Source organism: Coptis chinensis, chromosome 6, assembly GCF_015680905.1.
Source record: "Coptis chinensis isolate HL-2020 chromosome 6, ASM1568090v1, whole genome shotgun sequence".
Classification (NCBI taxonomy): domain Eukaryota; kingdom Viridiplantae; phylum Streptophyta; class Magnoliopsida; order Ranunculales; family Ranunculaceae; genus Coptis; species Coptis chinensis.
In genome coordinates, this window is record NC_141461.1 from 35,427,998 (window position 1) to 35,500,086 (window position 72,089).

At 36.4% G+C, this 72,089-nt stretch overlaps 5 protein-coding genes and 1 long non-coding RNA gene across 7 annotated transcripts; 2 read left to right on the top strand and 4 right to left on the bottom strand.

Moving 5' to 3' along the window:
- Positions 1-3,039: 3,039 nt before the first annotated feature.
- Positions 3,040-7,529, top strand: LOC147492735 (Ribosomal protein L9/RNase H1). Its single transcript, XM_086566141.1, has 5 exons — positions 3,040-3,327; positions 3,430-3,564; positions 3,657-3,764; positions 6,263-6,343; positions 7,242-7,529. The coding sequence occupies exons 1-5, from the start codon at positions 3,172-3,174 to the stop codon at positions 7,404-7,406; spliced, it is 645 nt and encodes a 214-aa protein (XP_086422267.1). The 5' UTR covers positions 3,040-3,171; the 3' UTR covers positions 7,407-7,529.
- A 1,082-nt stretch (positions 7,530-8,611) lies between these two features.
- LOC147492736 (early nodulin-like protein 13) lies at positions 8,612-9,581 on the bottom strand. The gene is made up of 2 exons (XM_086566143.1): positions 9,297-9,581; positions 8,612-9,184 (listed from the first exon to the last, which is right to left on the bottom strand). Exons 1-2 carry the CDS (start codon positions 9,481-9,483, stop codon positions 8,733-8,735), a joined length of 639 nt encoding a protein of 212 aa, XP_086422269.1. The 5' UTR covers positions 9,484-9,581; the 3' UTR covers positions 8,612-8,732.
- A 1,661-nt stretch (positions 9,582-11,242) lies between these two features.
- Positions 11,243-27,370, bottom strand: LOC147492737 (phox domain-containing protein). 2 transcript variants are annotated; one of them, XM_086564402.1, is made up of 15 exons: positions 27,179-27,370; positions 26,696-27,086; positions 26,438-26,615; positions 26,204-26,343; positions 23,340-24,222; positions 23,004-23,104; positions 21,887-22,031; positions 21,742-21,810; positions 21,559-21,604; positions 19,297-19,772; positions 17,661-17,740; positions 15,148-15,283; positions 12,601-12,793; positions 11,933-12,015; positions 11,243-11,837 (listed from the first exon to the last, which is right to left on the bottom strand). In XM_086564402.1, the coding sequence occupies exons 1-15, from the start codon at positions 27,279-27,281 to the stop codon at positions 11,730-11,732; spliced, it is 3,132 nt and encodes a 1,043-aa protein (XP_086420528.1). In that variant the 5' UTR covers positions 27,282-27,370; the 3' UTR covers positions 11,243-11,729. The 2 variants fall into 2 exon arrangements, with proteins under 2 accessions (XP_086420528.1, XP_086420529.1); XM_086564403.1 differs by having other exon boundaries at positions 26,449-26,615; positions 27,179-27,363.
- An 862-nt stretch (positions 27,371-28,232) lies between these two features.
- LOC147492738 (Leucine-rich repeat (LRR) family protein) lies at positions 28,233-30,738 on the top strand. The gene has a single exon (XM_086568680.1). It carries the CDS (start codon positions 28,372-28,374, stop codon positions 30,598-30,600), a length of 2,229 nt encoding a protein of 742 aa, XP_086424806.1. The 5' UTR covers positions 28,233-28,371; the 3' UTR covers positions 30,601-30,738.
- A 355-nt stretch (positions 30,739-31,093) lies between these two features.
- On the bottom strand, positions 31,094-32,637 carry LOC147492739 (putative inactive receptor kinase RLK902). Its single transcript, XM_086568681.1, has 2 exons — positions 32,068-32,637; positions 31,094-31,809 (listed from the first exon to the last, which is right to left on the bottom strand). The coding sequence occupies exons 1-2, from the start codon at positions 32,570-32,572 to the stop codon at positions 31,241-31,243; spliced, it is 1,074 nt and encodes a 357-aa protein (XP_086424807.1). The 5' UTR covers positions 32,573-32,637; the 3' UTR covers positions 31,094-31,240.
- A 13,526-nt stretch (positions 32,638-46,163) lies between these two features.
- On the bottom strand, positions 46,164-48,070 carry LOC147492740 (uncharacterized). Its single transcript, XR_015199748.1, has 3 exons — positions 47,851-48,070; positions 47,629-47,750; positions 46,164-46,189 (listed from the first exon to the last, which is right to left on the bottom strand). It is a non-coding gene; the product is annotated as an uncharacterized LOC147492740 (long non-coding RNA).
- Between the last annotated feature and the right edge of the window lie 24,019 nt (positions 48,071-72,089).

Consider the following 72,089-nt stretch of genomic DNA (forward strand, 5'->3'; position numbering starts at 1 on the left):
CGACATAGTTTCTGCCGTCTGTTGGTTATTATTGTACAGACGGCAGAAACTATGCTGTCTGTCTCCCATTTTAATTAAATGGATGGACGACAGACATTGTGCCGTCCGTACCTTCCAGACACTCAACACGATTTAGACTTAGCCAAATTCAACCAATTTTTTACTCACATGCATTTACTTGTCATCAACTCCTCAACCATCAACTCTTCAACCACAAACCTCATTTCTTGTGTCAACTTTATAGACCACAAATTTCTCAACTTTGCCTTCACTCACACTTTTTGCATTACTATTCTCAATTTTACAACATTTCTTCTCACATTCATTCTCAACTTTGCAACTTTTCTTCTCACATTCAAAATGACTTCTTCTTCTCGCTATATTGAATCAAGCTCTTCATCTGAAGATGAGAACATGATGAATGACGATGAGAACATGTTCGCACCTATTTTCTCATTGTTGCAAGATATGCACGAAGCTACTCGTGATCATCGAGGCTCGGTCCCCGGTAGAAAGTCCATTTATCGTGATCGAATCGACGCTCACAACAAGATTATGAGGGATTATTTCGTGTAATACCCGAAGTATCCCCTTGATATCTTCTGTAGGAGGTTTAGGATGCACGCCATCTCTTCCTACGAATCTTGAAAGCCGTCTCCGACCATGACAAGTACTTCACATACAAGGTTGATGTCATTGGAAAGCCATGTTTGACGGGTATGCAAAAGGTGGTTGCTTGCATATGGTTGTGGTGCGGATGCGTGAGATGAATACGTTCAAATCACAAAGAGCACCTTTTTCGAAAGCTTGAGGCATTTTTGTGATGCCATGTTGGCGGTCTTCGAGAAAGAATATTTGAAGGCTCCAAACGAAGAAGACATTCAACGTCTACTTGCACAAGGTAAAAATCGTGGCTTCCTGGGTATGCTTGGAAGTTTGGATTGTATGCATTGGCAATGAGAAATGTGTACTACGGCATGACAAGGTACACAAGTAGGACATAAGAAAAAACCTGCAATAATTTTGGAAGCCGTTGCAGATCAAGACTTGTGGATTTGGCATACTTTTTTTGGAATGGCAGGTTCAAACAACGACGTCAACGTGATTTAACGTTCTCACCTCTTTGATAATCTTATGCGTGGTGATGCTCCTCGTTGTAATTACACCGTGAATGGTCGCCAATACAAAATAGGTTACTATCTAGTCGATGGGATTTATCCTAAATGGACTACACTTGTACAAACAATCCTTCACCCAACAACTCAAATAGAGGGATTTTTTGCTAAGATGCAAGAAGCGTGTCGCAAAGATGTGGAGCGTACATTTGGTGTCTTACAAGCTAGATAGGGAATAATCAAGAGGCCGGTGCGAATGTGGAGTAGGGATGACATTAATTGGATAATGAAGACGTATATAATTTTACATAATATGATTATTGAGGATGAACGAGAGATTGATATCGAAGATTGGCAAATTGACATGAATTGGGAGCCACCAGTTGCATTGCATGTTGTCGGGAATCGAAATGAGGAAATTGCAAGAAGACTCAACACACTTCGTCACATTCAAAGTAGAGAAACTAATGTTCAACTAAAAGTTGACCTCATCAATCACCCTTGGCAATTTCATGCAGATTAAGGAATGTAGTATGAGTATTTCTATATTTGTAGTTTAAGTATTATCTATGTTTGACTTTATGTTGTTTCAAGACAATTCAAATTAAAATTGAAATTATAATATTGGAAATGAACTAACAACAACAATGGAAATGAAATAACTAAAACAACATTGAAATTAATCTAAGTAGTAGAAACACCACCCCCACTAGAAGCACCACCACCACTAGAAGCACCACATGGAGTCCCAAACATTCCACTCTCTTTCTTTTGGCGAATTATCTCCATTTTCATCGTCTTGAAGTATTTGGCAATTTCCTGATCAAGAGTAGAAGTATCTTGTGCTAATATTTTGTTGTATTCTTTCCACTTCTTGAGCTCCATCATCTTCACCCTATCGGCGGCGGCATTCGTTATTTGTGCCAAATACTTCTCCATCATCTTGTAATTCTCTCATCCTTTCTTCATCCTTTCTTTCTCACCCTTTGTTCCCGGTGGTCGTTTTTTCTTGGTTCCACTTCCACTTCCACCTCCACCTCCACTTCCATCCCCAACTTGTGTAGGAAATGGATCAATTGGAACGCCACCAAGAGTTGTCGACGGCGTTGTGGGTGTTAAAGGCACAACTTTGTCATTTACATCAAGAATGACGTTGGTTCGTCTCCTCGATGTAATTGTGGACCGGCTCTCCAATTCTTCATTCCATTTTGGGTTATCGTTGAGGAGGGCCCAACAATGCTCAAATTGAAAGTGTGTGTTATGAGCCAACATATATGTTGTTTTTGTCTCGGCTAACCGATTTTGGATCGTTGTGCCCCTTCTTGCGGTCCTCTCTGAAGAGGAGATAATTCCCGCCCACCGGTTGCAAGCTTTTTGGATGTGTCCAAATCGAGTGGACACCGAATCCTTGCTTCTCTTGTTGTTTTCACCAACTCTCTTTCGAAATTTCTCTAATATTCTCTCCGAATAGTGTGTGACTCATTGCCCTGCATTAACAAATAGATCTTCATTAACATATATCCACGCTTTGCAAAAAGCCTCGTCTTCTTGAATTGAAAAATTGGCAGACCTTGTAGATTTTTTCCCTTTTGATGTGGTTGCATGTTCATTTGGATCCATTGTTGTATTTGGAGTAGTGATTGTTGTAGTTGGAGTAGATAGAAATTGTATGAGAATTGGGAGCAAATGGTGAGAGAGTTGTGTGAAGTAGTTGCTATAAATTTGTAATTTCAGAAAAAAACTAGCCGTTTCTAGCCGTTGGGATGTCTGGACTAGACAGACGGCATAGTTTATGCCGTCCGTGGCAATTTAACGTACAGACGGCAGCCGTCCGTATCCCGAATTTAACAACTCCTAAAATTCCCATTGGACTTGCCCTCACATGACGAATATAGCTAAGCTAGTAGCTGATCTTTTCAATGGCCTGGACTTGAATAAGCCCAACATATTGGGCTCTAGCAAGGCCTATTTTGTACACCCAGACCCGACCCAAAAGCCCAACTTCATTTCATCTTCCTCAAAACCCTCTAAACCAGCTCTCTCAAACCCCAAAAAAATGGCCAACCTCAAAACTGGTACTCGAAATGTACTCCGCCAACTCATCAAAACACATAACAACATCCAAACCCAAGATTCCATCACACACCCATTTTATAATCTTGGTCAAGGACTTAGATATAAGCACAAAAAGTTAGAAGTCATTCTTACAACGGTACTGACTTTTTGTTTTTTTTTTCTCATTTTTGTTGTTGTTGTTGTTGTAATTAAAATGTTTAATATTATTATTTTATCTGTGTTGGGCAAAATTTATTAGAGTATAGATAAGCTGGGTAAAGCTGGAGAGACAGTGAAGGTGGCACCTGGATATTTTCGTAATTATTTGATGCCTAATATATTAGCTGTTCCTAATATTGCAAAGTATGACTTCATCATGAGAGAACAACGCAAGGTACATTGTAGTATACTTGTTTTGTTTCTGTTTATTAGTTTTGGTTTGATAGTTGATTTTTATGTGATGTGATATTTTGTTTTACTGGCCAGCTTTACCAACGCGAGGAAGTGGAGGTGGTAAAAGAAGTTCCACAGGCTAAGCAAGATACGATTAAAGAATTTGAACAAGCAGCGAATCGCCTTGAGAAGGCTAACTTGGTGGGTAGTTTGTCATGTTATTTGCCTAGGTTTTTGCACTGTTATACTTCTAAATGCACAAGTTACACTTCTCACTGTATATAATTGGTGCGTTGTTCAATTATTTTAGTGTAACTCTGTTGTCTAACCTTAATAATTATAAGGGGCAAACGGAACTTATGAATGCTGGGAAGTACTTGAGGTTTCTTAGAGTCCTCAATGGGATCGTGTAGAATGTAACACTTAGAAGGGGACTCAATGATTGGGAAGTGGAGCGATTTGGGACTTTCATACAGTACATCTATCAAGTGGGGAGTTAGATTTGGGGAGGTGGATGTTAGAAAGTTGATTTGGGATGCAAAGGATGAGTTCACTGTGAAATCCTTCTACTTGGTCTTAGCTAAGGAACTCTTCTTGTCGAATCTTGGGGATATGGAGTAAATTGTAAACTTTCCTCATAGAAAGATATGGGAATCTCTATCCCAATTCAAGTAATTTTCTTTTTTTGGCTTGCTTAATTGGGAATGATAAAAATGATTAATAATCTTAACCAAAGGGGTATGGATCTACAAAACCTTTGCCAACTTGGTAAATGCGTCGAGGAAAGCATTGATCTCCTCCTTGGGAAATGTCCAACCGATGTTTGGAACCAATTCTTTTTCTCTTTCAATAGACCTTCGGATCCGCCTTTAAACGTTACTCTTATATGGACTTTATGGAAGGAAAGAAACTTGATGATCTTCGAGGACAAGGGGAAGGACCTTCAAAAGATAGTGGAAGAGGTTAAAGAAGTGTTGTTTGAGTGGGCTAGTGCGTGTCCAACAGAGTGAGGTTTTATGGGTATGATCTAGTAGCTTCTTGCTACCTAAGGTCATTCTATGTAAATTTGCAACATGTACTTTGTTTCAAAGTTGAATGTATGGAATTGAATTGGACCGATTGGAAAACGGAAGTACTTGAGGTTTCTAGTAAGTTGATGATGTAGTATACGCTACTGGTTAATAATATTTTTCATCGGTCCTCGTTCTAACATGTGTCAATGCCTTTAGGGAATTAGGGGTGCTCCAGTTTATGCTAGTTTATTATCTCGCTTAGGGAATCCGGTGACTTGGTGATATAAGTGGCGCATATCTTTTATCAGTCAAACAGTCGACAAAACTGTAACATACTTGCAATGCTATTAACATTGCTCGAGCCAATCCATATTCCATTGAACACACAAGTACACTACTCAAGGCTGATTATTATTTGCCTTCGACTGTTGACTACTTGACTCTTATCTGTGTGTGCCCTTTTCTAGTTTTAAAACATTCGTTTTGCTTATAAAAAATATGTTGACGATGGCTCTGGATCTCTTAATGCATCATTGGAAGGTACTACAGATTTTGTCAAAATGCATGGTCTTGTTGCTAAATTGAGATTTGACCAGAATATAGTTAGTTGTGTCTGGAGGCAGGGGCCTAATATCTTGAAACAGCGACACAGTGGGGCCCACAGTTTAAACTTTTCGACATTTCCCAACATTGCTTTTAGTATAGGGTGTTTCTTTCAAGATGGATCAACATCAAGCGAATACCCTTAGCATGTGAGCCTTCTACTTTCACACACAATCCATCAGCATCCTCAAGTTGCTGCTTCAAAACGGATAGGCGCGAGCTACTTAGCGCGGTTCTAGTCAAAAGATAGGAGACCACCCGTCTTCTAGGATCCCCTCTCTTGGCCGTGCATTGGAGTTGTCTGTCTGATATAGTGATATGTCTGGGCAAACATGTAGGTGTCAGATAAGCGCCAGTGGTACTTTAGAATGGGAACAGTAGAGAGTAATAGGAAAAATGCAAATAATAGATTTTCCCTAGCAATTAGTCAATTCCTGGAAGTGTTTTTTATATGTATCTGAGGTAAGACTTTCCGCCTTTTAGGAATTATTTGTGATGCATGTGCTAGGTCTCCTGTCTGCACCCGTAATGAGATCACTCTATCACCTTAACCAATTTTTTTTTTCTTCTTATGGCGTTGCCAGATTGTCTGAGAGTGAGAGTGAAATCCCTACCCCATTCTCTTGTAGGGGCAGGCTGATTGTGATTGGACATGGAGCTATAAGAAAAGAAATGCTTAGTTTGCTTTGTTTATCCATGTAGCAATCCTAAAGACATATGTATGGGCCTATCCTTTTGGTTTACATTGTTTCCTCCACTGAATTGAACTGTTAATCTGCTATGTTAAAGGTATAGTTTGAAAGCTTTTGTTTCTTTAATGTTTTCTTTCAGTCCAGAGGTATTTAAAATATTCTGGGCCTTTTCAGATGATTTGGGGTAATTTGTAGAACTTTGAGTTTAGGAATGCAACTAGTTTCGAAAAATATAAACAACTGAGTCATTTTACATTTATGTAACTCGTTTGTCAAATTATCATTAATTTACAATAATGCATGTTACACTAAATCCTTGTACATTACTAGTGTAACAATCACTTATCTGTTTTTAGCTCAAATAAATTGATCAGCGTCAAATTTCTTCTAGGTACTTAGGAGGATGGTGAAGTCAAGTTCAGATCTTAATGAGCTGCGTTCACCCGTTACCAAAGAAGAGCTTGTGGCTGAGGTTTGTTGCTCGGCCTTTATATACTCGATTACATGAGCAGATGTACCTGTTACATTTTTTGCATTTTAAATAAAGCAACAATCTGTTGATTCTGGTAGTGGTTAGGAAACATTGTAGACGATGATGATTGAGCTCTGGTGTATTTTTAGAACTTTGATTGGTAGATCTGGTGGGGTTGCCTCAACTCATCACCCCCCGCAACAACAACAGAAAAAAAAAATTAGAATACATAATAATAAAAAGACCAAACATTTGAAATAAAGGACAAAAAACTCTAATCTAGAAAATGTGGATCGCATTTTCCATATACTAGTTTGGTAAAAGGTTGATGAAAGGACGTTGGTTTATCTCTCTTCTGTTGTTAGTATGAGAACGACAAACTGAAGACCAGATGGCAGAATGCACTGCAACAACTTAACCATGTGGTTATCACTTCCACATGAAGGGAAAAGTTTACTTCTCCACAGATGGCCTAGCAATTCCTGGTGTAACACTAGGGCGAGTATCTAGACGTTTGTAAGCAGGCCACCCCATGCAGTGTATCTTAGGTTCTTAGCCTCTTAGCCAAAGCTTATATAAGCTAGCCATTTACAGATTTGCCTGCTTTCTTTTTCTTTGTACTTAGTTTTGCCTTTTATAAATTGATGACATTGCTTTATTTCAAGTGATGTTACTTGCTAGTATGAGAATGACAAGTGATTTTTGCATGCAGTCAGGATAAATTGTGCAAATACTTCACTAGGCTATTTGTTTACAAGGAATTTGAATATTGATTTCCACTCACAGGAACTTATCAAATTTAAATGCAATTGACTGCAATTTTTTTCTAAAACCAATTGTGCCAATTTCCCCGTAATAGATAACGATGTTACGATATTAAATGCTATATATTTTTCAGGTGTCAAGACAGCTTTGTGTTAACATCGGACCAGAAAACCTGCATTTACCATCTTCAATATCATCCTTCGGACAATATGATATACAACTACTTTTTCCAAAGGCAATCCGCCTGCCAGAGGGCAAAGTGAAATGGACTCTCAATGTTAAGATCCGCAGGAAATAAACAGAGGCAGTAGTCTATAAGGGATCTGGTTTGGAGCGTGTTGACAATTAATCTTTTGGGGAGGTCAATGTATAAGAAAAAGGCAAGGAGTTTACATAAATATATGCTTGTGTTTTTTAACAATTTTCGATTTCCATTCGATTCATCTCATCTTGATTTTATCATGTTAGTCATCATAACCTCATTAACGACTTCTTGGGTTGACACTTGAGTGACTTGAATTTTATCTACCTCTTGATTTTGTTGTGTCCCTTATAAGGTGCTATTACGGTAAAAGGTAAAAGAATGAGTTTGGCCCTAATTGCTAATATTCAGAAAATAACCGTGTTGCTTGGAAGGAGCAGAACTTCCCCTGCTAAGATGTCTGTAGAAACATGGTTCCATGAAACCTATCAGGCCCAGCATCTTCACTCCAAATAGTTTTTATGCAGTTATCTGATGATCATATTTGATGTCTGCATGACTGAGTTGGTACCTTGGGTAGTGAGCTTGTTGAGATAACAATTTCATTAGTCTCAATGTGCGGGCTAGCCTGAGTAGCCGACAACGTTGCCCATGGAAAAGATATCATGGCCTTTCAACAGTTCTGCCATGCTGTCAGTGGACAGGCAAATATATTATGAGTTCCACCATCTATGTCAGTACTGAGGTGTATACGTTCATGGAAAAGCAAAGTTAAGTTCCGACGGATGAGTAATTGTGACTAAAAAACTTCCCAAATGGATTCTTATTGTAGCTTGACTTGCCAGGTCTGTACTGAGTTCCATAAGATCTCTCTTTCAGGCTAAGCATGCAAAAATCAAACCAATTAAACTTGAAGTAGGAAAATTTATACCTATAGCAGTTGGCATGTATCTGTATCAATTCTAAATTATGAGCTACAGGTTTCAAAGCTTGGGAAGTGAAGGTTTGAAAACTTTGGGACGATAGTATTCTAGTTGTTGGTATTCAGGCCCCGGATCTATTGACTGAGAAATTAGAAACACCAAGTTGCGGCAACCTCTCATAGCTGAGAAATTATGGATGTAGAACTAGACTGCTAACATTTTCGCTAAATGTTCTTGAGAATTAAAACTCGTCTTTACAATCCTTTCAGTAACATCATACTTTTGTAACCAAATACAGGATCACATCTAACTTGAGGATACTTGAAAACATACATTTAAATGTACGTTAAGTCAGAAAATAAAGTGTAGACTGTAGAGTGAACAATACATAAAAAATGTAATTCATCTAGTTGTAAATTACAACTCAACTAATATTAGTAAAAAAAAACTAAACAATGAATTAATGAAATTATACTCCCCCAGTCCCCCCTCCCCCTCACTAGAAAACCATTTCCAACAACAAACTTCCAAACGCCAAAAACAGAGGACCATTAAAGACACTGCTTCTTAAACCACTAACAGCACCAGTGCGAGCAACAGCTGGGGCAACATGAAATACAACAGGAGAAGGAGAAACAGCTGGACCATCTCCAAATACAACAGGAGATGGAGCAATAGCTGGACCGCCTCTAGATACAACAGGAGAAGGAGCAACAGCTGGAGAACTCCCCTTGTAGGTGTGAATATCTGACAATACAACGACAGTCATTTTCTGTCCTTGCTGACAGTGTCCCTTTGCTCCACTAATGAAATAGAATGGTCCTGATCTCAACAACACGATCATAACTGTCTCATTCCTATAAACAACAATGGGGTTTGATGTATTACAAGTAACATAGTCTGTTTTGTTTACTTGCAACACTGAATCCTTCTTTGGGTCAAACTGCATAACTATACAAGAAAGAAACAAAAGAAAACAAGAGTGTTAATGAAAGAGAGCAAGAATAGTAAAATACCATTTTGTATATATGCTTAAAAAAAGAAGATTAGAATTGATTATTACCTAGTGTATCTTCAATATTAAAGCGACACTTTTCTGCCCATTTGTTTAGAGTTTGAGATTGAGAAGATGGTATCTTCCATGAATCAGTTTTGCCACCTACCAATATTTCATTAGCTTCTGAAAAGCTGAAGAAGATGATGATGAACAAGAGCATGACAGAAGAAAGAAGAGAACATGAAGAAGCCATAAGAGAAAGCAAAGTTGATAGCAGAGAGATGTTAAGAGTAATGAGGGAAGGTTGGGAAGATGAAGAGAGTGAATGTACCTCTACAATTGTGTTAATTCTTATAGTGGATTAGCAAGAAACTAGCCGTTGGCAACATTGCATAGTTTAAGAACAGGAGCTTATTATATTGAACGTTTCGGTTACTGTTTTGGACTTTGGCGCACTTCCAAATCCAGCGAACGTTTTTTTAAGAGTTTAAGAGCAATAATGAGCTTATCGTATTCAACGTTTCATAGGTAGGTGAGCTAAACTTATTGGAACTCGGAACATATCCGACAAAATGGAATTTTTATTAAATATGAGTTTGTGTAGTGCTACACTGCTGCTTTCCTAAGCTCATGTTTTCCAAGTGAGTAATCCCCTCAGCGGGAAATTACATAAATAAAAAATATATTTGTTGGGTGAATCGGCCATCATGGTATTGTAGCAACAACTGGAATTATTTTAAACACAAATTCGTCCCACTTTTAAGACGTTTTAACTCTTAAAAAAAAAAAAAAAAAACCAACAACAACATATCATGCATAATCACCGCTGCCCAAGTTCAAGAAAAACGTTGTGCAGTGCATAGTACAAAATATCAGGATATCGGTATTTATCGATATTCAATTTCTGGATATGTATCATGGATATATCCTCTTTGGAGATATTTGACATTGTTTCACATGCAAATATCGTGGATATATCCAAAATATCGATAAATATCGTAGATATTGTAGATATTTCTTGATATATCATGATACATTATTTATATTTATTTGAAATATAATGGTAAATATTAAATAAAATTGTTATATATATAAAATATCACCAAATATCTCAAAATATCACAAAATATCTCCAAATATTACAAATATTACAAATATTATCGAAATATCACTGATATTTACAGTCGTATATATCTCTAAACATATCGTGATATTTATATATTTTTTTCTGAAATATAGATAGATATTCCCAAATATTACGATATATCGGGATATTTTGTACTATGGTACAGTGTACTTAATAGCAAAATCAATAAGAAGTGTTTGTGCAGTGCAGTTAATCAGTTAATGCAATAAATCCATTAACTGTTTGTGGACCCGTTAGCTCAACTGCTCAAGGATTTTCGCGCTGGAGGTTGCAGATTCGGGAAGGTCGAGTTGTGTTATTATTTGCGCTACGAGGTTGGCGAATTCAGTTGAGATGCTTGGGCCCTCTAATATTTTTGGAATGCAATAAAGCCACTACAATCACTCTTGGTCTCCAATGCTTTGATCCATCTTCTAAACCCAAGAAATTTGCATCACAATTGGAAGTTGATCTAAAGGGAGTAGATCATATACCCCATTCCTTGAGATAGAATATTGATGGAAGCAATATGAATGAGCTATATGCAGACGAACTTCAATACCTGATCACCAGATTCCTTTATCGAAGAGAGGTTAAAAATGTTTGTTTGGGAGGAATATTGGCACATCAAATTTCATCGTTGAAAATGATCCTAATCAACTGCCCATCTGAACTTTAGGTTCACGAAGTACAACCCTTTGAAAAGCATCATTAACTTAGATAGAAGGGCTGTCAGCCTGAAAATCTCTCTTCAGAATAAAAACATCATTCGTGAGCCAATCCCTTTCATATTTGCCTATAGAATATGCATAGAGATTGAATTAACATAATCTTGTGTAGTGCACGCAATCCTGGAACTTTCCAGTTACATTCTTCCAGTACTTCGTTTTGATTGAAAAACCGTATTCCATTTATAGGTTCGAACAAACAACATACAACTCACTAAATGTAACTGATTTACAATGACAACTTAATCAGTATGTGTAAAATTCCAAATAATACAAAATCGCTAGTATAACCAAAAGAGGTCTTTTTTCTGTCAACCTCATTGGCGAAAGACTCCATATTAACAAATCTGTACAGTTGAGGGGAAAACATAGATACAAAGCTCCCCCTATACTACCGCCCTGGAACAAAAAGATAACCACAAAAGAAAACAGAAAAGGGATATACTGATATAGAATCAACCAGATCTGTGCAACGAGCAGTATTAAGCTCCTATCCACTGAATGAATGAATACTATCGAAAGCCATTGCAACTTGCAAGCAACAGCAGACCTTTAAGTGAGTCCTCTAATCACCAAAAATTTGAAGAGGAGAAAGGATATCATCCAAGCAAATTTACATAGGAAACGATCCTCCATCCCCTAAATTCAAACTTTATCATGTACATCTAGAACAAGATCTCGCAGCTCAGGGAAGACTGATACGAGTAACAGTTCCAACAATCCGTATGAAAGTTGCTTCACACATATATTAGACTGCACATCATCGCAAACCAAATAATGGTACGTGAGAACGATAGGATTACGTACAACAAAGATGCATAACTAATGAGAAGGTATGGTAGGATTACCTGAAGGAAGTAATAGACATCTCTTGCACAACGCTTGTACTGTTTATTCCCAATCAAACTGACCAACGTGGTTGGAGCTCCATCTGGATAAAAAAGACAATCTTGGGACATGAGAGAGAGAGATGTAATTAAAAAAAAACTTTAGTACTAGGTACTATGGTGAAAGCCACATTCGCCTATCAAGGCATTGGACACCATTGGTTATGTGTCACCCGCCATGATATACAAAAATGTAATACAACTTTGTTGTTTGATTTGTGCACCTCGATGCACAACCAACATTTAACGTCTGGCATCCTCCTAGATAGGAGAAGGTGGCTGTCATCTAGCATTTTTCATTAGTATTTACATTGTTGGGAACGCAGCAATAACTTCATTTATGAGTTGGAAAGAATCAAATCTCTTTCAAAGGGTAAAGAAAACAATTAGGAGTAGCCAATTTCTTCTGTTTGAGAAACCTTTCTTCAGCCATGGCCCTTGCTCAGCCCAAATTGAAGAGTAACACTGTTAGCATTTTAATGTTCTATAGAACACACAAATGCTCTCAACGTGGTCAACGTTTCAGTTTATCCGTCTATAGGGAGGAATAAATTTATATTGAGCATCCCTTACAAAAGTCATACAGATCATATGAAAGTCTACGAAGGGATGGGAAACATATTTCTCACCTAGAATCATTTTCTTGACATTGCTCGCTCTACGAACTGCTTCAAGTTCTAGCTCAAACGATCCTGGTTTGGAGACCTGATTGCCTGGTAAACTGTCCACGTATTTCAATGTGCTGTGGTCGAATTGTTTTTCCCCCATTTTCTTTTGACTAATCTCCAATTTCAGAAAGAACGTCCCATTAGGCCACAAAACCTGACAGAAAGACAAAAACGCAGTTTAGCACAAGGGAACATTCATTCCCATCTTTGCTCCATGTGGCCATTAACTAAATTATGCTATGGTTAACAAGTTGCAGGGTTCCAGCCTCCAGAAGGCTTTGTGCATAACCATTGCACATGGTGTTAACATTCAGTAAGTAAGAGAGTGTGCATGAAACACATGCTCGAACTCCAACATCTAAAGAGCAACTGTTTTATGTCTAACAGATAATGCATGAAATGCAATTCTTATAATGTGGCAATGCTGCATTACACACTATCCGAAGAAATTGCATCATACATGTAGCAAAGTTGATCAAGAGAAGTGCAGGTTCACATGTACGTTCACTAGGTTTTGACGTTTCGTAGCATTGGGAAATCAGTATACAGCATGTATAGTGATGCAATAACCAAGGTGTTTGCCATCCCAAAAAAAAGAAAATCCAAATTAAAACGCAGAGAATTATTAGAAAAGTATTAAGAAGAAATAGATAGAAAAAAAATTAGCAAGGAAAGATTTTTTTTCCCGAACATAGTTTTAATTTCCGAACATAGTTTTAATTTCCGAACATAGCAAGGAAAGCAATTACTATATTAAAACATCGGCTTCCATAGGTAAAGCAATGTGATACGAACTACGGCACCAAACAACATAGTTGTAGGCGCAATATAAGGAACAAAGTACATAGGAGGTTATACAGTGCAGGACTGGTTGCTTACAAGTATCAATATCAACTCAGTGATGCAGGGAAGACTACCATAATTGGAACTCTAAAACCCCTCGGTAACCAATGTGCATCTTGCTTTGACCAAAGGAAAATGATATACATATTTCAAGAATATTAAGTACAGTTCAACTGTCCTTCATACTTCGAAGTATGGTGTGATGATATATAACTCCAATTTGAGAGTACCATGTATTAAGGAATGAACACTCCAAATGACTTAATATATTCCAGTTAGATTTTCCATGAGTTTGCAAGGTGTTACAATCACAATAAGGCAGGCTTCCCACTTCCCCTATCAAGATGCTAAGAATAAAGACAACTTAACCCCTGCAGTAACTTAGATTAGATTTTATAGTGAGCCGTATCAATAGAGGACAGCTATAGTTCTATATGTTGGAGGGCGCAATACTCAAAGCCGTTATTCCAATCAAAATTTTAATTAGTCCTTTGCTGTTTCCTTCCAAACCTGTAATAGACGATTTTTCCATTCTCTTGAAAGCACAGAACATCATGATCAAGGTAGATATCGTGTGTGCTTTCAAGGACCATGTTTAACTGTTAGTTTGCAGTATGGAACATACAGAAGAGGATTAAAGAGGAGCTTTACGATTGGGCATGTGCTAATCCTTCCTTTAAGATATCTATCAAGACTTTACGTGTAATTGGGATATGCTTGCGTCATAAAGTGGGTTGTAATATGGAATGAGGGTATCTCTTGTAGGTCAAGTAGCTCCTTGCTATGAGATCGATTTCTTGTAATTCTTCTAATTTAATACATACCAATCAAGAAAAAAAAAATGTTATTTCACAGTATCATTCAACCGTTTTGTTTCCCTCAAATATCTAGATAATCAAGTAATAGTATTTTATTTTACTTTGAGTATGCATTTGAAGAAACGGTAACCTACACAGTACAAAGATAGATGTTTTCAGTTTTTACTTGTGGTAATTGCATTGCATGTATTACAACTTTACAAGAATGTTCTTCAAGATGCCTATGGGCTTATGGCTTATGGCTTAGGCATAAACCCTTTTTATGTCTTTGGCTCAAAGCTTTTGAGAGAAATTGTGAATCTCATCCTGCAGCTCGTAACTTTTTTCCCCAACAGAAGTTCATATAAAAACATTTTTATTTTTTATTTTTCAATCGGTAAAGTATATATATATATATATATATATATATATATATATATATATATATATATCTCCAAAGCTCAAAGAAATTATACAATTTCAGAAGCCTCAAACTTACTGAGGTTTAGGTTCGTAAATTCAAAATAAAAGTCTAGTAAGGATTTCTTTTATGGAAAGTTCCCATCCTTCAATTCTGTAACCGCACATCTCATTTAAGTCCACTCATTTTTCAGCAATAGCAGCCATCACAACAATTAAGGATGCTACCAGGGCTCTTATCCACAAGCAGTATCTTTATTGCATTACAGAGAAAAAGTGAGGCACATCGAGTTCTCGCAAAGATATGAAACATTGTTGGAAATGGAGACGCAAATAATTCAGAGTGCGGCCTTTATAGGGTATTAAATGTAATATGTTCGTTATGCAATTCAACACACTCAAGATTAAAACATATTAACTTGTAGATAAAATAAGGTTTAGTTCTTACATCTTGGATCCAACGGATTCCTAGAGCAATAACATTATCTCTTCTAAGCCAATGGATTTGCCTCAACAGCCAGTCATCAATTGCATCTTCCATCACTAACTGCAAAATTTGTTTCGAAAACCAGAAAACCTGTCTCCTGCAAGAAATATAATGGCAACTTCGTGTCAATTGATTTAGATAGCAAGCCCACAACAGCATACTAGATTTTGTTTGTTAAGAACAAAAAGTTCTATCAAGCAAAAGTGATTTCAGGACCAAAGAACCAAGAGTAACTTGTATAAAACACAACAGTCGATCTAGTCAGCACTTGTAACAGCAGGAAATTCGCCGTACTGATGAACTAAGGAGCAAAGCTGTATCAGATAACAGATCAGGGAAGACACAAAACAGAACAATTCTCCAACTTTACCTTAGAATGTGTCAACCAAGTCAAATATACCGATCACTTATAATAAATCTTTTCTGAAAAATGTTGGACGAAATTGTCTATTGAAACTATCCTTAGATAGTCTCAGGCCCAGATTTTATTAAAAGGGTTGAGACTTGAGACAAACAAGTGCTACCCTCATGTTCTGTTTCCACCAATGGGTATCTCTTCTGAGGTTTCGTTCTCTAAGACTGCATGCTGCATGAGCCCAATTATTCACATGGCTGCCTTATGTTCATACATCACTTGTTACGGGCCACCATCCAATCCCCCCCATATAGCATAGAATTTCAAAGCCAATCAGCCCAGCCAGCCTCGTCGTGGTCAAGAAGAGAGTGGGGCCTCACCTAGATGGAGTAAGAAGGGCCAGTCTAGGATTCATTTCCACAAAACAGTATTGTTTGGAAAACAAGCATTGAAGTACAGAATAAAAATTCAGGTTAATTTAAATCTCAAGGTCCACAACCATGAAGTTTAGATCGTTTTTTTTTTTAATTAATTTTTTTATTTTTCATAGAAAATTGGCTTTGTTGTGCAATATTGTCCAAATATAGGAAGCATATAAGGATATATGTCCATCCTTAAAAGCTTTTCATGACTGTTATTCACTAGTATGTGATAGTCATTACTAAATATCCACGATCTAGGACAACACCTAGCAGACGTGGGATGTCCGTAAGCCTTGTTATCATAAGATAGGAAGCATGGGATGTCCACAAGCCTCATTATCATAAGATAGGAGCATTTAAGGGATATTTTTCTACACTTAAAATCTATCATGAGACTAAAGCTTGGAGCTACCATCACCACTCAGGCCACTCATGGACTAGATGCCTTTCCAACATACCCTGCTTAGTCTGTAGTCTATACTTAATCATTTTTTACAATAAAAAGTACTCCGCCTTTCCTTGTTATCACAGTTCCACCACCTTAGGAACAAGTCGTCCTCAGCTCCAATACCACTTTGTGAAATTCACGTCCATTCCCACCCTATCATGCAGATATGGTCACCATTTAGTCACCCATGGCTTGACATTAGTGTATGTCGAGGATTTAGGTCAGCACTCAGCACCTAGCAGATGCAGGACATGTTGGATGAAGCTATATGTATATTTCCTTTATCTTCATTTTTGGTTCACTATGAACTATCACAGGCTACAAGTTTTTGTACTTGATGAAAAGCTTTTTAAATATGACAGTTCAATACTACGCCTCGTAGTTTCTTTCTGATGGAACCACTAGTTCTTTAATTTGAATATTGTGAAACATCCGAAAGAATGTTTACACAATAACAGGATAGCATTGGGGTTATATAAGGTAGCCTGATTCCTTGACCTACGTTTCAAGCTTATAGTGTCTGATTGAAGCTCACATTGGGTATATACAATCTTCATGTTTCTCTCTACACAATTGTATAGGTAAAGTTGTACAGGTATGCAGCTCAAGCTATACTTCATCGACCACTTCCAAAAATGTCGGATATGTATGTCAGGCTCGCACATGACACTCTCACATGACAGTATAACACATTCTCGTGAGCTACATCTAAATTTGAATTTCCACTTGCAAGATATTAACGATTATCTATAACTTACTCCTCTTTTTATATGGACATCTTCTCCATGCAATATTATGTGCATCCTCATACATCGATACCTCATACGTTTCTTTAGTATTAATTCAAGAACTTGTAATGTCCAACGATAATTATCTTGTGCTCTTGATAATTGGAGGCATAATACCCAGTCGAATAATCCTTTTTTTGTGAACCCAGTCTGTCTCCCAGTCAGACCCCAAACAGCTATACCAGTGCTCACACGTGAGGGGCCCAAAATTGGTCCAGTGAAACTAGTAAAAGAGAACCTATATCTTTGAGGAATAAACTAATAGAGTAGAAAACAATTATGTTCATATGTCATTCAAGTATAAACTATAAAACTAATTAACAAGTGTAAAAATTACTAATTAGCAATGTGTAAATTACAATTTGGAGTTCATATTTACTTGTCATATTTATATTCCAATCGTGAAGTGCATGTAATTACGGAAGACACAAATTACTGATGCAAAGTATATAATGGCTTACCTCAGCCAACCTCTCCTCTTAAGCTGGAAAATATTATCAACCAAGTTCAACAGAGGCACACTTACATTAGGTGGTGTCCACTGCAACAAAAATTCAACCGTGAGATTACCATTGTGGAAATATTAAACAATTAATAATAACAATAACTACAAAAAAAAAAACACTTTCATCTGTTTCTAAGTTATATCCTGTCTGCCAGTGAGAACTGATGACAACCAATCCCCTCGAAACCCTAAATGGCTAAATCAAAGTATACTTTTTTACCTCTCTAGGTTTTTTAACCTTACTTTTTCTCCTAAGTTTTCACTTTTCTTTATTATGGTGGTCGCGAATTTCGAACCCAAGTTTATGGCAACTGATTATTATTTATGTCATTTTTCTTTTGTGGTAATTGAAGAAGATGGACATCCAACTTAAAACCAATTGGTGACAAGTGGAGAGGCCATGATCTTAAATATTTCAAAGCAAGGTTTAATACATCCCATGTGGGACTAAACATCTTTTAACACACCCCCTCACGTGTAGCATTACTTGAGCCTAACAAGTGGGGACCAACATATTAGGTAACGTGAAGAGGAAACATGCCCTTTGGGCCAAACAACAATAGCATGCTCTGATACCATGAAGATGATGGACATCTAACTCAAAATCAATTGGTGCCGAGTAGAGTGGCCCAGGAATTTAAATATTTCAATGCGAGGCTTAACATATCCCATGTGGGACCAAATATCTCTTAACAATAACAGGTAACAAGTAAATACTAAGCTAGTTGGAACTTGTTTACTCTTATCGCACAATTTCTTGTATTTTGGTGTTGAAGAAAATGAAGAAGAAAAATAGTGAAGTAATTGTTTAGACCTAGTTCTGTTTCTCCTTTTAATAGGTTGGGCTATTGTTATGGTTTTTTTGTTTGATAGGAATTTGACCACTCTTTCTTGTTTAAGGAACCCTTCTTGTTCATTCCATTTTAACTTTTTTCCAGATAAGTGCCCATTTGGACCATATGTATAAGTAAAAAGTAATTGTTTAAAAAAGTGATTTGTCATTTTTAATACTTTTTCAAAAGTGGTGTGTGTTTGGATATAAAGTGACTTATATCAATTCTATTTTATTTACCAAGTCGAAACTAACACACAAAGTGAGAAATTAGAAATGAAAATCACCTATTTTAGAACTTATTGAAAAGTTCAATTTTTTCTTTTAAAAAGTGACTTTTGGTGCTACCATCCAAACACACTTTTACACTTTTTCACTTTTAAAAGTGCAAAAGTTCGCGTAGACTTCTATCCAAATGGCCCCTAAGTAAAAATCCAAAGCTTGGAGATAATGAGATATGTTGTTTCTGTACCAGGATTTGATGATCTTTCCTTTCATAAATTTTGTTTACACCTTTGTATTTATTTTTTCCTTCATCTTTACCGATGACTTGCAAAAGGTTCTATTCCCTGTTCTTGGCTCTTGCAAGTGCCTTTTAGCTTAACATAATTTTAGTTTCTTATGTTGTTCACGGCCAATCCTTTGTCCCCAATACTGGAATTATTAGATACTTCATGAATAAATCCTCAAAAGAACATAAATGACAGTAATTAAGGAATAAAATAACTCAATAAGAACGGTGTACTCAGACACATAATACCTCGGGTGGTACTCCAAATGGATCCTCTACAAGTCCAGAGGTATTTGGAGAGCTGGCTTCAGGTAATCTCTCTTCTCCATTCCTTTGAGATCTCAACTCCAAATATTGGTTTCTTTCAAAACTTACAACTCTAGTGTCTTCATTATGCTTGATCAGACGGGGTGGGCCTCCTTTTAAGTTCAATTCAGTATCTGAATGCCATCCATTAACTTGCAAGCCAGAAACTATTTCTTCATTGTCATGGATTTCATCTAAATCATGTTCCTCGTTATCAGACAAGCTATGTGATGTTTCCATGTCATTGTAGCTTGGACCATGTTTGTTAATTTCATCTCCATTCCATGATATATTTCTGTCTGAAGTTGATGTAGAAGGTGCACTTGGCAACGAAGTAGAACCTACAACTTTACGCATCAAACCATCGGAAACACCTTTGACCTGGCGTAGAATATCATCCATGGCATCATCCACATTAACTGTCAGTCAACCACAAAGACTGTAAGGATTAACAAGAAAAAACATCGATTATGTAAAAGAATCAACAGGAGAAGATGGTCTAGATGCTAGAACCTTATGGTGTATGAAGGGTGATCACCATTGTTATAAAAGGGACCCCTAACTTAGTTTGCGTATTATAGCTTTGATTAGCTAGTCCCCAAGGTGATAGTGCATATATACAATGATGCAATTACCCCTTGTTTAACTTAAGATTTGATTACTGTTGTACGTATTTCTTTGCACAGAACTACGTTGACACTATTTTGTAAATAACCACCCCTTTTTTCCCCTCTTTTTTGGTTTTCTTTTTACATCTTTTTAATACAAAAAGTTGGCTCATTTAGAAAATAATAATAAGGGTGAACTAGTATTACCCCCCCCACTAGATGAGCCAATTAGGATTTCCCCCCCACTAGATAGGAAATTAGGGTCTCCCCCCTAAATACACACAAAAAAATTTCGGTCAACCCACTTTGACTTTTTTTTTTGTGTGCATTTAGGGGGGAGACCCTAATTTCCCATCTAGTGGGGAAACCCTAATTGGCTCATCTAGTGGGGGTAATACTAGTTAACCCTAATAATAATAATAATAAAAATGTAAAGCAATCAAGGATTGCACACACTAAACCATAATTTAAAAAGATCTAGAGACATCAATGAAGAGGATAAATTACAGTTTCATAATAAGATGCAAAATATGAGACCTACTTGCAGGCTGGGTGGCCGAACATATTTGACAAATTACTAATTTGTTTGATCCTAGAAGAGAGAGCTAAATTCAACATATATATATATATATATATGTGGAAAGGGGATTGAACCTAAAGGACCTGGGAAACAGGAGGTAGTACTCTGAAGAAGTGAAGAGACCAACCAAAGCTTTTACAACTAGATTTATGCAAGTGAAGAAGTATTAAATCCTTTTCTCAACCTATCTATCCATCCGTCAAGCGCAACTGCTGGAACAGACCCAATTTAATCTTTAGCCCCTACGAGCCATCCTAGGAGAGAATGTGTTTGGGCCCGGGCCGGAAGTTCACCATTCTCTTATGTCAGCTCATCCTAGGCTCTGCTGGAAAAGGATCCAATATAACCACTCGGGAACTTGTGTCTATGTCTGAATCATCTGCTTCAGCAACAGTTTCGTTTGTGGGAAGTACTAGACCATATCTGTGACGGACTGTGACCAGCAGCAATTCCCAATTTTCCCACATCCATATTTTAGACAACCTGGTTCAATACAGGGCTTCCAGATCCTTAAACAGTGATCCGGTCAGAATCTGTCTTCATATGATGTTATCGTGGAGCTAATGCGAGAGAATAATCTATATTGCATACATATGATCAGCACCAAATCATTACTCAATAGTCAATACGCATACTATAATACAAAGCAATATTGTTAGACTAGGCGAGACCATCATATGCTCTGGCTTCTATATATGACTAAAAATCTCATCACCTGCCTGTCCGCTCTTCCCTTCACATTAACTATTTACCAATGTTACATGGACACGCCATATTCCAAAATAGTCTGTGTTGGATACGTGTCCACATGTCCGTGTCGGACACATTGTATGTGATATACCTCTATTTTGGATATCGGGCACTTCATATCCGTGGCAGATATGGACACATATCCGTGTCAATGTAACTTAGCTATTCATAAAGATGGACAAATTATATGTTGGATATTGCTTCTAGCAGAAACACGAAGATAGAGGTTAATGAAGTATGAAAAAGAAATCAGAAAAAATGGCACACCTGCCAATGTCTTCATTACTGAGGTGGATTTTCCAAAAGAATAATTCTTGCAAAAAAAAAAAAAAAAAAAAAAAAAAAGATAAAATTATCAGATTGTGCCCAAAATATTAAGCATAAGCACAACATATATATACGTTAAATTGCTGATATCATGAACTAAAATAACAGAATTAAGATACTCACCTTTGATGAAGCACTTAAGAAATCCCAGACTTCATGTTGCTCGGCAACATTAGCTATTGACAAAAGTTCCTGTAGAAAACTGGAATGATGATAATATCCAAAAGAATAGTTACTGAGTGAAAGGAATACAAAATTGAAAACATACTTGCAAATATTGATCAAGTTGAATGCAGCGCTGATGAACAAAACTGTCATCAATACTTGAAGAAAGAAATCTTTTGGGTGGCAAATGCAACGTGTAGTTGGGAATATCCTTCAGATGCCGGTGCAACCGCTCAAAGTTTCTGTATCTGCACGACGCAAGTCCACTAAATATCAAGCTACAAGACTGGAATTTTTCACCCTACCGAAGTATGTTCATTAGCATACTATAACATTTATATATAAAATTGTAAGTTATGTGATCAATATCAGACAAATTTAAGATATATTATAAGTCACAATCTTGCTTTTGATCTCTATAACAAAGTTTATTATAAGTATGATCGTCCTTAAATATCTAAAATATATCATATAAAAATATTCTAATGATCTATACATTACAAGTGCGCAGACAATCACGAGTAGAATATATGACAAGATATTTTGTCGACTTTTAACAAAGACTTTTTATAAATAATTTACTTACACGCCCATAAAGCTTTTGCGGTATGATCTTTATTTTAAGTATGACTGTCCGCGGAAAAATATCCACAAAATATCAGCCAGGCGGTGAGGTCTACAATTTCTAAGCGTGCAGGACATCACAAATAAAAGACATATCAAATTTGCAAGTCCCTGGATCCTGACCCTATCTTAAATAGCTACATAACAAAGATGAAAGATCTTGACATTTTTCTTGGTATTCAACAAGGAGCCATTACGAAGTTGGGGTCAGTGTTAACAAACAGACGTACATTGTCCAATATCAGTTGCTAGTCAAATTAGTTTACTAACATTTCAGAGATCTTTTTAACTGAAACTAAGTATAATATGCGAAGTAATGGAGTCTCAGAAGTAGAAGGTTTGCAAAAACAAGGATTACGGTTAACAAATAAGTGAAATAACCGTAGAGGAAATAAAACCCATATCCCTTACCAAAGTCATTATCAATTGAAAATTTGAATGTTCAAGCACCCCACAAGTTAGGATGTACATCTGTGCATTATATTGTGTGAGCATCCATGTGTGTTGGGCCTTAATGTGTCAAAATCAGTGTACTCTTTACATCCTATAATGATTCAAAATGTGTGCATATATAAGAAAAATGACATATGTTGTACCTTCTTTTCACAAACCAAGTATTGTTAGATGCATCTGTGACAGCAATTGAATAAACTGCAAAAGATTTTGACCCAGTCTTTTCAAAGTAGGCTCCTACAACCTGAAGCAACATCTCAAGCACCAAGAGATGGAGTAAGAAAGAGAACAAAACTTTATGGAAAAGAAAAAATAAAGAATTACAAGAGAATAAGCAGGCCCATGAAAATGCTTTGCTTTAATCTTGCATTTCATAGTTCATACATAATGAACCACAACTCGTTTAGGAACTGAATATGACAAAAGCAACAAAAAACAAAAGATAAAAAAACAAAAAAAAACTTGCAGCTCTCACTCACCCTGCACCTGAGCTTTGGAACATGTAATATCCCTTCACTGTGGAACACCACATCCGAAGCAGTAATAACTTTCTCTTCTTTAAACCTGCCAAAATCTGGGGAATAGAACTCGGAAAAAATTTGTCCTCCACCTTCCATAGTAAATGTTTTCTCGGTATCAGTGTGAGTATTCAAGGCAGAAGTGCTACTGGACCGTTTAAGCTGAGTTACAGGCCAAATGTTATGATCCACCAGTTCATCAGTATGACCTAAACCCTCAGAAGACAGTCCCTTATCCTGATACTGATATGACTGCGCCATAGTACTGATGCCATCACTAAAATGACTCTGAAGACGCAACTTATGGGTCACCTGCACCACTGCTTTATCCCCTTTTCTAACATGATTTTCAGGACTATTGATTAATGTTTCCTCCCCCAAGTTCCTTCCATGCATAGTGCTGTTGATGTCAGAGGTCTTCTTTGCAGATGGTGGCACAAGACGTGGTTTAACATGATTGTTGCGTTTTTTGTAGTTTCTTCCCTTGGTCCACATATTTTCAAGATTTTCAGGAGCCAGAACTTCAGATCTTCTTTTGGTTGCAGCTTCTAAGATCCTTGCCCAATCTGCAGAACGTGGTTGCACCGAATCTCGAAGGTCGACCCTTGAAGTGGTCAAGGTCGTCCCTTCCTCATTGCCGAATTTAGCTGATGCCACATCTCTCTGTCGGTTGGACATAGCCACACTTCTCCTTGAGCTAGGTTCACTGCTCTCTACATTATCCGGAGGAACATAATGATCTTGGGAATAACGGGATTCACCAGTTAAAGGATTATCGCCTCCATCCTTACCCTTATCATCTTTAGCATTGAGGACAATATATTCAATTAACTCATTTATATACCTGAAACAGAAGTGTAAAAGTTCTTGTGTAAAATATTTCCATCTTGGAGAAGAGGTTCGGTCCATAAATCTATTTAGAGAAGGAAAAAATCATAAAATATAAAATAATAAGGACAGAGATCTACAGTAAATATTGATCGCGAGTGTCAAATGAACACATAACCCAGACTCTTAACGAACTGGATGATAGAGAAGAAAACCAATTTCGGTTAGTAGGTGCCCTTATGCCTCCAATTATAAACTCAACTATGTTCAACATATACAAAAAAACAGACAAGAATTTGGCGAGAAACTATTAGTGGGACAAGAAATACAAATCTGAATAAACAGTTTGCTGGCTCAACAACTCTAACACTCCCCTCAAGTTTGAGGATACAAACTCTGTATACCTTACCTGAAAGGCCGAAACACAATAAAGAAAAGAAACAAATACCCCCCTCCTAAAACTCTCCTCTACCCAATGTTTGCACATTTTTCAAGCACAAAACAAACAGGAATTCAGAAGTAGTGGATCGTTAGTTTGTTACTAGTAATGATGACGAATCGAGGAACATGTTTATCCATACCAGATATAAAGGTTCTATTTCCCAATGCCAAGCACTCTAGATACAACATAAGACCAACTTGCTAATGAGTTCCACATCTACTGATCAAACGGCACCTCTGTGTTTATGGTGCAGCAATTACAACGACAGGAAAGAAGCTCAAAGTATCACACACAATACAAGGCAAGAAACATATATTCCAGTTGGACAAAGATCTCAAGAGGTGCATGAGTGATTATATGACAAGCATGACTGATTACTTGTTGCGATTGGAGGTGAAGCAATCACAGTCAGATGCACTGATCGGAAAAACAAAAGTAACAGCACGGTGAACTAGAATAGCAGAAGCCAGAAACCTACGAAATTTTAGAAGTATACATTCGATTTTTACTAGACATGAGGTGCCCATGAGGTGCACTGGAAAACTAATAAAACCCAGTTGGTAAATGTTTCTTCCATAATGGTGACATTACCAAGTAAAATAGTGTGCAGTAGAAACTACCATGGTATACTGGGCAGTCTAAACTCTAAACATGCAAATAAGCGTCTGGTAAAAGTGTTTTACGGAAACATTGCCTGCGTAGCAATGTCACTGAAGTCAAAGAACAGAAATACAGAGACATAAACCATGATGGAATTACCTTGCTAAAAAGCACAAGTTTTATTTCTTTTCCTATTTTGCATAGACTGAAAAGAGTGGTGCATCCATGTTGGACACATGTTCAGGTCCAATGCAACACAGTCACACCGAATTTAGAGCAACATTTCTTATACCTTCTCAATTGCAATTTTTTTTTTTTTTTTTTTTTCCTTTTTTCTTTTTTAAAATTCACCCGGCGAAACGAAGTTCTCATCAAATAGATAAGGTAGTGTGGTAGAGAGATCACAGACGTCTACATCAAGGTAGGCTTACATATTTCCATCTCCCCATGAGATCCTCAAATCTAGTACTCCTTACAATGATTAGTTGGTTACCATAAGATTCTCATTTTCAAGATATTGAATTAAATTTTATAATATATTTCCTTTTTTTTTTTTTTTTTTTTTTTTTTTGTAATGTATATTTTCTCTATAGAAAAGTGTGAAGTCAAATATGCAGAACATTTATGGTAAGTGCTATAATTTCAAATTGCAAGAACCGACAACATAGTTTAAGATAAACGTTTTGCCACAAATTACTTGAAATCGCGATTCACGAATACCACTTATAGGTTTTTACTTTTTCCAATTCCCCGCTGTTTTGCAGATGAATCAAGCCTCCTACGGCTAAGTGTGTCCATATACAATATAATCTATACCCAAATGAACTACCGGCCAAAATAGCTAGGTCAAAGCGCTGGACTACCAAGTCAGCAACGAAAAATAACAAATGGAAAAACTGATGGCACCCCTAATTTCAAAGTGATTCTTTAACTATAAGTCATAGAAAAAGCTTACCCAGGACTGGCAAGGTTCATGATGGGCTGCATTACCAATGAAGTTAACAGCTCTCGGGCAATGCATCGAACTAGAGGGCATTGAGCTTCTCGAGGTCTTAAGACTATAGCTAATATTCCTCCCATAAGACGTTGAAGAACCTAAAAAACCACAATACGATATATGTAACAAATATGCTCAGGCAACAAATCGAAATAAAACAAAATAGATTCATAAGAACTCTTCCACGCACACCTTGTACTCACACTCGGGGGATATCAAAGCAGGATGAAGCTCCTTAGAAGTCATAAGATGATGTTTTAACCTGTCATCGCGTTCTTCAAGGGATAATGTTCCCATAACTTCTACCCCTATAGCAATTTGATTTCTTCTGTATAGGTCTAAGTGCTTCCCCACTAAATCAACCATATCCCTAAAAACATCAACAACAGTTGACCACCAAAACCTAATAATAAACCTTGTTGATGACTTACAAAAGTAAAACAAAAGCACCTTGTTAGCAAGTCGACAAGGTTGATATCCTTGACCCTTGTGGATATTTCACCAAGCACATCCATGATAACGAAACGCATCTGTTCAGGTACCTCCTTGTCAGGAGTAATAGACGAGTACCACAAATCAACGACGAAATCTTGCAAGAGTTTTTGAATAAAGTCACTAACAGCAGCCTCTACAACAGGAGAATCAATTTTCCTCTTTTTCTTAAACGAGGGTGGCCGAGGATCATCTAGAGACAACTGTTTCTTTTCCAAATGTGATAGATAAGTGTGTCTTCTCACAGGTGGGACCCTCCAACCAAACTCCACTTGTTGAGCTAAAATTCGTAGTAAAGACAGTAAAAAGATAGCTATAGGGAGATTAGTCCACATTGATTTACTTGTATCTGTAACAACGACAAAATAAAAACTCAGCTTAAACAACAAGTTAAGTAGACTGATGATGATATATAGATGGAGGAAATAAACAAGGACTTACGAGAGAGGAAGTAAGAGAAAGAGAAGATACATAGGGCCCACCAAACAGTACGAATCTTAGCTTCCTCTATTAGATCTTTAATACTCTCCATCGCCCTCTTCATTTTTTTTCTTCACCCTAATTTCTTTTCTCAGTCAGTCGGTCGGTCGGATTATGCCTAATTATTGTTTCAACGGCAGCAGCTTAAATGCTTTTATACACTGTATGTAATGCTTTTATACGCAGACTAATCATTGCTCACGTTTTCCTTTCTCATTTCATAGATGGACTTTGTTTTGGGCTTGGGCTTGGGCTTCTCATTTGCAGTTAGGGCTGTCAATGGGTTTCGATTATAAGATGTCATTTTAGTAATTTTTATGATTACTTTTGTATACGTTTATCAATTGTGTGACTAAAATTAATTGATTTAAATTTAGGATTTAATTGATTTTTATAGTTTTCAGTTCTCAATTTTCTTATCGGTTTAGGTTTGGGTGGGATTTTCCAGAATCCGATCCAAACCGATCCATTGACAACTTAGTTATGGTGCAGTCGCGGGTTTATGGTGCCCATCTTTGATATTGTTTATGTAAGCTTGATAGAAGAATGCATCTGTGAGCTAATAGAAAGCTTAATTAGAATCACGTACATTATAGAATTGTGTCCTGAATTCATAATGCAAAAAATGATATTGATATGGTGGGAGACTTATAGCCTTCGGTGTTGGGTACTCAAAACCCGGTCCTGCGAGAAGCTAGGTGCAAACATTTGATGATCACTTTATTTACACATTTTTTGTCGTTATCTTAATTGATATACATTAACAAAACCGTTGGGTATGTTCTTGGTTGTGATTGATTTCCATTTTGGTAAGCCTAAATTCAGGCAATAATGCTACGCTCTTCCTCAAATCTCTCTATAATAAGAGTCATATTCATAGCCAAGAATTTTATAACAGTCATCGTTGTGGTGTTAAGACATACCACCCCTTTAGGAACCAAAATAGTTTGTCATCCTTCCCCTGAAACCAAAACAAGAAACAACAACCAGCACGTACAACTCCCCATTGTGCTTGTAGAGTTAAGGATTGAAAGAAACTAAAACAACGAGAGGATTAAGACTCTGTGCAAACCTTTCAACCCAGTTTCTTCCTTAACATCTTTCCCCTTTCGCTAAATAAGTTTCTGACATCAGCCTTGGATGTATCCAAGGTGATGAGGCACTGCTGCGCACCAAAAATCCAGGCCGCAGGACTCGGTCTTTTAGTTCCCTTTTTTCTCCTCTTATGCTTTTCTTTCATATCATATTCCTCAGCTCTCTCTGACGCTCAGGCCTCATTTATCGCTCATCGTCAATTATTAACTTTCCCTCAGAATGGAGACTTGCCCGATGACTATGCACCGGAAGTTGACGGTAAGGTAGCCTTTGCAAATTCAAGGCTCAAACAAGCTTATGTTGCTCTTCAAGCATGGAAGAAAGCAATATATTCGGACCCATTTAATACCACAGGAAATTGGGTTGGCGCTGATGTTTGTGCCTACACTGGTGTCTTTTGTGCCCCGGCTCTTGATGACAATAAGATAGATGTTGTAGCTGGCATAGATCTCAACCATGCCGATATTGCTGGGTACCTGCCTGTTGAATTAGGCCTCCTGACTGATCTTGCCCTTTTCCACATAAATTCGAATAGATTTTGTGGCATCATTCCTAACAGCTTCTCTAGGCTATCCTATCTCTATGAGCTCGACGTCAGTAACAACCGCTTTGTTGGGCCTTTCCCAAGAGTAGTTTTATCGTTGCCTGATCTCAAGTATCTAGATCTGAGGTTCAATGAGTTTGAAGGACAGTTACCTTCAGAATTATTCGATAAGGATCTTGACGCCCTGTTTCTGAATAATAATCGTTTCCATTCAAACATTCCAGAGAATTTTGGCAACTCATCAGTCTCAGTCGTGGTCCTGGCCAATAATAAACTAACTGGGTGCATACCCAGCAGCATCGGGAGGATGAGAAACACATTGAATGAAATTGTTCTATTGAATAACAACCTCTCTGGCTGTTTGCCACAAGAAATTGGATTGCTTGAGAATTTACAAGTTTTTGATTCGGTGTCAAATTCCTTTACTGGGGACTTTCCCATAAGCTTTTCAAATTTGAAAAAATTGGAGGCCCTGGATGTAGCACACAACACACTGACTGGATTTGTTCCTGAAGGTATTTGTAAGTTGCCTAGCATGAAAAACTTTACATTCTCTTACAATTTCTTCAATGGTGAGGCAAACGAGTGTGTGCCTTCGACCAAGTCAGACATTTTTTTGGATGATATAAGCAACTGCTTGCCTGATCGACCGAGACAGAAGGAAGCGAAGACATGTTCTGCAGTGGTTAATAAGCCAGTTGACTGCGCGTCCAAGTGTAGTTCTGCATCTAGGCCCAGTTTACCTTCTCCTTCTCCTAAGCCTTCAACACCAAAACCGCAACCACAACCAACTAGTCCACCACCTGTAAAGTCTCATCCACCTCCAGTTCAGTCACCTCCTCCACCAGTACACTCTCGACCACCACCAGTACATTCCCCTTCACCTCCAGTTCAGTCACCTCCACCACCAGTACACTCTCCACCACCACCAGTACATTCCCCTTCACCTCCAATTCAGTCACCTCCACCAGCAGTACAGTCTCCACCACCACCAGTACATTCCCCTCCACCTCCAGTCCACTCACCGCCACCCCCAGTATATTCCCCTCCACCTCCAGTCCACTCACCACCAGTATATTCTCCCCCACCTCCAGTTCGCTCACCCCCACCACCAATACATTCTCCTCCACCTCCAGTTCACTCTCCCCCACCACCAGTACATTCTCCCCCACCAGTTCACTCATCCCCACGACTGGTACATTCTCCCCCACCTCCAGTTCACTCACCCCCACCACCGGTACATTCTCCCCCACCTCCAGTTCACTTACCCCCACCACCAGTGCATTCTCCCCCACCTCCACCACCAGTACATTCTCCTCCACCTCCAGTTCACTCACCCCCACTACCAGTATATTCTCCCTCACCTCCAGTTTACTCACCCCCACCACCAGTACATTCTTCTCCACCTCCGGTTCACTCACCCCCACCACCAGTACACTCTCCACCACCAGTATACTCTTCGCCACCACCAGTACACTCCTCCCCACCTACAATTAACTCACCCCCACCACCAGCACACTCTCCACCACCACCAGTACTATCGCCTCCACCTCCAGTTAATTTGCCACCACTGCCACCTTCACCTGTCTTTTCACCGCCTCCAAGACAATTCCCGCCACCACCATCTCTTCCTCCTCCAGTCCATTCACCTCCACCAACTCCAACCGGAAATTTCGTATTACCACCAAACATCGGATTCGAATATGCGTCACCGCCTCCACCATTTTTCCCAGGCTACAATTAGTTTCAGCGACTCCCTGATGTACAGATTATAGTAGCAACACGCCACACGCTCTTGCTTTCTCTCTTAAACAAAATGTGTAATCATTGGAATGAAGTAAAAGCTGTCTCCTCTAGTCTTTTCAACCATGAAAAAGCTTTGCAAAAGTAATGCATAGAACAACATGGATTTTGAAAGGCGCAAAACTGTTTTTCTTTTATCAAACTCTACTGTTGATTGTTGCAATGTGCTCATTCATTTATTTCCTTTCTAACTTGTATTTTTAGATGTGATACACTACACTGATACAATCTTTGGATCACATATTCACATAAACAAGCAATGCTAGAAGGACTTGAGTGGTATGGATCTTATCTACTGTAAAACTAATATATGATAAGCTGATAGTGATATGTTCTTAAATTTCAATTGGTAGCAATGTAGATAGAATCTTGAGACCAAAAAATTTACGATAATGCAATGATTTTCTTTTGACAATAATAGCAAGCCAACAACGTGATGAAAAGTACGTTCACATCCAATTTACTTTTCAAATCCTCTCATTGGCATCTTTACAAAGTTAAAAATGGTTGCACCATGAACGCGTTTACAAACATATCGCTATATGATCTTACTAATTCAGTTGTAAGAGAAAAAGGGGACTCTACTGCAACTGTTGGATCATCTGCGACACTGTATCCATAGCAGGTCTCTCATTTGGATCCAGTGAGAGACAAAGCTCAGCAATTTCAACCATGCTAGCTATAGTATCATTTCTCCCTATCATTTTCTCATCACATATGCCTTGCAAACCCACTTCCTTTTTCTTGAATTTTACATAATCTGCCAACATCAACTCTGTGTGCCCATCATTCACCATTGGTTTCTTTCCTGTGATGAGTTCTAAGAGTAAGATTCCAAAGCTGTACACGTCCGACTTTTGTGTAAATATATCAGATGATTTTGATGAGTCAAGTAGTTCTGGTGCAACCCTTCCAGGATTCCTTTTGATGATCACCTGTGAAGGGATAAGGTAAGGTGTTTCATAGCCAGTTAGACAAGCAGAGAAGTCTATCTGAATCAGTATTTTTGAGGCTTTGGTCACACCGCAAACAAGAGCTTCCCCTTCTTTTGAGACTTGTGAGTGAATGGAGGCCAGTGCAGTCGATGCACAAAGAGCTATATAACACCGAATTTCCCAGTTCAGGGGAGTGAATTGGATTCCTTCCCGTCCTACATTGTGGAAGGTAACATAATCTTAGAAACTTATCATCATTTAGAAACTATCCTAAAGATGTTCAACCTCCTTAGATTGTCAGAGTTGGATGAAACAATGTGTTTGTCTAGTATAATTTAATATATACGACTAGTATACCTAAGACAATGAATTGCATAATACAGGGGAGGTGAGGCTATCAAGTAATATACTTAATATATAACAGTTTTGAAATATCCGGATTTAAGAAGGAAAAGAAAAGAAAAGTACCTCACCATGTAATAGTTCCTCTAGACTGCCCAAGCACAAGTAATCGTACACCAAAAATGCTTCTACACCATACCAGAAACTGAACAGTATAGGCAAAAGGCATCTACCGTTAACCTGGCTGAAGAATGTAATCCAGCTGTCAAGTTCAGTTGGCTTAATTAAGCCTTTTCGAATTCTCCGTAGTGCAACGATTGAACCACAGTTGAGTACCACTTTAAACAAAGGTCCTAGCATCCCTCCACCGAGTTTAACAGTTTGATAGTGAGCCAGTTCTGAGGGATCATACTTGCTGCCAGTTTTCTCACAACTGAAAATGATTCTACTAGGCAGGGTAATCTTGACCTCCAGTAGAGATACAGGGGTTCCAGTCGTTATTTTTCCATCACTAAAATTAAATGGCTTTTCAACAATCCTTGAACATAACAAATAAGCATGTCTGAGCAAAACTACTACGAAGATTATAAGTAGTATATATGTGAACACCCCAGAAGAAAAGTAGCTGCTTATCATTTTAGTACGGGATTATGAAATTAAAGTGTCTTGCATAGTAGTGTGGAGCGTAGAGGTCCATAAAACATTAATATGTTTCTCCATCATGAAAATATAGAATATGGTTTTCTCCCATTGGATATTTCACCTTCAACGTTGGAATCATCTATATTTATCAACACACAGAAATCACATTCAAGTCCATTCACATTTTAACGTTGTTATCCAACGGTTAACTTGATGACTGCTATATGTTGCAATAAACAAGAACAGTAAATTGATGGACTATTTCCTTGCACCTTGAAACAAACTATTAGTTTATATTACTCCCATCAACATAAACCTCCACTGTATGCCAAACAAGAACATTTAGTTACTCTGATTCATAGTTTGCCAAATATTCAGTACTTCAGTAGAAAGTATCTTAACCAAAAGGGCAAATTAATTTGGTGCATCTGTGTCCGAAATGGTCTGTTCACAAATTAATTTGCCATCATATTGTTTTGGAGAATATGTTTAGATTATTTATTGCATTATATTGCAACTTTGCATAGGATTATATACTAATAGTTCTGATGGTGGACCAGGTTTAGCAATGCCAAATACCTTTACTCCCTTTTATTATGAATTTTTAATACAAGATACAATTATTACTAGAATACAGGAGATATGATTCGATAAACAGATCGCCATTCATTATAAATCTATAGAAGAACCGAGTAAGTATCCTGAGTCGCCCAAAGCATGTTGGTTTGAAAGCCTACCATGTTGGCTGAATCCTTTGCATGTCAGCCGTATTGTCACTGTAGGGGTAATATTCCATTAGTCCTAAAGACACGTGGTAGAGTGAGATTACACCGAAGGATCGTTATTAGAAAGGGAACTAGATTTTGGACCTGGACATACGCCCGGGATCTATTAAATATTTTGTGGGCTGAAAATGCTTTACAAAATGTCTCACACACATTTTCGAATCAGAATATATTTTTATTGAAAATAAACTGAAATACATTAATGACCAACGATTATGGTACATAAGTACTTGGAAACTAATTAAGAGATCAAATTGAGATAGCCTAATCACTTTGTGGTTTAGGATATTAATCCGTAATTTTCAAATAGAATTATCTTAAACTCGATCTATCTTGTATAATAGTTTTATTATATTTATGGTGATTTAGCGGCAAATTTTTTAATCATAATATATTTTTATTAAAAAGAAACCAAAATACGTTAATGAGCAGCGATTATGATGCATAAATACTTGGAAACTAAGGGATCAAATTGAGATAGCCTATTCACTTTGTGGTTTAGGATATTAATCCATAATTTTCAAATAGAATTATATTAAACTCGATCTAGCTTGTATAATAGTTTTCTTAGATTTATGGTGATTTAGTGGCAAATTTTTGAATCAGAATATATTTTTATTGAAAATAAACCGAAATACGTTAATGAACAGCGATTATGGTGCATAAGTACTTGGAAACTAAGGGATCAAATTGAGATAGTCTATTCACTTTGTGGTTTATAATATTAATCTGTAATTTTCAAATAAAATTATTTTAAATTCGATCTAGCTTGTATAATAGTTTTATTAGATTTATGGTGATTTAGCGGTAAATCATCACCGTTCGGCTTACGTACTAATGTGTACAAATCACTAAAACAGATTGATTATTTCCATATCCTCAAATAATACACTACTCCCACTTGAAAAGATTTATCATATGAACGTGTCCTACGAACGGGTGCCGTTATATTAAATTATTCTAAAAAATATTAGCAACTATGCATAATTATGAGATATGAAAATTATATTAATTACTCATTTAAATTTCTTGCACCACTCTCTATAAAAAGGAAGCACCAAATCTTGATAAAACTAATCGATTTTTTTTTTTTTTGTTAGGTTTAATAATTAAAGTTTTGTGAGAATGCCCAATCTTGGTGAAGAAGATAATATTGAAGATACTTGAATAGCAAGGTATTCCCAATCACAATAAAAATAATTATAATAAACACTGCTTAAAATGCAAAACTATATTTGTCGAGACATTTATTTCTCCTACATAAAATACAAATATGCTTTAGGGTTATTAATTCAATGCATTTGCACCAAGTTTATGATTTTTCATTAATTATTCTTTGAGGTTAGTTTAATATAGTATGTTGCATCCCGTTTCTAATTTCTCATTAATTATTCTTTGAAGTTAGTACAATGCAGTTGCATCAAGTTTTCGATTTCCCGTTAATTATTATTTGAGGTTAGTATAATGCAATTACATCCACTTTATGATTTCCCATTAGTTATTCATTAAAGTTAATTTAGTACGTACAGTTGCATCCAGTTTTTGATGTTTCGTTAATTAGTCTTTGAGATTAGTTCATTGCATTTGCATCCGTGTTCCAATCTCCGTTAATTACTCTTTGAGGTTAGTTCAATATATTTGCATCAGGTTTCTGATTTCTGTCAATTGTTTTTCTAGGTTAGTTCGATAGTTTACAATTTCTATACGGTTTGCATACATGTAAGAGTCTGTTTTTATAAACTCACTTTTATTTTGGGTTCATAATTACTTGTAATTATTCATATGAGAAGGCTAAAAAGTGGATATTTATGCCTTGAGGTTAGTGAGATCGATTACATCCGACTTCCGATTTCTAGTTAACCATTTTTTATGTTATTTCAATGCATTTGCATCCAATTTTTGATTTCCGTTAGTTAATCTCGATTTTAGTTTAATGCAGTTGCATCCAGGTTTTAGTTTTTCCGTTAATTATTCTTTTTAGATTAGTTCAATGCAGTTGCATATAATTTTAGATTTTATGTTAATTGTTCTTTGAGGTTAGTTCAATGCATTTGCATCAAGTTTCGATTTCGGTTAATTATTTTTTGAGGTTAGTTCAATGCGGTTACATCAAATTTATAATTTCCGTTAATTATTCATTTAGGTTAGTTAGGTGCAGTTTCATCCATTTTTAATGTTTCATTAATTAGTCTTTGAGATTAGTTCATTGCATTTGGATCCAGTTTCCGATTTCCCATTAATAACTCTTTAAGGTTATTTTAATACATCTGCATCTAGTTTCTGATTATTTATGCTTTGAGGTTAGTTCGATATAATTATATCCAGTTTTTTATTTTCCGTTAACTATTCTTTGAGGTTATTTCAATGCATTTGCATTTAGTTTTCGATTTCCCACCAATTATTTTATGAGGTTAGTTCAATGCAGTTGCATTCGGTTTTTGATTTTATGTTAATTATTTTTTGAGTAAAGTTCAATGCATCCGCATTCAGTTTCCGGTTTCTCATTAATTATTATTTGAGGTTTGTTTGATGTATTTGCATACCGTTTTCGATTTTCCGATAAATATTTTTCAAAGATTTGCATTCAATTTCTAATTATCCGTTAGTTACTCTCTTTCATTAGTTTAATGCAATTTGCATAAACTTTATGATTTCCCATTAATTACTCCTTGACCTTAGTTATGTATTTGAATCAAATTTCCAATTTCCTTATAATTATTCAATGTGGTGTGTAATACCAACTTCTACTGATCCATCTGTAGTGTCCTTGAAAACATGACATAAAAAGTAAATTATGCTTAATTTACTATGTGGGATCATCGAAGATTATCTAGTTTCCGATTTCTCGTTAATTATTCTTTAAATTATGCATGACTCACTATGTGGAATCTTCAAAGATTATCTACGAATGGGTGTTGTTATATTAATTATTCTAAAAAATATTTGCAAATATGCATAACTATTATATATTAATATTATATTGATCACTCAACCAAATTTCTTATAACATGAAAACCTCACTCTCCATTAAAAAAAAAACTCACCTTTGATAAAATTCTTCAACTTCATTTGTTTTGTTTAATAATAGAAGTTTAATTGAATTTTTGTGAGATTGCCTAATAAGGCGAAGTTCATATATATTGAAGCTACTTGAATAGCAAGGAGTTCCTAATCATACGGAAAGAGATAAGATAAACATCATTTTAAATGCAAAACTATACTTATCGAGACATTCCCACAACATATAACCCAACTATGTTTTGAGGTTAGTTTAATGCATTTGCATATAGTTTCTGATTTTTCGTTATTTATATTTTGAGGTTAGTTCAATGCAGTTGCATCCAATTTTGAATTCCCATTATTTATTTTTTGAGATCAGTTCATTGCAGTTGCATCCAGTTTCTGATTGATCGTTAATTATTCTTTTCGGTTAGTTCAATACATTTGCATCAAATTCTCAATTTTCTATTAATTGTTCTTTGAGGTCAGTTCAATGCATTTGCATCCAGTTTCTGATTTCCCATTAATTATTCTGTGAGATTAGTTTAATGTATTTGCATCAAGTTTTCGATTTCTCGTGTTTATTATTTGATAAAGTTGCATTTGCATTTAGTTTCCGATTTCCCGTTAATTATTGTTTGAGGTTAGTTCAATTAGTTTGCATCCAGTTTCCGATTTCCCGTTAATTATTTCTTGAGGTTTTGCATCCAATATATTTTTTGAGATTAGTTCAATGCAGTTGCATCCGATTTTCGATTTCCCGTTAATTATTTTTTAAGATTAGTTCCATGCATTTGCATTATGTTCCCAATTTATAATTAATTTTTCTTTGAGGTTAGTTCAATACAGTTGCATCCAGTTTTCGATTTTCTGTTAATTTAATCTTTGAGGGTTAGCTCAATGCATTTGCATCCAGTTTCTGATTTTCCGACAATTATTTTTTGATGTTAGTTTGATGTATTTGTATCCAAGTTTTGATTTTCTGTTAATTATTCTTTGAGATTAGTTTAATGCAGTTGTATCCATATTTTGATTTTCTATTAATTACTTTTTAAGATTAGTTTAATGCTTGCATTTGCATCCAGTTTTCGATTCCCCGTTAAATATTATTTGAGGTTAGTTCGATGCATTTGCATCCAGTTTTCCGTTCCCCATTAATTGTTTTTTGTCGTTAGTTTCATTCAATATTATATATATTTTAAAATATTTATCATTATTGCTTTGCCGTTATTTTTTTTTATTTTCTATTATATATTTTGTATAATTGTTTTTAACTATGTTTTGAAGCCATGTTAAGGATATATTCGAAATAAGTCGGTGTTTTATCATAGATACTAAAATTGTATGATTTGTAATAGGAAATTAGTTTATACAAATCACCTATTTTTTAGCATTTTTTTTTATTTGATCAAATATATAAGAATTGGAACACTAAAAGTGTTTGATTCGTATTTCTACAAATCACCTATTTTTTTTAGTATTTTTTTTTTATTTGATCAAATATATAAGAATTGAAAATACACTTAAACTCTCAAAATATAAGAATTAGAAATACACTCAAACTCTCCAAAGAGTTCCCATAATGGGAGACTATTAGAAAATATTATCTTTCATATTAGAGTGCCACATAAGATAGAAAAAAAAGCTAACTCTCATATTAGAGTGCCACATAGGAGAGAGAAAATCCTTCTTTAAAGGTCTCTGCTTTAGTATATAGATAGTAGATATAGCATAAGATAATGGCTCTAGAACTGATTTGGTGTCAATTCCTACGAGTTCAGGACAGTTCCTTTAGTTTGACTAGTCACTCACAAGTAGTTCGAAGGGGCGGCCCCTAATTGGTCCGAATTGGATGATTAATTGGATTGCGACCAACTGTATTTCAGTATTAGAAGGACTCTTAGACGTATTTAGAATAGGTGTTCCATTTATAGTAGACTTCTAGGTCTAAAGGCTTATTATGGAAACCTAGTCCAACTATGTCTCCTTCTATGTGATAACTTCTATTCTGATGTTGATCCTATCTTGACAAGAAAAGAGGAAACCCTAGCGAGAGGATGGTTTCTTGGTAGTCAAGGAAACCTTATTCAAGGGCCTTCCATAAATCACTATATATAGGAGGCAGCAGTATGGGAATGAGGGAGGAATCACTAATGGCCAAGAGATAGAGGCGGCTCTCTGGAGGCCGATTTCTAGTCATCTCTTCTTCCCCACTCAGTATACTATTCAGCCACATAAAGAACTACAACAAACTTGATTCTTGAAAGAGGAAACGTAGGCAGCCACTTCGTGGTTCAGTCCATATTATCAAATACTCCTATTGGTTTCGGTAGATACGCTTCGAACTAGAACACGGTGTGAAGACATTAGCAGAGGATTGTGGGAACCCAGAAAATCCCCTACATCTTATGGCGCCATCTGTGAGGACGAAGATATTTGTGGTTTTCTTGTTTGAAGCGTTAATCAACAATTTTTTGGTGAATGTTTTCATTGAAAATATTGTTGTTTAAGTATTAAGTAGTGGTACACACTGGATGCTTAAAAATCATATTTGTGTAAAATATGATATTTGCATTGTAACCACTATTTTTTGTTTTCACTACTGTTTTAGGTATTGTGTTATTGACGCTTCGCCTTGATACTCGTGGTACTCGTTGATGAGCTTTTGTTACTATGATTTTCTATATGTGACGGCATGTTTTAGACAGCCGAGGTCACACTTAGATTGGCTTTCTTGGACACTAACAAAGTGATAAGAGAAATTTAATAGATGTAAAAACAGTGTTTCTACAATACTAAATCATGCATATCAAGTTATTATAATACTCTCTAAACATGTTGATATAGAGGAGCAATCGTGTTCTCCACTCTTACTTGCATGTACTTAATACGAATTTAGACTAACTAAACTACTTCACTAATGAGAGAGTAATATTTTAGGCTATGAAAACAGTAAATAAATATGTTAAAACAGTGATTTAAACTATGAGAAAGATATAGAGAAAGTAATAAATCCACCTAATGATTAGTTTCATGCAAGAATAGAATTATTCATTGAAAAGATATCGTCTTTAGGTTTTAACGTAATGATCCAACTTAAAGCCTCAAATTTTATCATCCCTAGCAACAACCTACATCTCTATAGTCATTATTACTAGAATGTAGGATTATTACAACCAAATCTCTCGAATTAATCATAACAATCCCTAGTTTAATTTACTATATACTTATTTTGGAAGTCATATAGTAAACTAAACCCGTTGAAGCACATACACAATTAAATAATTCTACTTAACAATCTATTCTTCATTAGGTTTCATAATCACTCCCTCTAATGTGAGGGGATTAGCCTAATATCATCGGATTAATTAAACTAAGACAAGAATAAGAAGACATAATAATGTAAAGACAATAATTGAAATAATTAACTAAACAATAGAATAAAGACATAATGTAAATAATAATTGAATAAATACTAAGCTTTTATTAAGAGGTTTAAACTATTAAGGCATAGTGTATATAACAATTGAATAAGACATAATGTAATACTATTAAACTACACTTTTGGGTGCTTATCACACCACCCCCAAGCAGCATTTTGCTTGTCCTCAAGTAAAGATGAGAAATAAAAATAGATCAAGTGGTAACAAATATGGTCCTAACTAATCTCGTTTCGCGGAGTGCGATTGCATTGCCCATATACAATAAGGCCTTAAACCACTAGGAATTCCCTAGTGGACGAGTTATAGTATTGTGAGAGTTTTCCAGAGAAGATACTCACAAACTTAATTTATACTACAATAACTAAGAAATAAAAGTAATGTCCCCTAATTTTATCTCAGATATCTATACACCTCACTAGCATTTAACACAAAGATCGTCAATCTTACTCCTAAATTAATACATGCATAATAATCAAATCATCTTAAGATAAACAATTATACAATGAATTACGCTATGAAATGCAATGGCATGTCCGTTTTTGAAACTTTTGGGTAGCGTACCTAAGTAGGTTCTCACAAGGTATGTGTCAAGACACATAACACTCTGATTTTTCCACTCAAGTTTGTTAACTCTAGTGTGCAGTGGGCACACGCTTCTTCACAATCTCAATGACAATCCCAGAAAGTCGAGGTCGATCAAACACATCTACCACTTACTATCACACCAACCTATTCCTAATTGAGCTAGATGTCTTTATTAGGTGATGGTTTAAGAAGGAAGGAAATGAATATTCAAAAAGACAAGTATGAGATAATAGGGTATTCAAAATATGTAACTAGAGAAAACCTTGTTCTTACTTTGCTTCTACACATTGTTTCTATTCTTTGCCCTTTTTGTTTTGGCTTTTGACTAATTTGATTTTGTTTTTAGAGTTCTAACTTTTTATTTATTTCTATTTTATTTTTCTTTTCTTTGGATGAAAACTTTTTTTTCTTTTTCATATTTTTCTTTTGAAACAACTAACTAATTTGTGTTTACATAGGTTTTTCTCTTCTCTTTTATTCACTCATCCTATTTCTCAAACTTATCCAGATAGGTAGGCTGGTTTTATTTTTTATTTTTTTTATTGGGTAAATAATTTGTGGTTTGTGAAAGGCTAATAAAAAGGCTCAGTGGGGCGACTAGTGGAAAATATACTTAGGTTAGAATTTCTGGCTATATCGATCCAAAGAGGGCCTAAATTCTTACTAAGGATATGGTGTGGTGATCAAGCAAGTGGATGTGTGATTTTTCTACTCGGATTTGACTTCTCTCTTGTGTCATCACTCAGAAATTTCACTCTTATTAGGCTTTTAGGCTATATGCTCACAAGATATGTATTAAGTACTCTAACCTAAGTCTCAGAAAAATACTGCCAAGTACAATCAAAGATGCTCATGCAAGATGTTCATGAAAAGATGCAATGACTATTACCTACATATTAATCTAAGTTTCAAAAATTAAATCCTAATTCAAGTACTACGTGAGATTTCTAGACTAATATCATCATGGAGAAGGCAACAATACCATTATCACTAAGTGCATAGTATAAACTATTTTTATGATTTTATACTTTTTATACGACAAATAATACATAATATACAAGCTAATATGTGCTTAAACATTTACAACGTGTTTCTATACCACCCCCAAACAGAATCATACTTTGTCCCCAAAATATGGAATAAAAATAAAGGATAGAGAGTATCATAGAAACGTGCTTGTAAATGGGAGTACCTGTAAAAGAAGGTTAATTTATACTAATATAAAGAAATAAAAACATACGCAACTCCTATATGAGTTCCTCCCATTATGGGGATAACATGAAATAATAAAGAGCGCTTGGGACATAAGCAGACTCAGCTCTAACATAAATAAAATAATAATACTATACGTTCACAAATCAGACATCGCATATCGTGGCTCCTATAGGATTAGCTTACGAAATTCCGCAAAATACTGAAATTTCCGGAAATTAAGGTACCTTTTATATTATGTATTCCAATTAAATCAACAAGGCCCATGGGTTATATATTTCGATATTTATACATGCAATTTTAATACATGAACATACAATGTACTAATATTAAATATATCACCCCCAAACAATTTTGGAGAGGGGGGTTCATGAAATAATTCAATAGCACAATTAAATTACGTAACTAACTAACCTAGACTCTATTGGAGTAAACATGACAGACAAAATGTGAATTTTTTTTTTGAAATAAAATACCAAAATACACCACCCCCAAACAAAATTTGAAAACACTTTTTAAGTTTGAATTTTTTGTTTGGCATATACTCCAGAAATGTGGGATTGTACAAAACTTGGGTATTTTAAGGTCAAATTCCCTAGACTTAATAATATATATTTATGTTTTTAATTTTTTTAATTTTTATAGGTTTTATTTTTGAAAAACAAAATTACGATGAAATAAAATGAGTCGTTTATAGTAAGATATTCGAGACTTTATCAAAAACAGATATTAACATGCAATTTATCATATATCAACAACCGAAATAGTTGTGGGTCTTTCCATAAATAATTAACACAGAATGCACCATCAAACATAATTAAGCACCATGATTTTCTACGATGTGGCTTACCAGAATGGGAGTGAAGTCTAATAGACCTAGAACCTAATCTAGCATGCAATTTCTTCTTTTTCCTCTAACGAAAGGGTGGCCAAGTGAATGATCATAAGAAAATAGATGGTTGTGGAATGATATTCACCTTTTTGCTATATTAGAGATTTGAATATCTTCTTTGGCCAAAGTGTGAATTCAAAGATATTTTTCCTTACTCATGATCTTCGTGTTCATATTGTTTGGAGTAGGGATTCGAACCAACCTAAATTCTAGGACCACTTACAACTTGGTTTTACTTTTTTAGGAAACTAGTGAGTAAGTTTAGCTATGATTGTATAAATACTAAATACTTGGTTTCTTTACTACATAAAAATTTAAAACATTAAGTTACGTAAACATGCAACTAAGACAAGATAAAATTTTAATAAAACAAAAGTGGAGAGTTAATTCTCCTCATGTGAAGATAACTTTTGTTATTTGATTTTAGTAAGTGTATCTAATCTTCCTAGAACTCTTAGAAAAGTCCTAATAAAAGAAAACTTGATCCCTAACATATATGACTCTGTAAGCTCATACATGCTAGCATGTAGAACCAAAGCAATGACTTATCTCCAAGCTCATCACTTTAATCCCTAACTAGACACTACACCAACTATCATTTTGGGATAGGATGTAGGTCTAGTTGTTCTTCCTAAACAACTTACTGAACCAAATAACAAGATTTTCCCTCACATGAGTATTATTAACTCCCCACAAAGGGGAGGTTTAGCTCATGGTCCTTGGGCTAAAACATGACTAATGTAGAATGTAAAAAGAGGGAGAGAGAACAAAAAGAAAACTAACTATAAAAACTCACTTATATTTAGATTTTATTTCCACTAGAAGAAAACAAAGTTTCCTCCATTAAAACTATTACAAACTTTTTTTTTTCAAAACCAAAAACTAAATAAAAACTAAGGCTAAGGAACTAAAATAATACATGGTAAAGGAAAAGAAGTCAAGGGAGTAAATGGATTGTCCCCCCTTATTTTGTTTTCTTCTCCATTTGAGAGAAATCTCATTTTCTCCCACGTGAAACACCAAACCACATTTACTTCATTTTTATCCACCACATTAAAACAAAGTGACACCTTGCATTTTTTTCACTATTAACACCTAATCTAATTAATTACATGCAAGGTGTCAACTTTGCACCAATAATTTGGCATTTTTGTCTTGACATGCTCTATGATTGATGACTCATCAAATCTTGCGGGCCAGCATAGTGGGTCCCCATGCAGTCCAGTGGCGGTCCGGTCTTTTGTCAATTTTACAACTTCCCGCCTATGCGTAAAGTTCATCGCCCTGATTGTCTGAGCAGCTCACTTATCACATTCGGAGTCCTGGTTCAAGAGGTAAGAGCTTCGGAAGTTTGATGCTTCTGTGCGGATTTGTTGGGATTTACATGGCTGATTTGGAAGAATTCATATATACGTCGTTCTCTGTGCTTTAACGCATGTTTAACCAATATTTTCATGGTTACTGCGAATACCTGCAAAAGTACGAAAATATATTTATTTCATGATTATTAAATACATAATTAACCAAATTTATATGTCTCAATGAGGTTTCATATTACAGTTTTGGGTGCTTATCACACTACCCCCAAACATCACTTTACTTGTCCTCAAGCAAAGAAGAGACATTAAAATAGATAAGTGGCCAAAATGTGTAGTCCTAACTAATTCTCGTTTCGCAGAGTGCGGTCACATTGACCATATGCAACAATACCTTAAACCACTAGGAATTCCCTAGTGGACGAGTTATAGCCTCGTGAGAGTTTTCCAGAGAAGATACTCACAAACTTCATTTATACTACAACGACTCAGTGACAAAAACTCGTTTCCTAAATTAATCTCAGATATCCATACATCTCCTTAGCAGGGAACGAGGATTGATTTCTTTGAAACTTAAGTTAATATGCATTCAATAATTAAAACATCTACATATGATCATGCATGCAGTGAACTTTTCATTGAAATGTACTAGCAGGGTCGTTTCTAGATCCTTTGGAGAGCGTACCTAAATGGGTTCTCCGCAGTGCGCGGTCTAAAACACAAATTCACTCAAAATTTTTCCACTCAGGTTTCGTTAACTCCACTGTGCAGTGGGCACACGTTTTCTCACATCTCAATGACACTCAGAGGAGCCGAGGTCGCACTACACCAGAATTTGTGATTTGCGACGGTCAAAGTCTGTCGTTTTTCCTAATTTGCGACAGTTTTTAGTGTCTCAGGTCCCGTCGTTAATCGCCCTGTCGTTAATATTTGCGACGGGTAAGGCCCGTCGTAAGTGGAATTAGAAAATGACTAACACATCTGTCGCAAGGTCGTCGCAAGAACAAAGACAGACAAAACCGTCGTTTTTCAGAAAAAGTATTTTAAAAAAAAATGTGCAGGCCAAATGACCTGCAACTACTACACTAGTTGATTCAAAGGAAATCCCCTCCCTTATTTCACAATAGTTCACATACCAAATTAAAAAAACATATTATAACTCCATTGTATAAATAGCATTACCTGCTAAGTGGCTCATTCAATCAACAATTTAAATAAACAAATAAAAAAAAAATCAAAAAGTTGTTAACTAAACTTCACAACAAATTATAGTCTTCAGCTTTCCATTACTTGCACCATATTCTCGATAAGCCCTTGTGTAGCATATAAGGAACCTGCAACGACAAAAATTCTTTTAACAAGATATAACTTGATTCTAAGATCTAAAGATATGATATATTTAATAAACAAAAAATGTTATCTAAGGGCACCATGCCGAGTTCATCACATTTAAAGCCACGAAAAGCTAGAATATAGTTATTCTTAGACAATTCTAAACATGAAGTAAAACGGTCTTCTTCCGTTCAATACCACACACATAGCTACGTACACCTTAACATGCATCATAACCTTATAAAATAATAATTAGACTAACCCTTGATAAATCTAAATTCGAATATACCAATACGAAAAGATGACTTTAATTTGATCGGTTAGAACAATCAATCCCTTATTAATTTCTATGCTTGCCTTCCATATTAATTTCCCTAATTATTGTTTACTCATAGTCTAGATAACGGTCTTTAAACATCAAGATCGTAACGTTACAAGTCTTATTTCACAAAAAACTAAAATCAAAAAATCATATGCTGAAATTCTAACATGCACAGAAACAAGAGAAGCACAAATTAACTAAACCCCAATTCAAAAAAATTATTAACATTACCTTAGATATTGCTTGGATAATTAAAAATCGAACCTTCATTCCCTATAAATAGAAAATTATTAACATTACTTTAGATATTGCTTGGATAACATCACATCAACAGTGCTAACGAGATCTTTTTGGTTTAAACAAGTAGCTGAAACTTACACTCAGCTGATTTTCAAAATAAAAAAATGACAAGTAATCATTCCATCTCACTTTAAGTTGTAAGCTAAATTATATTGTTTTTGAATATTGAGCAAGTTGTCATAACCCATCTTCAAATGCATTGGTATAAATTTGAAGAAAGCAGGTAACAAAGGGTTTAATGCAAGATACCTGTACTCATAAAAACAAGCACTTCTTTCATTTTTAGCTTTCCCCCAATTATTCCATCCCACATGTTTAATGCATGTGTCCATCCATGTGTATGCAAACACCACCCTCCCAAAACGGTCCCCAGGGGCCCAAGATATGAGTACCCAAGTCCCCTCAATTCCCAGTAATTACACATCTGCAATGAAAATCACTACACACTGAAACATTGGTTTTGCAATGAAAATCACTACCGCAAGGCATTAAGTTAAGAGTTTTCACAAAGAAAATTTTCTAACATAATTTACAAGACCAGACACCATAACATTGGTATTGAAGTATACATAGACACAAAATATGGCAAGTGGAACTTTGTTATATAACATTGCATAATGATATGTTCGCCCATACAACTGGCTGCAATAAGAAGTAATAACAAAAGTAAAAGACAGAACTATTTTTTTCGTTGAGAATGGAATTAGATGAACCTGCTGGTTCTTAAAATTCACATTACAATCCGGCGTTTGAAATTCTCCAACAAACAAATGAGGAGAAAACCTACACTAATCACAAACTCAACAGTAAATGTTATGTAACTTTAACAATGGTAGCAACACGTACAACCCATCAAATATTGAGATGCACCAACTAGTATCAAGGTGACTTGATTGGAACGTTATGGTAGAGTGAGCAAATAGCAAAATGGGTGTCTCTGGTTGCAAATTAAAACTAGTCTTGCTACGAAAGTTTCATTCAATGTCACTCTTAATGACCAAGCATATACTTTCAACCATGATATGTATGATCAATTCGAATAATTTACAAGACAGAGTCGATATCGGTTAAACGCAATATCACAAACTTGAACTCAATTGCCAACACATACTAGATAAGAATAACAAATAAAGATAAGCAAGTTGCATGAGATAAAACGTTCATTTTGATACTGTGGATTGTCTCACAGAAAGATAATACAACACATGTGATTCTAAAGAACAGATGGATCATTCATGACAAGAAGACTTCTTTTAAGAAGACTTCAAGAGAAGAATGCTTTGAAGTCGCATCTCATAAGATGATGCCCTAAAATAGTCATTATAGTGACTCTGAACACCTTTATAAATAATAATAGAATACCGAACCGCTCGGTGTGAAAGGATGGTGATGAGAATGTCGATAGTTCCACAAACTATTTGACAATGGTGGTGATGCATCCAACTTAAAACCAATGTACAGATAAGCAGATATGTGTTGTATCCTTAAGTTGGTTCGCAGGAAAACCAATGTACAGATCATCAGATAGTTCCACAGATCAGCATGAAATGAAACAAAGTACTAATGAAATGAAATTCCCTGTGTGAAACTATGTAACACAGATCAGCATATACAGGTAAAAGATTCTAGAGATATACAACCAAACACACGTGGCAGTTGAAGTATAAATATAGAAGTAGCACAATTCAACAATCTAGACATGGATTAGTCATTATTCCATCTTTTAAACACTAGCAGTAGCCACATATGTCTTAATCATCCCCCATGCTTGTAAAATTAATTATACATACTTTCCAAGATGCACACAAATATCAAACCGTCCACCCCTAAATGGAATGAAATGAGAATTATTAAAAAAGAGACCTTGAGAAATCCAACAAAAATCGCATAATTTCATCAATTGAATCGCATCCTATTACTCAATTTCATGTTAGCCCCAACACGAAAATCAATTTCTCAACACTGGTCAGCCAATTTTTTGAACCCTAACCCACAAACAAACAAAAATTAAAAAGAAAAAATCAATCCAAATACTATTAACTAGTAAATAGAGAGTCTCCAATAAATAGGAAAGAAAAATCGTACCTTGAAGCCTTATAGGAAGGAGATGAAGTACATTGATCCAAGAGAGGAAGAGATAAGGAGGAAGACTACGGCTGGTGTGGATAGAATACTTTCGTCGATGGATAAATCATTGATGGGTCGAAGAAGTTTCAGAAGAAAAAAAATTAGCAAAACAAGGGTTTCTGGATGTTGGAGGAAGAAGGCAAAACTTTAGTTTTAAGGCAACTAGGGTTCAATTGAGTAGCGACGACTTCAAAGAAAATTAGATACACTTTTGCCCGTCCTAGATTAAGGACAAAACAAGTTGTCGTCTATTTTTTGGGCTAAGGCCTCGCGACTATTTTCTCATGTTTGGGACTCAAAAGCCCGTCTTAAATTTAAGACAGGAATACTTGTCTCAATGGGTCGTCCTAATTCCACAATTCTGGTGTAGTGTCGATCAATCACGTCTACTACTTATTATCACACCTTCCTACTCCTAAATGACCTAGAGGTCTTTATGGGGCTTAGGTGATGGTGTAGAAGAAAATGGAAATGGATAATCAAAATTTACGAGTATGAGAGAATAGGGTCTTCAAGATATTTATACTAGAGAAATCCTTGTTTTCTTTCCTTCTTCTAACTGAGTTTTCCAACCTTGTTCTTAAGCCTCTGGACGGATGCTGGCTTTTTTTTTTTTTTTTAACTTTTTTTTTTTTTTTTTTTAAGAACATGATTCTATTTTTCTTTCCTAAAGCAAGTAACTGACTTTTATTTGGGACAAGTCTTTCTCTTTATTTTTCCACATTTCATCCTATTTCTCATACTTATCACTTAGGTAGGTTCTTTTATTTGGTTTAATAGATGGGTAAGGATTTTTTGGTGAAAGTGAAAGGTTTGATGGAAGGTTCAGTGGAGTGACTAGCGGTAAAATTTGTAACAGGTAAGATTTTTTTTTTAAAGCTATGTCGATCCAAAGAAGGCCTAAATTCTCACCTAGGGTTCGGGTGGTGATCAAGTAAATAGACGCGTGATTTTCTTTAATCGGAAAAACTACTCCTCTATGTCATTACTCACATATTACACATATCGAGGCTTTTTGGTTAGATTCTCACATGATTGATCGTTTAAGTAACTAACCGTTGGTTCCAGAAACTTACTACTATATATACTCGATGATACTCAGTACATGAATGTTCATGAAAAGATGTATAAACTATTGCATACGTATTATTTTAAGTTTCTTAAAAACGAATCCTAATTAAGATACTAATGTGAGATTTCTAGACAATTTTCATCATTGAAAAGGAAACAAGACTTTGTCACTAAGTACAATTATTAACAAGAAAATAAAAACTATATACATGCTACAATTTGCCTAATTTTTGCTACAGGTTAAAAGCACCCCCAAACAGAATGATGCTTAGTCCTCGAAGTATCAATAAATAAAGAGAGAAATTACCTGAGAACCGTGAGCAAAATTAGGGCTAGATTGCTGGAACAGAAAGGTTGGAGAACATAATATATTATACAAAAAGAAACAATGAAATGTATAATAACACACGAAACATAGCACACGAAATAATGAAAGACAATAGCACACGAAACATAATTTTTAGCTAGATATATGTACAATGGCAAGCTCAAATTTACCATCCAGCAGGATGTGTAGGTCTGGCGTCCTCAATAAGGAAATGCATTTCCTTAGCATCGCGCCAAAAGATAATAGTCTGCCAAATTTCTGCCCATTCTTTGTCTCCAGATTTGTTCAAATGTTTCTTCATATTTTCATCCTTCGGGTAACAACGAACATGCCTCAGGTACCGAGCGGGACGTTTCCATTGCCTAAACTTTAATGAGCGAATAGTTTTGTTTGCTGGGCACATAGAATCTACCTTGACCCAGTCATGAAAAGTAGCTGCAAATTGTGAAAAATGTGTCTTCATGATTCGGCAAGTGGTTACAGGTAAAAGAATATACTGATCCTGAAAAGTGCGAGCTCGTTTCAGGTTGGAAATAACACAACCTAAGATGTTAAATAATGTATGACCTTGAGCCAGTGCACTGAATACTACGCAGGCAGCCTCATTGGCAGTAGAAAAATGCCAATCTCCCATGATGTTCAGGAGTATAAACAACATTGTAGTCCCCATGTTCATGGTCATGCTTGCTAAGGGAATGGTGATGTCGCGCCATGGTACATGGCCATCTCCTTCTCGTTTAATCTCAAGACCATCACCGTAAATTTTGTGAAACACTTGCCACTGAAAGGAACGGTAAGAATTATGATAGATGTAGTGCCATGATGCGGCCGGTTCGTGATATGGAAGATCCAAAGTTAGGGCAAGCTGTTGTTTAGAAAAAATATGATGTGTGTCACCAACTAGGATTGTGAACCCGTCTAAGTAGAAGCCATGCGCATGATTGAATGCTGGTGTGTCCTCCATATTAGCATAAAAGTATGCGGCCAAACTCGGAGAATAAGTTTGGTCAGGTTGAAGAACTAGGGAAGACCACCCAATGTTAGTGATGTAGTCACAGAAGAGATGGCTATAAGTATTAGAATCCATTGTAGACTGAAAGGATTGCTCAGGAATGAGTTTTGGAGGTGTCATGTTTGATGAAGATGCCATGATGGATGAAGTAAAGAAATGGGCAATGAGAAAGGCAACTGGATGGATAAATGAGTATGGAAGAAAATAAACCCTCCTGTAATGACATTGCAAATCACATGTTAAAATTAGTTAGTCACAACGTAAATGATTCTAGCAAGCATTTCTTACAAAAGAAGACACAAAGATAAGAACAAAATTAATAATACGACGAAAAATGTAATAATATATACGATTATTTATTTATTCACTTAGTATTATTATTCCATTTTTATTCAATAAGAAAATCATGCATTATTATGATGCTACTGGAGACGCATATTGTGCACCACAGTGTTTAGTTCTTTAATTTGTTGTTTGAGCTGCATCTGAATGTCCCCTTGGCTGGCAGAGAGTGTAGTTTGATTCTCCATTAGGAGAGCGTGATTTTCCAAGGACTGAGAATGATTTTCCAAGATTTCCTCCTGTTCAACATCATGCATTGCTTGACGTTCTTGGAATTCCTTAAGAGTTGTAATGATGATATTCTGACGAGCGTATAGTTCCCACATGCCGTGATGAAGAAATTGAATGCCTTCCATGGGATTAAAAATGTTTATCATGGCATTTTCATCAAAGAAAAGTTCAAAGTTTGAGCTTGGGTCGTTTTGTTCATCTGTCAGAGTGTCAGGAGTCCAAAAACCAACGGAGTAGTCTGTTTGGAGCATACTAATATTTGCTCTTTGAAGGGGTGTCTATGGAGAAATTATTGGATAACCCCAACACATCATAATCTGCATGACTAAAGTAGGTAGAAGTGCTGACCTTTTTGTTTTCCTGGTGATCGCGTTCCAGAGGTGTTGGATTAGACAAAAATCATCCCTTTGAGTCTGCAAAACCCAAAGTAGGTGAAGTTGAGACTTTGTGACTTCTGATTGGTGTGATGTACCTACCACATTGTGTCCCAACCAGTGGAGCACAACTCGTTGATTTTGTTTCAAAGAGCGTTAAAGAACAACGTGATGTCTATTTCCGACTTTGCCATGAGATGCGGAAGCTCGTAGTAAAGTTTTGACGGAATCAAATGATGACTCTGGAAAAAGGAACTCCTGGGTATTCATTGGGATTTGAAGTATGTCGGAGATAATTTCCCTAGTCAATTCCAATCGTCGTCCATAGGCATTGAAATAGCATTTTCCATTTTCAGTTCTGCTAAATTGGTAGAACATCATAACCAAATCTTGGGAATAACCAATTTCTTTGAATGATATAGAAGAGGCGGCCCATCCTCGGACGATACAATTTCAGTGTCAAAATAAGGAGAAAATTGGCCATCTTCAAAAAAATTCAGGTAGTCTTTCTCAGGCATTATTTTTCTTGGTTGATCCATTTGGAAGTATTACGGAGGGAAGTATAGTGCAGAATGCTTGAAAGAGAATGGCTGAAAAGAAGAGATTTATAGGCAATCTATGAGTCTGTACCAATGAGGATTCCAAGTTTAGTTAAATCCAAAATTAATATATGAAAACATAAGTGACTCGTGTGTTGCTGTTACACCGACCTTTATGAACAACAACAATGGGTATCCATAGTAAGTCTTTTCATGTCAGATTTCCTCAAACAATTAATGAGATGTTAAAATGATAGAAAGTATGGGGGAAGGTTTCACATGGCAGTTAGACCTACCCATAATTTCAGAATTTATGATCATACCTCAGTAATAGAACATGGATAGAATAATCGAGTTGCGTGTGTGACAAGTGTTATGCGTATCGTGTAGCGTGCGCGATCTTCTCTGAACACCATGAGTAGAGATAGAATTATTCTGGTGAGATTTGGATGGTAATTTCTTTGTTATGGTTTTCTTAGTTGTTGATTGATTTTTTTTTTAGGTAAAAATACAACTAATGCACACAAATAGTTAATACGAAACTTCTCCATTTAATACGTAAATCGTACAAATGTGTGAGATTTATTTAACACACCATACTAATATACAAAATGACAGAAGGAAAGAGAGTTGTCGGTTACATAGATTTAGATATTCTGGATCATGTTATGCATGAGTGACAGTAGTACAATAATAAACACTGTTATCACGAATACTGTGATAGCCCATTCGCGTTGCTCCTTTTCCCATCGCTCGATTGGATTCATTATGTTTAAGAAAATGAGAATTTGTGAGGAGTGAGAGAAGAGGATGAGTGAAAGTGGAAGAGGAGAGTTGGATTTATAATGGAAAATCTGACCGTTGGGCATCTGATCGTTGGGATCAGTCTGTTGGGTTTTGACTCGTGATTTGGGTCGGGTTCTAATTTTCGGCCCAAGCCCAAATGATTTCTAGAAATTCCCATTATGTCCTGAAGTGTCTCGAAATTTCAAACGTGAAATTTCGCTTCGTCTTAACTCCAAATTGAACGAATGAGATGTGAAAATGATTGGCATTAAAAATGCCATCCAATGGAGTATGGCTAAGGCATATTCAAACCTTTTTATTTTTATTTGGGGGGTTTGAATCTTGCAAAAACAGAATGCAACATTTTTTTTTTTTTTTTTTTTTTTTTTTTTTTTTTTTTTTTTTAAGAAGTTTTTATTTATTTACAAATTTTATATACAAATGTACAAGTCGAGAGGAACGTGTCGACAACACCGGCAGTCAAAAAAAACAAAACACCACAAACAAATTTTAAATCGGGCAATTTTCATGTCGGCTGGGCTTAACCGAATCCAATCGCCCGGTGTGGCTTAACCTTTATGTTTTGGGGGCCTAGGGTTCAGGACGGTACCATCCCTGACCAATGTGCAATGGTCTAATAATAATATTACCCTTAGTACATATGGTTAGCCCCAAACCGCCCCAAAATACAATCACATAGAAAACCGATCGGGGTTGGCCTGGATGGAATCCATTGCCCGCACAAACTAGGAAATGTCCGATGTTGCATATCACGACTCTCTTTAGGCACCATGCTTAGTGCTAAGGGAAATATTAAAAAAAAAATGAGTAAATACATGTTGAGTCTTTTTACGTTAGATCCTTAAGACGAATGCGAGTCTTTTAACGTCAGATCCTCAAGACGAATCCCAACCTGTGGGAGCAACGGGACAACGACGAAGTTTATCCTGCTGAACTGGTGTCAAACAATAATATACCTTATACCGGCTCATATCGGATAGTAGATCAAGACCTGGACAGAAAGGTGTTTGACAATTCATACACCACCCCATCCTTTTTGCTCATCGCTTTCGAGCAAAAGTACTACGACCATTACCTATTCGAGATGGGTGAGATTTACACCAAATGATGAGCTGAAGTTCGCGAGGAAGAGAATAGAAAAGGGAAGAGAAAGAAGGAGTTGAAATTTTTGGTACCCATTGTTTACCAGAAGGCACATTTGCTCGATTAACAGAAGACATTTATACTCAGTTCTGAAGTAGAGTTTTTGTGGACTAAGGTTCCGGCGCTTGCAACCACACACTTTAGGGATTTTTAGAAAAGAAAATAGAAGAGGGCCCGACTACCCTAATGGCATACTTTCCCTGTTTATATCACATGGAAAGAAGTACACCAGTGAATCTATTAGTCCATGTAGACTGGATCTTTGAGAAGAGTCTCTTCGACATCTGGAGAGCGCAACTCATGATAATGTTTAATGCGTTGGCCATTTACTTGAAATTCGCTATCATCATTTACGTTTTTCAAAGATATAGCCCTATAAGGGGTGACAGCAGAGACAATGAAAGGACCAGACCATCGAGTTTTTAATTTTCCTGGAAAAATGTGTAATCTTGAGTTGTACAACAAAACTTTTTGACCAACTTTGAAATCTTTTTTCAATATGTGCTTGTCATGCACTCTTTTCATATTGGCTTTATAAGATTTTGAGAGATCATAGGCATCACTCCAAATTTCCTCAAGCTCATTTAACTGCAATTTTCTCTTTGTGCCTGCCGCATTAGTATTATAATTGAGGCTTTTGATGGCCCATAGAGCACGATGCTCAAGTTCAACCGGCAGGTGACAAGGTTTTCCAAAAACAAGGCGATAAGGAGACATCCGTATAGGCGTCTTAAAAGCTATTCTGTATGCCCACAATGCATCAGATAATCATAGAGACCAATCTTTTCTAGATGGATTAACAGTTTTTTCCAAAATGGATTTGATCTCTCTATTAGAGACTTCTACTTGGCCACTGGTTTGAGGATGATACGGAGTTGCCACTTTGTGCGTGACTCCCTATTTCTTTACTAATGATTCAAAAATTTTATTACAGAAATTTTTCCCCCATCACTAATTATAGCTTTTGGAACGCCAAAGCGAGAGAAAATATTTTCTTTTATGAAAAAAACGGCAGTTTTATGATCATTAGCACGACATGCCAATGCCTCAATCCATTTTGACACGTAGTTAATTGCTACCAGTATGTAAAGGAAACCATGAGAATTTGGAAAGGGACCCATAAAATCGATGCCCCATATATCAAAGATTTCCATAATTAAAATGGGATTTAAGGGCATCATATTACGTTGAGTAATGCGTCCTAGCTGCTGGCAGCGGTTGCATGCTTTGCAATGCTCATGTACATCTCTAAATAGTGTTGGCCAATAAAATCCACATTGTAGAACCTTGGCCGCTATTTTCTTACCACTAAAATGACCACCACAAGATTGTTCATGGCAGAAGGATAACATGTCATTGTGTTCCCAGTCGGGAATGCAACGTCGGATTAGTTGGTCGGAACAATACTTGAAGAGGTAGGGATCATCCCAGAAATAAAATTTCACAGTGGATAAGAACTTTTTTCTGTCATTACGAGACCGAGATGAAGGGACTTCCTCGGTAACTAAGTAATTTACTATGTCAGCATACCAGGGGGACGAAAAAATGGAATATAAGTGTTCATCCGGAAAGGAGTCACAGATAGATTCGGTATCAGTATCAATATCACTGACAAGTTTTGATAAATGGTCTGCAACCACATTTTCGCAACCTTTTTTATCTCTAATTTCTAGAGTAAATTCTTGCAAGAGGAGAATCCAGCAGATCAACCTCTGTTTTGCAACTTTTTTCGCTAATAGGTAATGAAGCGCCGCATGGTCAGTGTAGACAATTGTGGAAGAACCCACTAGGTAAGGACGAAACTTATCCAAGGCATATACAACGGCAAGAAACTTTTTCTCAGTGGTTGTATAGTTACGTTGAGCTTGGTTGTATAGTTACGTTGAGCTTCATTAAGGGTTTTACTCGCGTAGTAAATGACAATTGGCTTATCTTCTCGGCGTTGCCCTAGTACAACTCAATAGCATAGTCACTCGCGTCACACATTAATTCAAAAGGTTTAGACCAATCAGGTGGTTGAATTATGGGAGCGGTAGTTAAGGCGGATTTTAAAGTCTCAAAAGATTGTTTGCAATTGAAACTGAAGTAAAAAACGGCCTCTTTAAGCAAGAGATTGGTTAAAGGTCAAGCAACCTTTGAGAAATCTTGAATAAATCTCCTATAGAAACCTGAGTGTCCTAAAAATGCACGAATGTCGTGAACTGTTTTTGGTATAGGAAGTGAAGCAATTTTTTCTATCTTAGCTTTGTTGACTTCGATTCCGTCTTTTGAAACGATATGTCTTAAAACTATTCCTTTTTTAACCATGAAATGACATTTTTCCCAATTAAGAACAAGGTTTTTCTCTTCACAACGTGTAAAAACCTTTTCAAGATTTGATAGACAGCTATCGAAAGAATCTCCATATATTGAGAAGTCGTCAAGGAATACTTCCATAAAACGTTTAACCATATCACTGAAAATGTGAAGCATGCAGTGTTGGAAAGTACTAGGTGCATTGCAAAGGCCGAAAGGCATTCATTTATATGCAAATGTACCAAAAGGACAGATGAACGTAGTCTTTTCTTGATCAGCAGGATCTATGACTATCTGAAAATATCCTGAATAACCATAAAGAAAATAGTAATACGCATGACCGGCTAACCGTTCAAGCATCTGATCGATGAAGGGCAGTGGAAAGTGATCGTTACGAGTGACTGCATTAAGTTTGCGATAGTCAATACATATTCGCCATTTCATTGGAATCTGGCGCAGAGATGCATTCATTTTTTATCATTTGCGCTGGCTGTAATGCTAGATTTCTTTGGAACAACGTGTACTGGACTCACCCAAATACTATCGGATATAGGGTAAATAATTAATACCTACATCGAGTAATCTTAAAACTTCCTCCCGTACCACATCTTTCATGGTTGGGTTTAGATGACGCTGCGGTTCAAGCGACGTCTTAGCATTTTCTTCAAGATGTATGCGATGGCTGCATACATTAGGGTCAATGCCCTTAATGTCATCGAGGGACCATCCAATAGCAGAATGGTGTTGTTGAATGACATCTATTAAACGAGATTCTTGATCATCAGTCAATTGAAATGATATAATAATTGGATGACTACCATTTGGATCAAGATGTACGTATTTTAATTCCGAAAGAAGAGGTTTTAAGTCAGGGGCGGGTGGAGTGGGTATTAAAGATTCTTGAGGAAAGTCATCGTCCATAGAGTAAACAGATTGATGTTCATCCAAATCGTTGGACATCACGGTCGTAGGGTCAAATAATGGTATTGACTCTAATAACTCGTTTACTTATTATGTATAATCATCGTCCTCAAATTTAGAATCGCTAAAGGAAAGAAATTGGTATACTTCATCTTCAGGAAAAGTGTTTGTTAAATAGTTGTGCACAATGCTATCAACCCTGTTCACCTCACCATCAATGTCAGGCTCTGGAATTTGTTTCATCATCTTGAACACATTTATCTCGACCGAAAGATTTCCGAAGGACATGGTCATGGAACCATCCCTACAGTTAATAAGAGCATTAGCAGTTGCTAGGAACGGATGTCCTAAGATGATAGGAATGGAATCATATGCAACTTCAGTATCCAAAATAACAAAGTCGACAGGATAGAAAAAGTCTTGGACTTTTACAATGACGTTTTCCACAATTCCTTTTGGATACTTAATGGAACGATCGGCTAACTGTAAAGTCATGGTGGTAGGTTTCAGCTCATGAAGACCTAGTTGTTTAAATAAGTAATATGGAAGTAAGTTCACACTAACTCCTAGGTCTAGTAGCGCAGTAGCTGTATATTTGTCACCTAAGGTGTATGGAACCGTTGGTCTACCAGGGTCCTTGTATTTGACTATACCATTGTGTTCGGTGATGGATGGAAACTGTTCGGTGAGGAACACTTGTTGAGGAACATTAGTTCTCCTTTTTGTGGTGCACATATCTTTTAGAAATTTTGCATGTTTTGGCAATAGCTTTAAGGCATCGAGAAAAGGTAAGTTGATTGTCAAATTCTGAAAAGTCTCTCGAATTTCATTAAAATTTTCATCTGGTTTATTCTTTGCCAAAGCGTGTAGGAAATGGTGCCTTAGGGCGGAATTTGGCAAAGGGGTTTGCTTGCTTGTTTCCTAAATTCTAAGATGTTGACTTTGTTATATTTGGTGAATCCTCCGTAGGTTCATTATTGGAAATAGATTCATTTGAACCGTCGGATTCCTTTGGTTGATCATCTGGCATACGTATTTGATTGTCTACAGTTTTTCCAAATCGAAGAGTAGTGATTGCGTGCACCTCACCTTGGTTGGGAGTACTTATACCAGGTGCATTGGTGAGTTCAAAGGTAGTGTTTGCTTGCTTAGGGTTTGGAACTGCTTGTCCAGGAAATACGCCTTTCTGACTCTTTTCTTGCGCCAATTGTTGAAGTGATTGTTGGATAGACGTTAAAATTTGAGATTGTTGGTTCATGTAAGCTAAGAAAGTCTCACTTGTCCTATCCGTAACGAGTGGCGCATGTTGTGCAACAGGTACTAGATCACGATTATTGCTGAGAAGTTGTTGATTATAGTTGGGATTTGGATTGGCTGGAACAAGGCTGCGGTTGGTTTGATAGTTAGCATCGAAGTATTTTGAAATTGATTCTGACTTTGTTGGTATTGTTGATTATTTCCTTGGCGGTATGGAATAAAGTTGTTGGTTGGTCGAACAGGTGGATTAGCGAAACCTGGAGGAGCCCCCAGCTGTTGGTTATTCTGGCGCCAAGCAAAATTTGGATGATGTCGCCAAGGTGCATTAGGAATGTTGAATGCACATGCCTCTTCTGATGGTTGAGAAGGGGAGGCATATAACAAGGGACAATAAGCATCAGGATGGTCAGGACTGAGACAAAGAACACATGGGGATGTGTCAACGTTCATGACTTGTTTTGGGAGTTGATCGTTTACTTGAACTGCAAGGGCATCTACTTTTTTAGTTAGGGATTCTATCAAATTTTTTAATTCGGGATCAGGTTTTACCTAAAAAATAGATGTAGCCTTTGTTACAGTATTCTTTGATGATCTAGACGACTCAGTGTTACCCAAGTGTGTACCTTTTTTCGCTTGTTTTTCAAGAAAAGTATATGCTTCAGTAGCTCCTTTGTTCATGAAGAAACTGCCGTTCATTATATCAAGAGTTTCTTTTTGATGATCAGAAAGACCATTAAAGAATGAACGAACAAGGACAACTTTGTCTAGTTGGTGATGAGGACATTCTAAAAGAAGTTCAGTAAAACGACTCCATGCTTCCGTAAAGGATTCATGAGGATTTTGACGAAAGAATTGAATTTTCTGAAGCATTTCAGTTGTTTTCTTCTGAGTGTAAAATTGAAGCATGAAAGCTTGAACAAGTTTATTCCATGTGTCTATGGATTGTGGCTATTGCCTGCTAGCCAAATTGACGCTTTTTCCGCTAAAGTGAATGGAAACAGCCAAAGCAAGAGTTGTTCCTTAGAGATGGCTGGATGGTGAAATGATTGTACGGTTTTTTGTGATCCAAACCATGATACACAGGTAACAAACTAAAAACGTTTGGCGGGATACGAAAATCACCGATAATGTCCTCAAGTTTGATGTAGGAAGAAGGTCCTTCCTGTAATGCAGTATAGAAGTCCGACAGGGGCTTCTTAGTTGGTGGAGGATCGTAGGCCATTACAATAGAAGGTAATGGCGACGAAGGATCTTGATGAAGATAATTAACAGAAGAAGAACAATTTTTAGGTGAGAACTTGCGCAATTGCTTATCGTATTTTTTTCGACGATAGGTATGTTCAAATTCTTTAGTGGAACCAGACCTTAATCTCATGCAAGCATAAAATTAGATTTAATTTATAGAAGGAACTTATTATTACTTGAGTTTTATGATTCTCTTGAAGTATTAGAGTTGGACAATGTAGGCCTAAGCTGCTGCTAATGTAGCAGTAAAGTGAGGAATACGTGTGCATAAACCAACGGCCAGGTTACAAGAGAGATATGAGGGAGGCTTTCCATGCAAGCACGGTTCTAATTAAGTAACCTCAATCTGTCAAGTTTCCTAGACACCGTTGGAATATGATTAAGATTTATAGAATTAAAATTTATGCAAGGTCGTTCTTTTTTTTTTTTTTTTTTTTTTTTTTTTTTTTAAGATTTATGCAAGGGTGAAAATACAAGCATACAAATACGATCTACTCATACAATACTAGATGCAGTAGCATGTGAATATACTCTACTCATACGTATAGCTATACGAATAGGCAAGGTTGTATCATCGATAAATATTTCCATACGTCTGCAGGGCAAATATACATCAATTAATATCACGATATATATGCGCTAATTTGTAAATCGATATTGCGTGAGGCGTATATCTACGATTCTGAGCAAATTTGAATTACTCATGCATTATTTAGATAAGGTAGCATGTGAAAATATTATAATGCATATATATATATACTAATATGTGGCGTAAACTAAGCGGTGACGTATTTTACCTAGACTAAAATACGACTCTTATATTGTATAATAATTCGATTTCGTCAATACTCATTGAGATTGCAAGTGTCATATAGAGAGCAGCTTCACCCCTTAGGGTTTAGAAACAACTTACCCAACTCAGATTTTAACCCTCGTTGGAATGTTCTCCTCTTTCATGACAAAATCGACTTATTAAACAACACAATTTTCTAAAATGATGATTTTGGAGGGGAAAACAGTTGATTTTGACCTCGAAAATGACCTCCACCAAGTAGAGCTGGGTGGTGATAGCGTGCGCGTTGTCGAGATCTTTCCGAATTGAGCTCACACGCGTGATTCAGAGAACCGTAGCCAAAGTTATGGCCAAAATACCAAAACACACCCTAATTACTATGTATAACTCCTAAGTTATATATGCCAACATGCAAATAACCACTCATATGGTAATATATATGCTAAACATGTGACTTATATATATTACATATTAATGTATATATACATACAAATGGTACTGTTTTGCATGGTTATATATATATATATATATATATATATATATATATATATATATATATATATATATATATATATATATATATATATTAAGTGGTCATGAATTACATATTAATGTATATATATATAACCATGCAAAACAGTACCATTTGTATGTATATATACATTAATATATATATTCATGCATTATTCATGCATATTACTAAACAAAGTATTCACATGATTCATGCATATTACTAAATAATCATAAAATATAGTCCATTAACTACGACATAATAACTACATACATGTGAAGCATGCAAACATATTGAAAAATTTGAACCCGCAAGCTTCCCGCAAGTCCACCAAATAAAAGAAACGTGCTGCAATGAGACCAAATGTTTTGATAAGCTTTAGTGGTTGTTGTAGCCTAGTTTCCAGGTCCTAGTATTTGGAACCTGTCAGTACAACCAAAACCAGTATGCGGATCAGTAGCAAAAACGCGGGAAATTTAAAAAAAAATGAAGAAAATATAAGAAAAAGAAATATATGAAAGGATGACCGTGGGGGGCTTCCCCTTGGAGCAATTCCAGTTTGCAAGCACAGGTCCTTGGGTCTTTAGAATGGCAGCGGCGGGCGGCGCCATTTTGATATTCACCTTTTTGCTATATTAGAGATTTGAATATCTTCTTTGGCCAAAGTGCGAATTCAAAGATATTTTTCCTTACTCACGATCTTCGTGTTCATATTGTTTGGAGTAGGGATTCGAACCAACCTAAATTCTAGGACCACTTACAACTTGGTTTTACTTTTTTAGGAAACTAGTGAGTAAGTTTAGCTATGATTGTATAAATACTAAATACTTGGTTTCTTTACTACACAAAAATTTAAAACATTAAGTTACGTAAACATGCAACTAAGACAAGATAAAATTTTAATAAAACAAAAGTGGAGAGTTAATTCTCATCATGTGAAGATAACTTTTGTTATTTAATTTTAGTAAGTGCATCTAATCTTCCTAGAACTCTTAGACAAGTCCTAATAAAGGAAAACTTGATCCCTAACATATATGACTCATCTCTAAGCTCATACATGCTAGCATGTAGAACCAAAGCAATGACTTATCTCCAAGCTCATCACTTTGATCCCTAACTAGACACTACACCAACTATCATTTTGGGATAGGATGTATATCTAGTTGTTCTTCCTAAACAACTTACTAAACCAAATAACAAGATTTTCCCTCACATGAGTATTATTAACTCCCTACAAAGGGGAGGTTTAGATCATGGTCCTTAGGCTAAAAGATGACTAATGTAGAATGTAAAAAGAGGGAGAGAGAACAAAAAGAAAACTAACTATAAAAACTCATTTGCATTTTGATTTTATTTCCACTAGAAGAAAACAAAGTTTCCTCCATTAAAACTATTACAAGCTTTTTTTTTCAAAACCAAAAACTAAATAAAAACTAAGGCTAAGGAACTAAAATAATATATGGTAAAGGAAAAGAAGTCAAGGGAGTAAATGGATTGTCCCCCCTTGTTTTGTTTTCTTCTCCATTTGAGAGAAATCTCATTTCCTCCCACGTGAAACACCAAACCACATTTACTTCATTTTTATCCACCATATTAAAACAAAGTGACACCTTGCATTCTTTTCACTATTAACACCTAATCTAATTAATTACATGTAAGGTGTCAACTTTGCACCAATAATTTGGCATTTTTGTTTTGACATGCTCTATGATTGATGACTCATCAAATCTTGCGGGCCCGTATAGTGGGTCCACGTGCAGTCCAGTAGCGGTCCGGTCTTTTGTCAATTTTACAACTTCCCGCCTATGCATAGAGTTCATCGCTCTGATTGTCTGAGCAGCTCACTTGTCGCATTCGGAGTCCTGGTTCAAGAGGTAGGAGCTTCGTAAGTTTGATGCTTCTGTACGGATTTGTTGGGCTTTACATGGCTGATTTGGAAGAATTCATATATACGTCGTTCCCCGTGCTTTAACGTAGGTTTAACCAATATTTTCATGTTTACTGCGAATACCTGCAAAAGTACGAAAATATATTTATTTCATGATTATTAAACACATAATTAACCAAATTTATGTCTCAATGGGGTTTCATATTACAGTTTTGGGTGCTTATCATGGAATATACGTGGAATCTGGATAAGTGTTAGAAAGAAGGGATGGAAAAAATGAGAAAGTATTAGGTGGCTTGTCCTTGGGTATTACTTCTTAACCAGATGGGTTTAGAAAGTCATGAAGCACAGGAGAAACAAGAAGGTTTAGTACAAATTGAAGGTGCCTTTGAAAAGGTGGATGGTGAGGAATACTGGTGGTGGTAAATGATTGGTATTTCTAAGGGATTTGCTCAGGTGGATGATGGTCGGGTGGTGCTTTAGGTAGTTCTTGAGAGGGTGGATCATCACGTACTCTTAGAAACTCGTCGAATTCATCATCTAGGTTGTTCGCATCCACATAATTGTGGTATTCATCTGCATCTTTGAGGAATTCATCTATCTCTTCCATTGTGAGATTGACTACATCTCCCATATGATCGGAAGGCAGGGGGAAAAATTCTTCCTCTATTTTAGTTATGTTCAGGGAGTCAAAATTGTGATCTTTGTGTTCTTCCCTAAGAGGGGTATCTACTAGTGTGGGAAGGAAAGTGTCGGAAGCACTAATGTGATATACAAAACTCTCAATGGATTTCACTTCTCCTTCTACAGGCAAACATAGTTGTCCATGCTTAAGTCTAAACATGTTAACTTTCACAGAAAGATTTCCAAATGAAAGTGTCATTGATCTATCCCAGCAATTGATTTGGGCATTGGTAGTTGCTAAGAAAAGGCGCCTTAAGATGATGGCAATAGAATCATGAGCAACTTCTGTGTCAAGAATAACGAAGTTGGCTGGGTAGTAAAAATCCTGAACTTTAACGAGAATATTTTCAACGACACCTTTGGGATACTTAATAGAATGGTCGGCTAACTGCAAAGTTATTTTGGTTGGCTTAAGTTCATGGAGACCTAGCTGTTTATATAAATAAAATGGGAGTAAGTTAACATTTGCCCGTAGGTCTAATAGTGCAGTTGTTATGAAGTTATCGCCTAAGGTGCATTGTACAGTAGGACGACCAAGGTCCTTGCACTTAACAATTCCGTTATGTTCAGATAAAGAGGGATATTGTTTAGTTAAAAAGGCTTCTTGGGGTATGTTGGTTTTCCTCTTTGTGGTGCACAACTCTTTTAGAAACTTAGTGTGTCTAGGTAGACTTTTTATAGCATCTAAAAAAGGTAGGTTTATAGTCAGATTTTTAAACACTTCCCTAATTTCATCAAAATTCTCGTCTTTTTTAGACATAACTAGTCTCTGGGGAAACGATGGTTTTTCTCGTTACGTAGCATAAGGGTCAACAATATTATTAACCTTGTCTTTATCTTTTGCCGCTTTCCAACTAGGTTTTCAAATTGGAACCTCTATAGGTGTAAGATTATCAATTTCTGTTATGGAGTCTTGTAAGGTTTTCCCTTTTAGTTATGGTTGGACTGGAACTTCTACAGTTGTAGGGTCTTTAGTTTCTATAACAGTATTTGGTATGGTTTCGTTCTTAGTTTGCAGGTGATCTTTAGGCATATTCACTTGGTATCAACTACCTTACCTGAACGAAAGGTAGTGACTGCCTGTAGGTCCCCTTGATTTATATTACCATTATATTGAATACTGTTTACTTCGAAGGCAGTGTTTGTTGACTTAGGATTAGGCACAAACTTGACTTGGAAACACGCCTGTTTGGTTATTATTGTATTTAGGAGACAGATCAAGTACCTTCTGCAATAATGCCTGCATCATACTAGTTTGTTGTTATTGTTGGTTTTGTATCATGGTTAATAATAAGTCACCTTTTGATGGGTTAGCCGGTTGTGCGGTAATAGGAGGGGTTATTGGAACTAAAGTCTGGTGAGTGTTTATGTTATGATTTTGATAGTACTGAGGTACGTGCACTAAACTTCTGTTCCAGTCACCTAAATCTCCTTGTCCTAGATGTTGGTTAAATTAGTGGAAGTTTGTAGTGGCCTTAACATTTTGATAATTAAAGCATGGAGGTGTAGATTGTTGTTGTTGATTATAAATAGTGTTTTGCATCCATTGTGTGTTAGGGTTGTTATTAAAAGCGCAGACATTATCTGGCTGTGGTGGTAGATGTTCATGGACAAGAGGACAATAGAAGTCAGAATGCTCATGACTAAAACATAAATTATAATGAGGAGAGTTGATGTTTATGACATGAGTGGGTTTCGCTTCTTGTTTATGTACAAAGAGGGCGTCTACCTTACAAGTGAGGGTTTCAATTAAAGTTCTAAGTTAAGGATCTTGTTTTATCTCAAACATAGTGGCTTCCTTAGCCGTAGATGAAGAAGGGATGGAGCGGGAGTAATCGTTACCTCCCCAGTTGTTACTTTTCTTGGATTGATTATCTAAGAAGTTATATGCATTTGTGGCTCCTTTACTTAAGAAATTACCTCCGTTCATAATATCTAAAGTCTCCTTATGGTGGTGGGATAGGCCTTTGAAGAAAGCATGAACTAGTGTGTTTTTACTAAGATTATGATGGGGACATTTTACTAGAAGATCAATGAAACGATTCCAAGCCTCAGAAAAGGATTCTTGAGGCTTTTGGCGAAAGAAATGAATATTTTGTAGCATCTCATCAGTCTTCTGTGGTGGGTAAAATTGTTCCATAAATAATTCAACTAGTTTTTCCCATGTGTTACGTTAAGATGATAGAATGTAGTAATAACTTGTTGTATCCTACGTAAGTGTTGATAAGGCTTCTCATGGTCTAACCCATGGAAAACAGGTAGCAGATTAAATATATTGGGGGTTCCTAAAATCTCTCATAGTATCTGCAAGAATTATGCAGGACTCAGGTCCATCGTTCAAAGCCTTATAAAAATTAGAGAGGGGTCTCTCTGCTATTTCTTCATCCATTGCTACAAATATAGTTAGGGTGGGTGTGGGTGGTGTGTGTGTGGTGATGTGTGAATTTCTAGATAGGCGATTATTTCTGCGTCGATGATAAATAATAAGGCAGGTTTATGCGTACTAGTTCTTAATCTCATGCAAGTTTTAAGTCTAATATGCAATTCCTAACGAGCATGCAAAAATTAGCCTGATTATTACTAGAAATAGAATCTTCTTACAGTAGATTCGAGGATGTAAAGAGGTGTTAACTGGAGCGTCCTTGCTACACGTATAAATAGCGTCTTCAACAGCCTTGAAGCACGTCTACTAAATTTTTCAAACCAACGGCCAAGACACTTAAGAATTGAGGGAGGTTGTCCGTGCGTGCACGTTCCTTAATTAGATAACCCCAATTCTTTGAGTTTTCTAGACACTGTAAAGTATGGGAAAAAAAAAATTATGCAATTAGAGGAGTGGTTGGGTATAAGAGAACTGTAATGTACTCGTGAGGTAATATTGCAATTAATATAAAAAAATAAATTTAGTCTACTTAACCTAGGGTGCACGCGCGCTAAAAAATTGGCTAAATTGGCCGCGGGTCGCGTTTTGGTATTTTTTTTTCAAGTGGAATTTTTATTGATAATGATAAAAAGTTTTACAAATAATTAGGACAAACGTGTAACAAGCTGTGCCGTAAGTCCTTTCTGAATGGCAAATCCTATCCTCCTAAATACAAACTCGTTAGAACCAGCTGTCATTACGTTGCAGTCCATAACTTTCTGCAATCTCTTAAGGAGCTCAATAGATTGTTGTGCCAAGAAACCAAAAATGTCGAAACTAAACGGAATGAAACAATATTGGTTAGCTCTACAAGCCTCCTCGTGTTTCTCAATCTTCCTTACCGCTGCTCTATTAGCTGCTTCTCCTACCTCAAAGACTCCATTCCCAAGCCCTACCAACGGAGAGGCTCCAATTACATCAACACACGCATGCCTCCCTTCAAACCAACGGTAGATCAATACATCCGCAGGCCGAAGTGTAGATCTTCCCTCATTTTTTTTATTTTTATTTTTATTTTTTTCATAAATTTAAAGGAGCGCGGGGCGTGCTTCATAATAGGTTAAATTGGGCACGGGTCACACCTAGGCTGTAATGCGCGGGGCGCGCTATGTAAGGGCAAAATAAGGGCGAGTGCGCGCTCTCAAGTAAATAACGAGGGTTGAATTTTTTAGGGTCAAGTCACGGAGGTGCAAGGAGTTGGTTGCTCAACTAATATGCACTAAAACAGTAGCAGAAATATTTCGGAAAATCGTGAACAGTGAAAACATGTGTTTTGGTTATATTAGTGAATAGTGAAAACAATTTGTATAATCTAAACATGTAATACATAACAAAGCAAGATGGCAGCGGCGCCATTTGATAACTGAGATTTGATAGATGTAAAAACAGTGTTTCTACAATACTAAATCATGTATATCAAATTATTATAATACTTTCTAAACATGTTGATATAGAGGAGCAATCGTGTTCTCCACTCTTGCTTGCACATACTTAATACGAATTTAGACGAAATAAACCACTTTACTAATGAGAGAGTAATATTTTAGGCTATGAAAACAGTAAATAAATATACTAAAACAATGATTTAAAGTATGAGAAAGATATAGAGAAAGTAATAAATCCACCTAATGATTAGTTTCATGCAAGAATCGAATTATTCATTGAAAAGAGACCGTCTTTAGGTTTTCACACAATGATCCAACATAAAGCCTCAAACTTTATCATCCCTAGCAATAACTTACATCTCTATAGTCATTATTATTAGCATGTAGGATTATTACAACCAAATCTCTCGACTTAATCATAATAATCCATAGTTTAATTTATTATATGTTTATTTTGGAAGTCATACAATAAACTAAACCCATTGAAATACATACACAACTAAATAATTATACTTAACAATCTATTCCTCATTAGATTTTATAATCACTCCCTCTAATGGGGGGATTAGCCTAATATCATTGGATTAATTAAACTAAGACAAGAATAAGAAGACATAATAATGTAAAGACAATAATTGAAATTAACTAAACAATAGAATAAAGACATAATATAAATAAAAATTGAATAAATACTGAGCTTTTATTGATGGGGAATTAATAGAGGCTACACTATAAACTAATTAATTAACTAAACCTAAACTAAACTAAATAGGGAGAGAAAGAGAGAGAGAACCCTAATTACAACTAAACTAAAGTGGGAGAAGCCTAGTTTTGTTTAGCCTTAACCCTCTTTATATAAGAGAGGGTTAGGGTTACGTTTTTGTGCATGGGCCAAAAAGGGGGACTTTGGGCCTTTAATGTGAGCCCAAAATCTATTAGGCCAAGTCTAAAGAGGCCACAACTGCTAGAAATTACTTCAGTGCCATTTTCGTCTAGTTTTACAGCTCTTATTGGGTCAAGGCCAGGTCCATTGAAAATCTTATTCTGAGCCGGTCGTTTTGACATAAAGTAGGCCCAATTCCAAGGCCCGAGTCCAAAGATACGCCCATTTGAAGTTCTGTTGACTTTTATGTTCTTTTTCTACCCAAATTGACTTTGACTTCCCAGCTTTGACTGGGCTTGAAAAGGCTTTTTCTTCTTGATTCTTAGGCTTTAAATATATAACTCTTTTAGCAATCATCTTGACTCATTTTCCATGCAAAATGACATCTTTAAGCACATAAACAGCTTCAAGACTTGAAATACACAAAAGCATGTAAACAATACTAACTCTTATTTATTATAAACATAATTGACCAAAATGTAATACTATTAAGGGGTTTAAACTACACTTTTGGGTGCTTATCACAAAGCAAACAACTTGTGTTCTCTGTACGTGTCGGCTAAAAACAAGGAAGATAACCTTATTTTTTCTGAAGAACACATTCTGATATTGTTGTCGAAGGAGGTAAATTTGTTTACTTTCTTGTAAATTTTGTATCATAATCTAGTGGTGGATAATATATAGTAGTCTAGCCACACCTTTTCAACCGCTTTATTGATGAGCCATGAGTGCAAATATGATATTTGTGAACTGTGATTTGAAATTTTTTGTGTTGAATGAATTTTGTGTTCATATTAAAGACGACCTCAAAACTTTGAAATCATATGGAAATCATGGTCATGAGCAAGAGTCCTGTCTGATAAGTCAGGGCAGTCTTATTGTTACGCTTGGGGTGGTTGTTCGTTCGGCCACGGTCTTGGCAATAACATGGCTCTTATAGTCAGTGATTGGCAATAACCTCGATGGAATATCGATTCAGTATTCGTCCAACGGTATTCATGATTCTATTGGCAAATTTAATCAGTGTTAATGGGAGAGTATGTTACTGTGTAGAATGAAAACTTCTTTCTCGGAGTGGAATTTTCATTGGATTGTTAAGTTATACCAATAATTGTTTTGTTGGTAGTAACTTGTCTATTCCATTGGACATCTGATTACATAAGAATGGAGTTCCCTATATGTGTCATATTGTGACCCCTTTTGTAGTTTGTGCTTTGCACCCATGGGAGATGCAATCCGACTAGGAACGAAGGTCGGGTCTGAATAAGCTACCATGCACTCTATCTCCCTACTACATGAAAAATCAGAACATAGCCTTTTCATGAGATGGAATTCGTGGTTGAAGTCGTATCTTATGCTCGGAAAATATACATTTCTACCATTTTTAGAGATTGATCGGCTTACTAGCTCTTCCCTATACTGGGGGTGGTTGTTCGACCACTTCCGATCTTTCGAAGCGCTCGTTGATGAAGAGCTTTTTTGTTAATGTGGCACTATGTGATGGTGGGTTTTTAGACAGCCATGGTCACGATTGATTAATTGTCTAGTTGGACGGTGCGTTGGCTTCAGCACCAACAACTATTGTTCACTGATCACTTCGTGCTTGTCAGTGTAAAGAAGGAATACAATTTTTCTGTCCTGCTGCTGCAGATCATGTATTTATGTAAGTCATGCGTTTAAATTCATCTCCATTAAGAATTATTCTGCACCTTTATTAAGAAGAGGGTATCATCCAGCTTCTGGTTGATAATTATTGGTTTTATGTGCATGAGGAGTTATGGTACCTTACCTGTCGTGTGATGTCAAACACAAGGTGAAGATTTTGCAACACCTTACATCCTTACCTGTTTAAGGAAGTTAGAAAGGAAACCGGTTTAGTGAAATCCCAACACTAGAGGGTAGTATTACTACTCTACTTGAGACTTAAATTTATCCTCTTGTGTACATGGATTCGGTGATCAAGTGGGGGAGATTCATAGTCAAGCCATGCTTCTTCTCGGCTTAATTAATGATTGTGATTTCTCCTATAATGAGAAGTTTTGATTATCGCGTTCGTTCGGCTGCAATGTATCATATCCAAGCAACATGGATATAGCCTATGCGCAGGACATGTTACTATGTTAGTGTTTAGAAGGAAGTGTTGCACTCGCTGTCAATCCACACCCAGATGGTATGTCTATATCACCTGCAATTGTGCCAATGGTGACTTGTCAACAACGACAAATTGTCACAATGAGCTACTATATATCCAAAGGATCTAGCTAGTTTGCTAGCCTTGCTACAATGGGGGTGGTTGTTCAGCCACTTCCAATCTTGGAGACGTCTTCTCATCAATGTTTGGTGGGGGACTTGTGCAGTCTAGCCACACATATATGATACATCAATCTAGTGAAAGTGACTCGTCAGCCACCGAGGGGTTTAACACTTGATTGGTTTAGAGTCGAGCTTCACATTTCAGTTGGTATCAATTCTTCAGAGTATGATATTGAGTTGATTTACTAGAGGAAGCCTGGTTCAGGTGGTGAATAGTTCTGGCTTGTGGTGATGCTAGAGAATGGAGTGGAAATGGAAGTGAGCCTTTCCTAACTTCAAGGTTTGCACAACCTGGTGATGAAGGTGGCGTATGTTGAAGAAGCATGCCAAAGATCCTCTTAAAATCATTGTCAGATGAATTTCTTTCAACAAAGAATGGGGGTGGCTTTTTGGCCACTTCCAACCTTGGCAACGTCCTTACTTTGGTGATAGGTGGGGGACGCATGCAGTCCAGCCACACCTAAAAGGCATCTAGTCCAGTATGGTATATGGATCTAGTCCCCCATCAGCTTTGTTTCGTATGCAGCATTAGTTCGCAAGGTATACCAAAGGTGGTTGTTCTATCACTTCTGAACTTAGTGACAAGTTTTCATTGATAAGGTGGGGGACATTCATGGTTTAGCCACGCTTCTTCTTGGCTCAATTAATGATGAAGATCCCTCCTGTAATGGAGATTTTTTGATAATTACGGTTGTTCAGCTGTGATGTGTCACGTTCAGCTCCAAGGATGGATATACAAGCTTGTGGTTGAACTCTAGGATTTCTTATCGAGTTAATCCAAGAAAAGATTTCTGGCCTTGTGCTCAGTTTCGACACACCATAGCGAAAGTGAGATATCTCTTTGTACCAAGCTCGCTTTTGTAACGGTTTTTTGGGGTTGGAAGAAGACTTGGTGAGATTTCTCATGGCGTATGCTGCTGTATATATTGCTCATCCAGTTTACACCGAAACTCCAATCTTTTGGTCACTGCAGACTGAAGTAATGATTGAGGGCAGTTTTGGTGCATACTAGAGAAATGGGCATAACTTCTTCTTTTGAGATCGGTTTTGTGCTCCGTTTCTTGCATTGGAAACTAGATTACGGTGGCCTTCTGTCAGTATGAGGCACCAAACTTGGTTCTTATGTGTTTGGTTAAGTAACTAACATCTTTGATAGGAGGCCAGAAACTGGATTTTGTGATACAAGACGGAAAAATGGGTATAACTTTCTCTCTGAGGGTCGGTTGTGCAAGCAGTTTCTTGCACCAAAAACTACATTCAATTATCGTTCTGGTGGTATATGGAACTACACCTATATCCTCTCTATTTGTTTCAGTTTTATAAGTCTTTCACAGGCAGTACACTGATGAAAAGTGTTAAAGCATGTTGACAAAACGGGCATAACTTCCTCTTTTGAGATCAGTTTTGTGCACCGTTTCTTGCTTTGGAAACTAGATTACAGTGGATTTCCAGTGATATATGGTACTGAAGCTACCACTTTTCTATTCAATTCCATTTTATAAGTCTTTAAAATGCAGTGAATCAGTGGACAATTTTAATGCACGTTGGCAAAACATGTATAATGTCTTCCCTTGAGGTCCGTTTCGTGAGCTGTTTCTTACGTTAGAAACTTATGTTTGTTACCTTTTTGAAGGTTCATGGCACTGCACAAAGTACTCCTTCTGCTACATCAGGTATTGAATCTTTTATGTGACTGTGGACTAAACTTGGAACTCAGCCAGTTAGGACACATGTAACAAGAACGGGGATGTCT

Bases quoted from the DNA above. Each gene is read 5' to 3' on its own strand.
- LOC147492735 (XM_086566141.1), top strand. From the start codon at position 3,172: ATGGCCAACCTCAAAACTGGTACTCGAAATGTACTCCGCCAACTCATC. The intron at 3,328-3,429 runs GTACTGACTTTT...AAAATTTATTAG, and splicing joins TAGAAGTCATTCTTACAACG to AGTATAGATAAGCTGGGTAA. The intron at 3,765-6,262 runs GTGGGTAGTTTG...AATTTCTTCTAG, and splicing joins GCCTTGAGAAGGCTAACTTG to GTACTTAGGAGGATGGTGAA.
- LOC147492736 (XM_086566143.1), bottom strand. From the start codon at position 9,483: ATGGCTTCTTCATGTTCTCTTCTTTCTTCTGTCATGCTCTTGTTCATC. The intron at 9,185-9,296 runs GTAATAATCAAT...TTTCTTGTATAG, and splicing joins TAATATTGAAGATACACTAG to TTATGCAGTTTGACCCAAAG.
- LOC147492737 (XM_086564402.1), bottom strand. From the start codon at position 27,281: ATGAAGAGGGCGATGGAGAGTATTAAAGATCTAATAGAGGAAGCTAAG. The intron at 27,087-27,178 runs GTAAGTCCTTGT...TCGTTGTTACAG, and splicing joins TTTCTCTTACTTCCTCTCTC to ATACAAGTAAATCAATGTGG. The intron at 17,741-19,296 runs GTATTATGTGTC...TTTTTGTTGCAG, and splicing joins CATTTGGAGTACCACCCGAG to TGGACACCACCTAATGTAAG.
- LOC147492738 (XM_086568680.1), top strand. From the start codon at position 28,372: ATGAGGCACTGCTGCGCACCAAAAATCCAGGCCGCAGGACTCGGTCTT.
- LOC147492739 (XM_086568681.1), bottom strand. From the start codon at position 32,572: ATGATAAGCAGCTACTTTTCTTCTGGGGTGTTCACATATATACTACTT. The intron at 31,810-32,067 runs GTGAGGTACTTT...TCCACAATGTAG, and splicing joins TCTAGAGGAACTATTACATG to GACGGGAAGGAATCCAATTC.